The sequence below is a fragment of the Juglans microcarpa x Juglans regia genome, chromosome 6D, assembly GCF_004785595.1.
Source record: "Juglans microcarpa x Juglans regia isolate MS1-56 chromosome 6D, Jm3101_v1.0, whole genome shotgun sequence".
Classification (NCBI taxonomy): domain Eukaryota; kingdom Viridiplantae; phylum Streptophyta; class Magnoliopsida; order Fagales; family Juglandaceae; genus Juglans; species Juglans microcarpa x Juglans regia.
Genome location: NC_054604.1, coordinates 7,403,445 through 7,464,392, shown reverse-complemented (window position 1 = coordinate 7,464,392; position 60,948 = coordinate 7,403,445). Strand labels below are relative to the sequence as shown.

The 60,948-nt window shown below is 36.0% G+C and overlaps 6 protein-coding genes and 1 non-coding gene across 9 annotated transcripts in view; 3 read left to right on the top strand and 4 right to left on the bottom strand.

Annotated features, from left to right (window-relative positions):
• The first annotated feature begins 408 nt into the window (after window positions 1-408).
• On the top strand, window positions 409-495 carry LOC121236276. The gene has a single exon (XR_005934713.1). It is a non-coding gene; the product is annotated as a small nucleolar RNA R44/J54/Z268 family (small nucleolar RNA).
• Window positions 496-5,502: 5,007 nt separating this feature from the next.
• Window positions 5,503-8,572, top strand: LOC121234956 (pentatricopeptide repeat-containing protein At4g01570). 3 transcript variants are annotated; one of them, XR_005934478.1, is made up of 3 exons: window positions 5,503-8,057; window positions 8,324-8,404; window positions 8,480-8,572. XR_005934478.1 is itself a non-coding variant. In XM_041131113.1 (2 exons), the coding sequence occupies exon 1, from the start codon at window positions 5,646-5,648 to the stop codon at window positions 8,040-8,042; it is 2,397 nt and encodes a 798-aa protein (XP_040987047.1). In that variant the 5' UTR covers window positions 5,503-5,645; the 3' UTR covers window positions 8,043-8,057; window positions 8,324-8,572. The 3 variants fall into 3 exon arrangements, 1 of the variants encoding a protein (XP_040987047.1); XR_005934479.1 differs by having other exon boundaries at window positions 8,493-8,530; XM_041131113.1 differs by having other exon boundaries at window positions 8,324-8,572.
• A 4,299-nt stretch (window positions 8,573-12,871) lies between these two features.
• Window positions 12,872-14,600, bottom strand: LOC121235856 (thioredoxin-like 1-2, chloroplastic). Its single transcript, XM_041132282.1, has 4 exons — window positions 14,010-14,600; window positions 13,738-13,920; window positions 13,475-13,639; window positions 12,872-13,387 (listed from the first exon to the last, which is right to left on the bottom strand). Exons 1-4 carry the CDS (start codon window positions 14,256-14,258, stop codon window positions 13,139-13,141), a joined length of 846 nt encoding a protein of 281 aa, XP_040988216.1. The 5' UTR covers window positions 14,259-14,600; the 3' UTR covers window positions 12,872-13,138.
• An 8,508-nt stretch (window positions 14,601-23,108) lies between these two features.
• Window positions 23,109-33,649, bottom strand: LOC121234551. Its single transcript, XM_041130516.1, has 5 exons — window positions 33,064-33,649; window positions 32,781-32,978; window positions 31,819-32,057; window positions 29,386-29,534; window positions 23,109-23,577 (listed from the first exon to the last, which is right to left on the bottom strand). The coding sequence occupies exons 2-5, from the start codon at window positions 32,957-32,959 to the stop codon at window positions 23,332-23,334; spliced, it is 813 nt and encodes a 270-aa protein (XP_040986450.1). The 5' UTR covers window positions 32,960-32,978; window positions 33,064-33,649; the 3' UTR covers window positions 23,109-23,331.
• A 3,921-nt stretch (window positions 33,650-37,570) lies between these two features.
• LOC121234550 (probable calcium-binding protein CML47) lies at window positions 37,571-38,519 on the bottom strand. Its single transcript, XM_041130515.1, has one exon. It carries the CDS (start codon window positions 38,452-38,454, stop codon window positions 37,639-37,641), a length of 816 nt encoding a protein of 271 aa, XP_040986449.1. The 5' UTR covers window positions 38,455-38,519; the 3' UTR covers window positions 37,571-37,638.
• A 7,898-nt stretch (window positions 38,520-46,417) lies between these two features.
• LOC121235969 lies at window positions 46,418-49,261 on the top strand. The gene is made up of 4 exons (XM_041132433.1): window positions 46,418-46,913; window positions 47,889-47,927; window positions 48,774-48,858; window positions 48,954-49,261. The coding sequence occupies exons 1-4, from the start codon at window positions 46,506-46,508 to the stop codon at window positions 49,034-49,036; spliced, it is 615 nt and encodes a 204-aa protein (XP_040988367.1). The 5' UTR covers window positions 46,418-46,505; the 3' UTR covers window positions 49,037-49,261.
• A 10,964-nt stretch (window positions 49,262-60,225) lies between these two features.
• The window catches only part of LOC121235013 (cyclic dof factor 3-like), a 3,314-nt gene continuing 2,591 nt past the window's right edge, over window positions 60,226-60,948 (bottom strand). The window contains exon 2 of the mRNA XM_041131197.1: window positions 60,226-60,948. This exon is cut by the window's right edge and continues 966 nt beyond it. Within this exon, the coding sequence (XP_040987131.1) occupies window positions 60,643-60,948 (306 nt within the window). The 3' untranslated portion in view covers window positions 60,226-60,642.

Genomic DNA, 60,948 nt, shown 5'->3' with positions numbered 1-60,948 from the left:
AGGCAGAGGCTTCTATATTGTCATTGTTTTACACTTTCTTTGGTTGCCTAAAGGTTTGGTAAAGCAATCAGTGCTTGTTATTTTCCAACTTTTTCTCAGCAGCCAATCAGAGTTTGAAGTATAATTGATCGGCTTTGAGCTCAAATATTTATTTATGTTATATATATGTTCTTCCAAATTCTCTGTATGATCCGAGATTTGTTTTGTTTTTTATTCTGATTTTGTACTAATGGCTTGAAATTCTAGGCATCCAAGTAATTTGAATGTTTATAAACTTGGTTTTTTTCTTGAGTAGATGACGTTAAGCATACATGTTTGCTTGTTTGGAGCGCTTGTTTATGAACTGGATATTACACTTCATTGATGGCATATGTACCACGCTAGAAATTTGAAAATAGTACTTTTGACACTGCAAGTGATGATAAAATAGACAGGGACATCAGCACTACTTTGTAGAATGTTGACTTCGTCTTTTGGGAATCTCTCTGATGCAGTATACAAAGTCACTAATGTGTGTAAAACTTTGAATTCTATTAAGCAGAGTTTTTTGTCGTCAAATTCTGCATCAATTTTTACCTACGTATTATTGTCAGATTTTATTATTCTTCTCATTTGTAGAGTCCTTTTGCTTCTAATGTTTAGTTTTAAATTTAAAGATTTTTTGCGGTATTATATGATTTGCAAATGCAATTCGCAATCAGTCGTTATGTTGTGATTCTGTATTTTTCTTTTTATTTATATGTCAATCTTAGATGCACTAAAAGGGTTGGCAGACACTGTTTAAGGTGTCCTATTTTGTACAGAATGGGTGCTCTAGCATCAGCTTGAGAGATCGGCATTTCTTTTTGTAATTTGTTAGTAACCGAGTTTTATATTCATGACCTTAATTATTAGATAAATCTGCCAAGTAATATTTTGAACATTTGATGATGGTAGAGATAACGACATTGAAGTTAGAATGTGATGAGTTTTTATGTTTTGGAATCTCTTTGATGCCCAAAATCATAAGCTTTTGCCTGATCTTGTCTCAAGCATTATGCTACTGCCAATGATGCATTAAAATACATTTATCAGATACAATTATGATGATATCTGATTGTCACTACCTCTGAGGCAAAAAGTACACCAGGTTATGGATAACCGGTTAAATAACCGAATCTGTAATCGGATTTGGTTGGGTAGAATAATATTCTACCCGCCCGGGTTCAATCCGGATTGGACCAAAAAAAAATACTGTCTGGATGCACACCTGCACTCTGTCTGTCTCATTTTTAATTAATGCTTCTCTAATTTGAAAATGTCTCCTGGTTTTTTGTCCTTGATTATTGAGTGGTTAACTTGTCAGTGTCTCTCTTCTTCAATAAAATAAAGGCAACACAGTTTTCATTAAAGGTTGCTGTATAATTACCAATCACACAGTGATCATTCAAAATTTTTTGACATGAAACTGATAATTTTAGGCCAATGCAAACGTCATAGAATACTTATTGGGCTTGAATTGGTGCCTTGGTGGTTCTGTTTCAAGTTGGATTACCTTATATTAGCTTTTGTGATTTTTGCCTTTTTCTCCATGTAGTTTTTATATGTTGTTTAATTTTTCTCTTTGGAATCCACTTTAGATTATGTTGGATGCTTGACAAAGTGCTTTGTAGCCTTGTGATTGTTACATAAGAACGGAGATTTGAATGGAGCTTTTGTAGAAGCCTGAATGATGAATTGGGCTCCAGAAGCGCCTCATGTGATAAGTTCTACCAATATGTATATGAAGGCTTGAGAAAGCAACTCATTTCTTTGTTTTACTTGTATATCTGGCAATATTAACTCATTTTTAAATTGCTATGATCTATAATTTGGCACCTTCATTGTTGTTTTATAGGCGTTGAGCAGTTTTTAATAGAATTTGCTATTTGTATTGGGTTTTATCTCTGCCTTGCTTGCATGCGGGATACTTATGAAACTTCTAATTCTTTGTATGAATGTACATTAGCATGGTCCATTACAGTTGCTGACATTGTTACTTGTCTTGTAAACACACCATTTACCATTAGGTCGGGTTTTCATTTGTGTTTACTTCTTTCATAACTGTGACCAATGATGGGTGAAAAAAATGTGCTTTGAGATCTTTCAGAACTGTGACAAACAGTAGGTGGGTGGTATTGACTGTTGAGCATACCTGCTGCAAAATAACCAACACCATCATCGATTATTTAGTTTAGATGTAGTTTGGATGGTGAGTTGAGATAAGATAAAGTTGAATATAATGTTATTTGAGTTTTATTTTTATTTTGGAACTTGAAAAAGTTAAATTGTATTTTGTTTAGGAATTTAAAAAAATTATAATGATTAAATAAGATGAGATGATTTTTCTATTTAATCCAAGCTTTACAAGGTTGTATTTAGCTTGACGTACGATTTGTTATAAGCAGCGGTAGTTGCCTCCCCTGCCTGGGTCGGGCGAACGTTCCCTAGTCTTAGACCCACCTCATGTGCATTCGTACTTGTTGAACGGGCAAGTTGACTGTCCGGGACACCTCGTGGAAATCCCACATCTAGCAGAAATGATATAATATAAGTGAGTCCTAAATGTACAAGTTTTACCAAGCTCTTTATAAAAAAAGTGACATCCCTTAAAAAAGTGTGAAAAGCTCTGTATTTTTAGGGTCCATATTTTTATAAAAAACTTGTATATTTAAGATTTGTACTTAATATTGTTCGATTTAAATTTGAACATCAAAGCTAGATGCTCATATTAAATATGGAGCAATGTTAGGTATAGTTTTCATTATAATTATTTTTAAATTTTTACACAAAATATAATAAATAATTTAATTTTTTCAAATTCAAAATTTTTTTAAATCTTAAAATAAAAATAATATTTTAAAAATATATTTTAATAACATTTTATTTAACTTTTAATTTTAATTTAAAAAAACAAACGAGACTATTGAAGTTCCAATCGAATTAATCGTGCACAACATATTACAAAAATGTAGCCTTTGATAGTTCCCATCGAATTAATGTAGCCTTTGATAGTTCCAATCGAATTAATGTAGCCTTTGAAGTCCCGATCAAAAAACAAATGTAGCCTTTGAAGTTCCAATCGTGCACAACATATTACAAAAGAGTAACGATATACTCACAATATTTTGTATAACACATTATAATGTGTTAAATGAGAGGTATTTTTATAAAACATTAACATAATTTTACAAAAATACATTTCATTCAACACATTGTTGTGTTGTACAAAATGTTATGGGTAAATCATTTTTCTTACAAAAATGGTCATCTAACATTGTCGTGCTATAATCGATAGAATATCAAGTACTTGCATGTTTGGATATAGGAAATTGACAAATGTTTGAAAAAAATATGTTGAGATAAGTTTTTTTGGATTTTTAGTGAAATTTGTGATTCTTGCCTCATTTAGACCGATTCAAATTGAATAAGAAAGAAACATAATCAGTTTTAATGAATTTTTTGAATTGTTTACCGAATCGTTTTAATCGGTCTATTCAATTGATTCTAGCCGATTTCAAATTGACGGGAGTCAATCCCAACCAATTCAAAACTGTTCTTATTTTTTAAGTTGTATGATAACTAAGCATTTTTTTTTTTAATTTCATATTTAAAGATATGATAAAACCAAATATATATTAATTTTTTTTGTTATTGTATTCAATAAGCATGGCAGAAAAATTGAAAGATAAAGTAAGTAATTCTTTATTTTCTTTGGTTGAACAAAAAACTTGGGAGATAAATGAGTATTTTATATCAAATTTGTAATTGTGCATAAAATACTGCATTTGACATGTGTTTACAATTTAATAGACCCACATCTCCAAAATGGACATCATGGGTTCAACCATTCTCTCCCAATGTATATAAAATAAAATAAAAATAGTCTTTATCTTCTTTGTGAATCGTATATTTGGCAAAAAAAAAAATGTTAACAATTGAGGTTAAAATACATGAATTTCATATTTATTGAAATATTTATATTCGTATCATATTTTTATTAAAATTAGTCAATGAATTTATATTTTATACTCCTCTGTACATAAAATTAAATGCTTAAATTGTATTTTATATGTGTTTTTAATATTTTTTTATCAATATTAAAATTATCAATTTAAACTTATCATGAATACCGATTTCGATTCTCGTGACTTATCAAACATATGTTTGAATAGCTAAAAGTAGGTGAATGTTTTTTGAAAAACATCTTAATATTAAAAAAAAAAATGATGGTTGGGATCACCCTTAAGAGCAGGGCTGAGCACCGACAATGTCGGAATCGGAGTGCCCTACCTTTGACTCCGATTTTGTTGGAGATTGAATCCAACTTCAAACTCTAACTCTGATTCGCATAGCTTCCAATTCGACTCCGACTTATCAGAGCGGAGTCATATTTTGGTTTTTTTTTTAATCCATTTAAAATTTTAATTTGACAATCTTGGGCTCTCGCTAATCGGATTTGACCTTCCAGATTTCAATTTTTTTTTTAAAAATATTTTTTCAATTTCAATTTTATTAAAACATAACCAAAATTGAAAAAATAAATCATTGTACAAATTATTGTTATTATACATGTTATTATACGTTAATGTTTATACATTATTATTACATGTTATTATACATTGATTATTATACATTAATAGTACATGTTATTATACTTTAGTTATTATATATTAGTATTACATGTTATTATACATTAGTGTTACAAGGTAGTAATAGTTAATAGTATGGTGTTTACATATACTAAATTATTATTAGTAAATTTAATCTATTTATATTATAGTATAAACATATTATTTTATAATAATTTGTTCGTACTAGTATACTATTGAATTTAATTAACTATATTAGTTATAGGTATATAAAATATATACGATTAATATATAAAATATATATATATTTTTTTTTTGATAAAATATGTAAAATATTGGAGTTGGAGTCTGATAATCGGAGTCTGAGTGGAGTCGGTACATCAATACGTCTGACTCCGACTCTAACTATTTTGGTTAAAAAAATTCTGACTCTGATTTCGACTTATCGGAGTTGGAGCTAAGTCGGAGCGGAATTAGTGCGGAGTTGAAGATAGAGTTGAATTTTTAGATTTTTGCTTAGTCTTACTTAAGAGTGGCCGACGTATGGGCTGATTGATCATCGCAACCCAAGTGATAGTCCGCAATACCTTGATTTCTTACTAAAAGAATCAGCGATTGAATCTCTCTTCCTATGTAAAGAAAAAAAAAAGTGGTGGTTGGCAGTGGGTGGTTGTCAAATTATTTTTTTGAAATGTGAGATGAATAATAGTTGATGAATAACAAACGAGACGTGCTATGTAGCATTCACTGTAGTGGTGCACACAATGCACACACTACAATTTATTAATTTTTTCTCTCTAGATAAATGACTGGAATGATATTATGTAAGGTATGTAAAATGACTGCTCCCAAGAGTGACTTCTCCCATATTATTTCATAACAAATACTGATGTATTTTTTGGTTGAGATACCGAAACAGCAAAATGGCTCTTCTGCTACATCCTCGGCCTCTACATTCTTGTTTTTCTGCCTGAAGTCTATCTTAGAATCTCGTGTGCGAAACACAAAGGGGAATGCAAGCTGCGCATCTCAGCAATGTGGCATGAAAGATCTCTCCCATCAAAAACCAAAACCATAAGAACCAGCCTATCCAAACTAGGAGACCTACTAGCAGTCGCATCCCTCACCAAAACTTTGTCTGAGTCCGGCACTCGTAACCTCGACCCTAGTTCCATTCCCCTCTCGGAGCCTCTTATACTCCAGATCCTTCGCTCCAACTCCCTTCACCCCTCCAAGAAAATTGACTTCTTCAATTGGTGCAGGTTTTCACTCGGGCCCAATTACAAGTACTCCACGGCCGCCTACTCCCACATCCTCCGCACCGCATGCCGCACTAACCAGCTTCACGAGATTCCCCACCTATTACTTTCCATGAAGGAAGATGGTGTCATCGCAGATCCTGAGACTTTTAAGATCTTACTTGATGCATTTATTCGCTCCGGTAAGATTGACTCAGCACTCGAGATTTTGGATCATATGGAGGAGGTGCAGTTGGGGACGACTACGAGCTTGGATCCCAACATGTATAACTTGGTTCTTGTGGCTCTGGTTAAGAAAAGCCAGGTGGGTTTGGCCATGTCCATCTTCTTTAAGCTTCTGGAAGGTTCAGCTTTGATCCCCAGCTCTGTTGCCTGTAACGAACTGCTTGTTGCCCTAAGGAAAGCAAACATGAGGGTGGAATTCAAACGAGTCTTTCACAAACTTAGGGAAAAGAATGGGTTTGAGTTTGATACTTGGGGTTACAACATATGCATTCATGCATTTGGTTGTTGGGGTGATTTGGCTACCTCTTTAGAGCTATTTAGAGAAATGAAGGAAAAGAGTTTGTGTGGTTCTGGATCATTAGGTCCGGACTTGTGCACCTATAATAGCTTAATTCACGTTCTATGCTTAGTTGGGAAGGTGAAAGATGCACTAATTGTGTGGGAGGAGTTGAAAACATCTGGTCATGAGCTCGACAAGTTTACCTACCAAATAATTATTCAAGGGTGCTGTAAATCCTATCGGATGGAGGATGCAACCAACATTTTTAGTGAGATGCAGTATAATGGGTTTAGCCCAGATACTATTGTGTATAGTTCACTCCTAGATGGGATGTTCAAGGCGAGGAAGGTCACGGAAGCCTGTCAATTGTTTGAGAAAATGGTTCAAGATGGGGTACGGGCCTCGAGTTGCACATATAACATTGTGATTGATGGTTTGTTTAGGAATGGGAGGGCTGATGCTGGCTACTCTCTGTTTTGTGACTTGAAGAAGAAGGGTCAGTTTGTGGATGGTGTTACTTATAGCATTGTCGTGTTGCAACTTTGCAGGGAGGGTCTGCTTGAGGATGCACTAAGGTTGGTGGAAGAAATGGAAGACAGGGGCTTTGTTGTTGATTTAGTCACTGTGACGTCACTCTTGATTGGACTTCATAAGCATGGGCGGTGGGATTGGACAGAGAGGCTTATGAAGCACATTAGGGATGGCAATCTGGTTGCTAATGTTCTTAAATGGCAGGCCGATATGGAGGCTTCGATGAAAAATCCACAGAGAAGGAAGGACTATACACCAATGTTCCCTTCCAAAGGCGACTTAGGTGAGATTTTTAGCTTAATAGGTTCTGCAGACAATACAGTGGACAATGAGTTTGTTTCAGATGACTCTGGAATCAAAGATGAGAGGACTTCATACACTGACAGTGATCAGTGGTCGTCATCTCCATACATGGATCAATTGGCCAACCAAATGAAGTCCGCCGAGTATTTTTCTCTGCCTTTTTCATTATCTAGAGGGCAACGAGTTCAATCCAAAGGAACATCCTCGTTTGATATGGATATGGTCAATACTTTCTTGTCTATATTTCTTGCCAAGGGAAAGCTGAGCTTAGCATGCAAATTGTTTGAGATTTTTAGTGATATGGGTGTTGACCCTGTGAGTTACTCGTACAATTCTATTATGAGTTCATTTGTTAAGAAGGGTTATTTCAATGAGGCATGGGGTGTCCTTAGTGAAATGGGTGAGAATGTTTGCCCGGCAGACATAGCAACATACAATGTGATTATTCAAGGCTTAGGGAAGATGGGAAGAGCAGATCTAGCCAGTTCTGTCCTTGATAAGCTAATTAAGCAGGGAGGATATCTTGATGTGGTCATGTACAACACACTGATTAATGCCCTTGGGAAGGCTGGTCGGATAGAGGAAGTAAACAAGCTTTTTGAGCAGATGAGGACTAGTGGAGTCAATCCTGATGTTGTCACCTTTAATACTCTTATTGAAGTTCATAGCAAGGCAGGTCGACTGAATGATGCATATAAATTCTTAAAAATGATGCTGGATGCAGGATGCTTGCCTAACCATGTTACAGACACAACTTTAGATTTTCTGGGAAAGGAAATTGAGAAATTGAGGTACCAAAAGGCATCGATCATGGACAACAAGAGTGATCCTTGATGAAAAATTTTGCGGGTACGTTTGGTTGATGCAAGATCTGAAATGTTGCACCTTGCAAGCAAATAGTTCTCTGAGCATTTAACTTGAGTTCTTGTATGAATATTCAACCCACAATTTGTTGATTTGGGTGCCATTTTAGCCTACATTAGCATTTTCATGTACAATTAGGACGGGTATAAATTTTTTATAAGTCAATAAAAGATTATATGCAGTATAAGTGTAAATGGTGAAAATGTAGTACTTATCTTTCTTTTTCCCTGTGACATGCTCATGTTATGCAGAGTTTTGTTGGCCATGGGGATTCTATAAATGAAATCAGGACACAGCCACTGAAACCATCACTTGTGGTGTCTGCAAGCAAAGTATGCATCATAACACCTTTTTTTGTTTCTCTTACCCTTTGTGTTATAGCGTATCACTAATATTCAAGTGACCAGGATGAATCAGTTCGTCTATGGAATATTCATACTGGAATATGCATTTTGATGTTTGCTGGAGCTGTTGGTCATCGCAATGAAGTCTTGAGCGTAATAAGTGAAGAATAAAAAGAGTTATCCTCACATTCTCTTGATAAAGTGATGGGCACCAAGATAGATCTAGTCTTAAAAGAACCTTTGCAAGTTTCAAATGAGCCAATTACAAGGTCAAGAGCTAAGAAGATGAAGGAGGCAATGCAAGAATTGGTGCAATCCACTTGGGACGAGTCTAGCAAGAGCCGAATATTCAAGATGGGGTTGAGAGAAGGAGATTCTATTCCCACGGGATCATATCATAAAATCATAAGGGGGAAACACCATCTAGTTATTTATTGGTAATTTGATTTGTAGCCTGTGGTGCAAGATAAGGATTTTAAATGATTAGGCTGGCATTCTGTTGGTTATTGTAGGACTTCCATCCTTCGGACATATATTGTATTGCAAGCTGTGGAATGGACAACACGGTAAAGATCTGGTCAATGAAAGGTAGGACATTACTGTTGTTCTTCCTGTAAAAATTATTGTTAAAAAGAAAAAAAATAGAGAAACGATATCTGCAATCCTAGGGTGTGCAAGTATTATGCACTCCTTTTGAAAAAAGTGGATAAATGTGAGACCCACATGAAAAAAAAAATCATTTTTTCAGGGTGGGACCCCACTTTTTTTCAAATGAGTACGCGGAGCTTGCACACCCTATGATTGTATATAGCATTATTAAAAAAGAAAGATAATATAATAGTCATCTGAACAAAATTGGAACATTGGACTACTCAAATAGTGTTTTTCATTTTTGTGTAGCTTTATATATCAGTTTTAACACGGGAAAAAATAGAAAACGATATACATATCTCTGAATAATCTTAAGGGCCATTAAATTAAGTGTTAGAATTGATGATCAACTTGGTATTTATCTCTTTATACATTGTTCATGCTGCTTTGGGATGTAATGGGTGCAATAATTAGAGCCTTCTTGAAATTTCTAAAATGTCATTTTAATTGGATTAAAGTGCTAAACATCTTGGTTACTCTGGAAGTGTTGAATTCTAGGCAAATAATACAAAATTTTGGACAGAATTGGTTGATAATAGCCTCGGTATAGAACATTTCCTCATTTGGTTTACAGTGAGATCTTATTACAAGCTGTTGGCATCACATGGTAATGTTCCCTTCCCGTGGAAGAATATTTGGAGGTCTCATGTACCTTTCAAAGTAGCTTTCTTCGTATGAATTGCCTCTCTCAGGAATATTTTGACCATGGACAATTTGAGGAAGCGGGATCTCATTGTTATGGATTAGTGTTATTTGTGCAAGAAGAATGGGGAATGAGTGGATCATTTATTACTGCATTGTGAGGTGACAAGAGTTGGTGTGGCTTAAAGGCATAAGGGTGGTGGATTTAATAGCGTGTTGGAAGGATATTTAAGGCTGTCCCCAAGTGGTTGCAGTTTGGAGGATGATTCATTTATGCATTATGTGGTGTATTTGGATGGAAATGAATGATTGGTGCTTTGAAGATAGGGAGCGCACGATGGAGGAACTTCGGAACTTTTTTCTGCATGTCTTATTGCTCTGGTTTTCAGCTATTGTGCTTAATGGAACTAGTGTTCATGACTTTCTGTTTTTCATTTCTGGTTCCTAGAATGATTTAGGTGTTCTCTTTTGTATACTTCCTTTGTACTTGGGTTTTGCCTACTTCATTCGTATCAATAAAATTTTCATTTTACTTGTAAAAAAAAAAAAAAGGTTTTTCTTTGGCGAGTCTATTGATCCCATTTATTTATGAATTATTTGTTGTAACCCCAATTTGATTATGTTTCTTTCTTTACCTTAATCCATTTAAAGATTCATGTTCTGGCTGGTTGGCTTGTTGCATTTAATTTTTGCAAGTTAAGATTGTTAACTTTTAAAATATCCTGTCTTGTTATTAACCCTACTTCAGGGTTCTGGACACATGTAGAGAAATCATTGACATGGATAGATCTCCCTTCCAAGTTCCCCACAAAATATGTTCGGTTTCCTGTGAGTATCAGCTGTGTTTTGTGTTACAGATGAGTTTCTGTTCTTGTTGAATCTGAGTTCACCTCACACTTTTCAGGTGTTCACAGCTTCAGTTCATTGAAATTATGTTGATTGTAATAGGTGGCTTGGTGATTTTATCCTCTCAAAGGTTAAATTCTGTGATTGTTTCTGCTAATCTGTAATCAAAAGCTTTTTTTTTTCTTGTGTGTGTTAAGAGGGGGAAGACCATAGTATGTGTGTTTCAAATAATTTCCTGGAAAACCATTTGCTCAAGCTTTATGGGTTGTGTAACGTGTTTCGTTTGTTTTGGCATTGATATCTAGTATTTAAAAATTTGCTTGGAATGTCTTCAAGAAATATTTAGTATTGATGGCTATGAGAATGACTTAGAAAGGCATATGCGCATACTTAGGTGAAAAGATTACTATTGTCATATATTTTTGCTTGCTGTCAGCTGGCTTGAACTTGAAATTGCCTGGCAAGTGTAAGAAACTAATTGGAATTATCATAAAAGCATCTAACCTGATGTCTTCCACCGAACTATTAGCAATAAGGGTTTCTTTAGATAAGCTCCCTGCAGCCTTGTGTATTTGTTCCTGACTTTTCATAATTCTGCCACTACCCATCCCCTTCTTGCAGCCATTTTATTCTTGATTTTTGTTTAGCAATTTATTTCCTCATGTAGTAAACAAGTTTCAAGTTCTATCTTCTTTCTACTCAATTCATCTTCCATTTGACTAGATGGATTCTCACACAGCCCCACCTCGAACTCATAATTATTCTTGATAGTATTGACGTTACTAGCAACAATCCTGCTTTTATTCTATATTTGCATATTTCTCAGGTCTTGCCAAATAACCCTCCTCTCCTCTGTCTCGTTTGTTTTTACAGGTAGGATGATATGAGTTGAGATTAAAGTTAAAAAGTTGAATAAAATATTGTTAGAATATATTTTTCAATATTATTTTTGTTTTGAGATTTGAAAAAATTGAATTGTTTATTTTATTTTAAATAGAATTTTAAAAAAATTGTAATGATTAAATAAGATAAGATGAGTAAAGATGTTTTCCAAACAGAGAGTAATTGCATTTAGCATAAATTACAGTAAAGATAAACATTGTGATTTATGTGGATGAAGAGATGGTGATGGGTTCTAGGAAACACAATATGGTGAAGGGCCATCACGATTGTCGTGTATGCATTGAGCATCCCATGGGTTATCCTTCCTTTCAATGAATCATCCATTGTGATTTCTCGCATTGTTCTCGTCAAGATATCCAAAGTTGAGAGTCGACAAGGATGCTGTTGATGGTTGGACTTTCATGGTCAGTGGGAAAACATCGTATTTCATCCCTTGTTTAAAGGAGTAATTTTATATATAATTATAAATTATATAATTGTTGTGTAATTATTTTGAAAAAAAGTAAAATTTATTATTAAAAAATTAATTTTTTTACGCGACAGTTACATAATTTAAAATATATTTTCTCTATTTTAAGTGATTAACATAAAAAATTAGTCAAAGTTAAGATAACGTAAATCCAATATAATATATATATATATATATATATATATATTTATATGAGAGATGCACGTCCTATACCTAGGGATATTTTGCTTTTCTTGAAATATCTCAAATTTGTAGATATTTGTTTTGTTAGGAATGGCAAATACGTAATTCGCTTTTATGGATAGAAGATTGAATTATTGGGACACATGCCCACTTGCTTATCAACTTTATCGCATGATATAGTATTTTTGGTGGAGCCCAGCCCCAAAATGAATATGAGAAATCCACGTTGGTTCCACGGCATTTCACCAATTAAAACTAGCCCGATAGGGGTGCATTGGGGTCCCACATCTTTTTTTTTAGTGTGAAAACGTGTTCATCACATATTCAACTTGAGATGGCGTGGTGGGAAAGAAAATGTCAATATACCCCACTCTACATGATTTTTTCAGTTTGGATATACTCTACTATACATGACGATTGCCCAAAGAGATTTGAAAAATGAAAATCTGTTTGAAACTCTCTTTTTTCGATTCATAAAATTAAAAAAATTAAGCAAAATCTTTATAAACATCTCTTTTTTTTTTTTATTATTATTACAATTAATACATCACAATAATAAAAATGTAAAAACTTAAAAAAAAAAAAAAAAAAAAAAAAAAAAAAAGGATTCTGATATGAGGAAATTCATCACCACCCTACTCATCTCAGTTTGAGTGTAATGGTCTAAGAATCTTAAATACTTTGGGATACATTTGGTGCGTGTTTAGACTTAAGAGTACATAAATTACATGGAAGAGAGAAGAATTTGAGGATAAAGTGTAAAGAGGAGATAGACAATATCCAAACAAATCTTATTAGAAGTTGGGATCAGCATAAACTCTATAGCAGATCACAATAATATCCAAACAAATCACACTGGCAGGGCTCAACACAAAAAACCAGAAGCCCGCTTTGGAAAATTCAACAATCTATGTACATCTAAAGATCGATAAACAACCTGATAAAAAAAAAAAAAAAAAAAATCAAAAATTATGGTGCTGCTATACTCCATCCATCCACTAATTTCTAATAAGATTTGTGCTTGTATTTCAACACAGCATCTCTTTCCTGAGTTCCATCTTATTGCCTGCTTTCCTCAGAACACCAGACAAATCTATGCTTTCCATGACCAAGTCCTCCACACTTACTTCCTTGGTGGATGGGAATGGTGCTCGATATATTGAGACTTCACCAACTGATGCTAAATTCATTAGCTCAGCTTCATCCAGACCTTTCGCCGGGCCAAGACTACATCTTTCAGTCCCATGCTTTCCCAGTGCATCTTTGAATTTCTTGATCTGAAATACGAGGAATGAAAGTTCAAATTTCAAACAGCATGTTGAAAGTTATGAGAAGTCAAGGAAGATTTATGGTGAAAATCTTACAGTGGCATTGGTGCAGCTGAAGCTACATAGACGACCTTCTGCACCTCTATAGAACCTAAAGAATGGTAGGACATGAATGTGGAGACTGTGACACATGGTTTTGAGGTTCTCATAGTTAACTTTTAAAAAAATCACATTCGGATTCGATTCAGCTAGCTGACAGATCTGACAAGAATGCAATGTTCAATAATCAAATTAGATTTATATACAAAGGCATGTGGTAAATTTTCTTAACTAGAACACGTATCAAGAATCAAACATACCTTGGGATGTAGAGCTTTGCAGCCTCCGCAACCAGGTGAATAGAAGTCAGCTATGACCAACCTATCACCAGCATTAAGCAAAGAATCCACAAGTTCTTGAGCAGATTGAATCTCCACCATGTTGGGTTTAAGAGTCTTGTCCCACCATCTCATGGCTCGGCTTACACAGAATGATGTTTGTGCCTGAAATCAGAGCATCAGTTCCCAAATTCAATAAAGAACACACTTTCCTCAAAATATGTAAAGACAGAAAAAGCAAAGTATTCACATACATGAATGAAGAAATTGCCGGAGGATTTGGGACTCCAGTCTCTTTTGCCCTTTTGGTCCGAGATATGCAAGGGCTTTCCCATAAAATCAACACTCAAAACTGGAAAAGCTCTCGATTCTACGTCTTTAGATTGAGAAGAACCAAAGGAGGGGCAAAACCCACAAACCGCTCTGGGTTTTGAGCCACGAATAGTCTCATTCAAATTCGACCCATAAGAGTACAGACAACTCTTCATCGACCAAGCCATCATAAGAATATAAATCAGAGGCCTTTGGAGGTTTGTAGCACGAAACAACCAGAACCCAACTTAAAGCAACAATTTTTGGAATCAAAAGTAGCTGGGGCAAGGAAAGTTAAAAGAGCCAAAGGTTGAAAACTCTTGAGAAACAGAAAACCAAGACAGACCCTAATTTTCAGCAAAAAGCGCAAGAATTGAACAGAGAATCCGCTTTTTTTGACCTAAATCTGTAGTTTGAAGAGAGAATCTTGTTCGTTCCTTCAAAGCTTCCGAGGAGAAGGAAGTGGTGAGATTATAAAGAGGTAAAGGAGAGAGTGGGTGGGACAGAATCACTTTGTTTTGGATTTTACTTATGATGTAATATTACATTATAAAACAATAAAAGAATGATAAGAATTAAAATTTCATCTTTTGTAATTTAAATTTTTTTAAATCCTGTTATGGATAATTGACACCAAATTTGAGCAAGTCTAATGGGCAAGTTGACTGGTCTGTTTATTAGATTAGATTATTGAGTTGGCCACGTTTTGTATCGGATTTTTTGTAGATGTTTTGGCTGTTAGGCATGATGTCCCACGAAACCAGTCAAACCCTGAGCTGCCTGTGGTTTGCCTCTCCAGGATGCGGATAAGGTCCCACTTCAACGTTATTTTCTTTCCCACAAATGACGAAATTCTGCTTTCTATGTTTGGATAAATTATTGTGATGAACATTGGAGTTTGCTCTTTTAAATTTTGAATCCTTGATTAAAGAATTTCGCAATCATCCAATTTTGTATATTTCACATTTACTTATAAATATAATTTTTCAGTAAATGGTAATTTCTCAGCTTTTTTCAGGCTAAGGCCCCATTTAAATTCAGAAATAAATTGAGATGAGTCAAGATGGTTTTAGATGAGTTGAATAAAATATTGTTAAAATATTATTTTTAATAATATTATTATTATTTTGAGATTTTTTTTATAGCTAAATAGAAGTTTTATTGATCCACGTAAATAAACAAAACCCGAGTACACATGAAGTATATAAGAAAGAACCTAATTACAAACTACGTGCTACTGATAGTAGCGTGCAAAACATTAAGACTCACTCCATCCCATACAACAGAAGAGGCCCAGAGCAACAAAGTATGAAAGAAGAAGTCCCTAAAACTGTCCGGAGAGCGTTCCTTATCCTCAAAGCAACGGTCATTTCTTTCGTTCTATATGCACCGCATTAAACATAAAGGTAACATCTTCCATGCATTAGCAATTTGGCAATTGCCTCTGATCCATCGCCAACAAGACAATAGATCTATCACCCTCTTAGGCATGACCCATGCAATACAAAGCCTCAAGCAGATTGCATCCCACAATACCTTAACTACTTCACAATGAAGAAGAAGGTGATCTGCTGATTCGCCGCTACGTTTGCACATGTAGTACCAATCCATAATGTAAAGTCCTTGCCTTATTAACTTGTCAATTGTTAAGATTTTACAATGGGAGGCCAACCAACCAAAAAAAGCAACCTTGAGTGGAGCATTGCTTTTCCAAATGCTCTTCCACAGGAAAGCATTAGGGGAATGGTTCGCTAAGGCCCTGTAGTATGAACGAATTGAAAATTTCTTGTTCTCTGTGCACGCCCAGAGCAAGCTATCCTCCCCTCCTACCCTAGGCTTCAACGCATATAAGATTCTATAGAAATCAGTGATGGCTCCCACCTCCTAATCCTGGACAGCTCTGGTGAATCTCACAGACCAATGAATGGAATCAACGGTTCTGCACATATTATTAGCCACTGAGGAGCCTTGGTCAGATGCAATCCTATACAGAGAAGGGAAAGCGATTTTCAAAGCAACATCTCTGCACCATATATCATGCCAAAACCTGTAGTTACCGAGAAAATCATCCCAACTATTCCGAATCAGTTTCCAAACTCCCACTCCATAGGCCCCTCTAACTTCCTTAGAGCACCACCCTCCCCAGACGCTCCCATATTTAACATTTAAAATATTCCTCCAAAGAGCGTCCCCTTCAAGATGGTAACTCCATAGCCATTTCTCGAGAAGTGCCTTGTTAAAGGTTCTCAAATTTCTTAAACCCAGCCCACCGCAAGACAACGGGGAGCAAACTTTATCCCATTTGATCAGATGAAATTTCTTTGCATCCTCTAGCCCTCCCTATAAGAAATCACGTATAAAGTCTCTTCCATCCCGCCAACTTGCCTTCGATTTTCTCAATAATCCCTTCCCACATTACCTTAGATTTGTGAGGGGCCCCCAAGGGGAGTCCGAGGTACTTCATAAGTAAGGATGAGACTTTGCATCCCAATATGGCAGCTACCTCATTTAAGTTGTTGACCAAGCGAGTAGGAACTAATTCGGACTTAGATAAATTCACCTTAAGGCTAGATACAGCTTCAAAGCAAAGTAGAAGTGCCCTTAGAGAGTGAATTTGGTCCAGATACGGGTCACAAAAGATCAATGTATCATCGGCAAAAAGAAGATGGGAGACTGTCAATCTTCCATGCGTAGAACCACCCATTGAGAACCCCGAAGTGAAGCCCCCATCCATAGCCCCTTCCAACATTCTGCTCAACATATCCATAACTAGAATAAATAATAGTGGGGATAGTGGTTCCCCCTGTCGCAATCCCCGAGAGCTGTTGAAGAAGCCTTCAAGAGTGCCATTAACCAAGACAGAGAATTTGACAGTTGTAATACAATGCTTTATCCACTGACACCATCTTTCCCCGAAGTCGTACCTACCAAGGATATACAACAAGAAATCTCAGTTCACATGATCAAATGCATTTTCCATATCCAATTTACACAATATACCTGGAATGCCATTTCTAACTCTGCTCTCCAAGCATTCGTTGGCAATAAGGACGAAATCTAGTATTTGCCTTCCTTTCACGAAAGCATTTTGGGACTTCGAGATGATCTTCTCCATGAATTCATTCAGCCGCTTCGCTAAAACTTTAGAGATGATTTTATAAACCCCACTTATCAGGCTTATGGGACGAAAATCATTCACTTCCACAGACCTCGCCTTCTTGGGAATGAGGACGATGAAAGAGACATTAAGGCTCTTCTCGAATTTCATAAAAGAGTGAAATTCACTAAAAACCCTCATTAGATCCTCCTTAACAATGTCCCAACAGGCGTGGTAGAAATCCATTGGAAAGCCATCTGGTCCCAAGGCTTTATCTTTGTTCATACCTTTTAGTACACCAAGCACCTCATCTTCTTCGAAGGGCCTCTCCAACGAAGCCGCATTGTGTGATCAATGGAATAAAAAACAAGCACGTTTACCTTAGGCCTCCAAAAGTACTATTATGTCAGCAACTTATCATAGAAGTGGACAATATGATCCTTAATAGCGTCTCTACCCAATAAAACCCTGCCCTCCTAATAAAGAACCTTTATGGCGTTGTTCCTTCGATGAGAGTTTACAACTCTATGAAAAAACTTTGTACATCTATCCCCTTCCTTCAACCAAAGTGCCCGTGATTTTTGTCTCCACTAGATCTCCTCCATAAGGGTGATTTTTTCTAACTCAGCGACTACCGTCATTTTTCTTACCCTGTCCTAGGCCGATAGAGCCCTATCCACCTCTTTCTAATCCAATTGTTGTAGGTCCTTAAAAAATTTGTCTCTCTGGTCGTAGATGTTTCCAAAAACTTCCCAATTCCATATTCTTAGATCATTCTTTAATGCTTTAAGCTTCCCGGCTAAAACAAAGCTAGGAGTGCTCGTGAGCTGTTATGAGGTCCACTGCGAACTAATTTTTTCTACGAACCCATCCACCTTCAACCACATGTTCTCTAACTTGAAGTATCTTCGTCCCTCATGAATACCCCACTATTAAGAAGAATGGGGAAGTGATCCGAATACAGCCAAGGAAGCCGTTTTTGGCATAAAGCAGGAAAGTGGGCCTCCCATGACTGAGAAACAACGAATCTATCCAATCTCGACCAGGCCCTTCCATTTGACCAAGTGAAATCCCCCCTATTAGAAGAGCTAATTCAAAAATAAGAGCTAATAAATCAACCATAGTTGAACCCGTGCTAGAGTCCCCCGATCGCTCGCTCAGAAATCCAATGATGTTGAAATCACCCTCGATACACCACAGAAGATCCCACCAACTACAAAGGCCAGCTATCTCATCCTAGAGAAGTTTTATGCTACTGTCGTCATTCAACCCGTAAACACCTGCAAAACCCAATTAAAACCATCATCCACATTTGAGAAGGCACATGCTACCGAATAATCACCGATGCAATCCTCCACAATATTAACTACTCTCTTATCCCACAACACGAGGATACCCCCTGAAGCACCCTTAGAAGCGAGGGAGGTCCATCCTGCATAAGAGCAATTCCACAAACTTCTGATAATATGTCTATCAATAAACTTTAGTTTTGTCTCCTGCAAACAAATAACGTCTGTCTTCCAATCTCGTAATAAATTCTTCACTTTAAGGTGCTTGTTCGGGTCATTCAAGCCACGAACATTCTATGATAGAATCTTGGGCGTCATTGATCGCCAAGATTCACCCTATCCTTGTGACGCCCCTTGCTCGCACTACCCTCTCGTGTATCATAGTTTATGGAGCAGGCAAGTCTCTTAAGCTCCCTATCCTTTTTAATTGCGGATCTGGCTAGTAGAGGCTAGCTTGCCTTTATTGCAATGGAGAGAGTTTGCAACTGGTCCTCATAACCCTCACAGGTCATACCTAAGAAATGGTGCATATCATTAACCTTCTGAAGGAGCCAATCAATTTGCAAATCATCTGAAGGAGTTGCTAGTGGCAACAAACACAGAGGACGAGACACTTCCCCGAGTTCACATAGGTCAATTAGCTGCACATCAGCCCTTAGCTCCTTACACACTAGTTGAAATTCTGACCCATAGGAGGAACCTACGTCCGAGACCCTCCCATCAAGAGAAGAATCATCAGTGTCTTCCCTCTCCGTGCACAAGACCTTTGAAAGAGTCTTTGAGAGGCCTAGAAGGCACAAAGAAGCTTTTGAAGCCTCCCCTGAGGCTGGCCTAGATGAGACCAATAGTCCCATGTCACTAGCCTTGCCATTTGAGGACAGGGGTTGCTCGGAAATGGAAGCCGTGGGGTCGACGGTGACCATCGGCCCGCTCTGTGGCTGCGGTGAGGTGTCGTTAGCCTGGGAACAAGAGGCGACATCCAAAATGACTATCGCAGGAAGAGGCGAGGCGTTAGGGGCCTACTAGTGTTCCTTTCCCAAGCTAGAGAAGCCACCGACGACAGTCGGTGGGGTCAATGGCGACGATGGGTTGGCCAGAGAAGCCACCGGCGAGGAGAAGATTTGTAGGCCGCAAGGAGAAGGCTCGGGGACCCTTGCTTGCCATTCCACCTGAGAAGGCCTAACGAGTTTAGGGCTTAGGATTGGGCTTGAGGCCTGTGTCTGGGGGTACAAGGCCCATGTCTCGGGTTGAGGCCCAAGTTGAGACTCGTTGTCTCTCGGTGAGTTAAGGCTCAGAATGGGGCTATTAGGCCTCCTTGAGAGTGCGCCCAACCCATCCATACCAGAGGGCCCTTTAAACCCATATATCTCTGCCCTTTCATCCTTCCTTCTTTTAGTATCAACATGAGCATCAGCATGAACTGAAGGACCCGATGCCTCTCTGCCTAGTCCCATCACCATGCTCAATCCCAAGTCAATATTATTCATCAAATAGGAAACTTCCTCTTGTACTCCTGAAAGTCTAGTTCTGACAGCCCAAAGAATGCCCTCAACTTCACCCACCTTTTTACGTTCGTCAAAATGCCCTTCCAGGACCGCTGGGCAAGGACCATTCATCACACCTCCACTAGGTTTGTTTCCCTTCGGCGCCATGGAAGCAGCCAAGATAGAGGCGTAAGAGGTTGGGGACCTTGATTCTGAAACAAAGCCAGAACTCCCATCCCTACGCGTAGCCACCTTTCTGAGATGGTAAGCAAATCCCTCCTAGCCGCACCCCTTATCTCCTGCTGTTATTGGATTCCTCCAAAAGCATGTAACAACTTCTAGTACTTCTGTGATGCTGTAGAGTGAGTACCCCATTACCCACCCTCAGCTTTCTGAAAAATCCTTTGCACCGATGGGAGTTAATGGCTTCCACCACCATCCTAACTATCCATGAGGCAGCCCCCCCGTTAATGAGGAAAAACAGAGCCATGCGACGATTTCTCTCCATGATGCCAAAGTTATTTGCACCCGTCTTCGTGAAAATAAAGGTTTTCGATTCCACCGTGAAACGACAAACTTCTTCCATTAGAGTTTGCAAGAAAATAAAGATAATAACGGGATTAAAAGTAAAAATGAAGGGAAAGGGAATAAGAGGGTCAACTCCGGCGAAGGGAATGAAGAGGGTCAACTCCGGCAAGGAGCACCAAAAAGGAGGTTGTGTGCATGCATGCATGCAGGCACTGGGTTTTTGTACGGAGAGTTTTTTTTTTAAGTGGTATACTGTCACTAATGTATGTTTTAGGATTTGAAAAAGTTGAATTATTATATTATATTTTATGTGAGAATTTGATAAAGTTGTAATGATGAGATGAAATGAGTTTAGGTGAGTTCTGAATCCAAAGAAAGGCCTAAGTTTTTTGTTGACTATATGATTTTTGGATAAAGAGAAAATTCATTTGGAATTGAATTAGAATAAAGAATTAAGAATGAAATTTTAAGAAAAACACAAGAAATTTGGTTGAAGTCATATAAGGTGAAGATGTGTCCTCTTCAAATATAAAGACAAGTATGGTAAAGATAGTAGTCTTTTCAAAACAGTTGATTTTTTTTTTTTTTCACTAAGCTAAATAGATATAGTATTTTATTTTAAAAAAATTTTACTCATCATCTTTACACTATACACTACACATAATTTTTTATCTTTTTTTCTCTTAGCAAGAACATGGTGTATTGATAATAAATAGAATAACTCAATTAATTTAATAAGAATAAAACCAAGGCACGGGTAATTGCCAATAAATATTAAGAGAAATGATTTGTACAATCTCTAAGTAGACAAGACACGGATAATCCCTTTATAAAAATGTGAACTTCACCTTAAGAAAAAATGTAGAAAAACCTATTCTTTTTCAGTAGATCTACCTTATCTATTTAAAACTTATCCCTAACATTATTCAACAGCTAATGCCAAACTCTGCAGCCACTAGAGAAACAAAACCTACGTCCATTTTGGGTTCTGAAACTTTGAAGAGTATAAAGATATTTATGGGAGGCTGGTGCAAGGCAGTTAGTGCACCCGAGCTTCTAGATAATGGTATGAAGCTCTTTAACCTAGTTGCTTTAAACAGATGAAGTGTTGCACTTCAGAAGTTAAACCCACGGGTTTGGAGCTTTCTGCTGTGTCCTTTAGATGGATAGATGGAAAGATAAATGGCCCATTGGTTTCGATTTTTTATAGCCTGTTTTGCCAAAACCATGGGTTCACACAACACAAGGCATCTTCTGCAACAAGTCAACAGATTTTGGGATGTTGGATAAGAACCCACTTGCCATATCCTCAATAAAAAACCTCAAATGCTTTTTCAAAAAGAAAAAAAAAAATCTTAATTAATATAATATAAAAATTACTATAGACACAAAAAAATTATATAAAAATAAATCTACAAACTGACGTGACTTTACATAATCTATTAGATCTACTTTATAATAAAAATAATTTTATAATCTGACGTACTGTATTAAGCAACATCAGTTTGTGAATTTACTTTTTTATAATCTCTTTATAGTTAAAGTATTTCTCAGATAATATATATACACATGTATATCCAATTTGAGATGCCGAAGATACATGAAAGGCATCTAAGTAATTCAGCCTTCTTGCATTCGAAGAGAATTCTTCCTTTTTCCTAGAAAGTATTTACTTAGGAATTTTCAGTCCCACATCTATCATGTTTTGACCGAATTTTCAGTCCCACATCTATCATGTTTTGACCTACTTGAGATTCGGTCCAAAGTGTTTTTTTTTTTAACCCTAAGAATAACCCCATATGTGCTAAGACTGATAAACGGGTATCTCTATTACAAATTCCGTCCATCACTCTTTTTAGTAAAAGAAAAATCTATCAAAGGGCGAGAGTTCCAAGTAGGTCACAGCACATGCCACATAGAGTGGTAGGACTAAGATTTTCTTACATTAACTAATAAAACAAAGACACAAAGGAGGATTCGAATACGGTTCACCCTTGAGATACTGGATCAGTACCACTTCAAACTAGATAGATTCGTACGAGTATTTTCTGTGGAAAGTAATAGGTCTATTCACAAAAGTATTTTAAAATATAACATTTCGTATAAAGTCATGTTAATTTATAATTTTTTTTTCTTTTTAAATATCGGAGAACCTCTCCAAAGTAGGACCCTTTGAACCTACCCTTACAGAGTAAATTCCAGTCCCATGCACCGCACTCTCAGAAGTTTCTCTACACAAAACTAATTATAAATCGCTGACTTTTTATCAGGTAGTGTGGCTCCAAAAAATTGTTTACACCCATTAGGTATTGAACCTTGGACCTTAAAAGGAGTGATATCCCAAGACCAAAGCCTTCACCACTTGGGCCAACCCCTTGGGATTATGTCAGTTTATAAGTTTACTTTTGTAAGATCTTTATATAGACCAAACATTTCTCTTTTTCCATTTGAGTGGGGGTGGGGGTTCAACTTATTCAAGAAGAGAGAATTTTATATCAGAATTACCTTATAATGGGAAACAATGCTGTGCTTGACTGAAGCAAAGTGGGCGTTTTACCAAAAAACAAAACAAACAAACTTTTGAAGGGATTCTTGAAAGGGGAAAAAAAGAGATTATTATGGAATTCGGAGATTAGTTGGATCATTTCTAAATCACAATGTAATTTATTGAGAAAATATTTTCCATTAATGTTCCCAACATACCAGAAATAAGTCACCAAATAAAGCCAATAGCTTATTCTGGTAATAGAATCATTAGTGATATCAAACAATTAAAACTTGTATGAACCTTGAATTGAATAAAAAAGAAAAGAAAAGAAATTCAACAGCAACAAAAAAAACTCAGGTGACATTTTAGCATTTATTATCACAATGAAGAAGAATGACAGAATGCACCCTCAGATGGAGAAGCCAAAGCTGCTGCTTCCAATTCCCGCTTTGTCAATGGCCTGGTTATGGGAGAAAATTGTATATTTGGAAAAGTCTCAATGTCTTCTGACTCTCTTGATCTTATGGAAAAGTGGGTATTAGTTGCCTCTTCAGTTTTGTCAATGAATGTTGATCTTGGCATATAGTCCTTCATGCGGCATATAAATTCCAAATGGCTCCTTGCCTGAACAGAAAAAGAAAAGGAATAACACGTGATCACACGATCAGATAATATATACACAAGTGTATGGGGAATACACGAAGAAAAGTAAAGCTACATTAAAGATCTAACTAAGTTGACTCATTGGTCTTTATGTTGATGGTTATAGGCCTCTTGAATCTTCTATTTACCTTATCTTTTTTATTTTCTTTGATTTTTTTATTTTTATTTGTATAATGCAGATTTACTTCTGTTTTCTTTATTATTGATAGGAATTCTCTTGGTAAGACCCTATAAAATGGATTAAAACCTAATATTCATACTACAACCACAATGATTCATATAACCTTCAAAATAAGTCCAATTCAACCAGTTAACTGATCAGATTTCTCCCTAGAAGTGCTTTATGGAAAATTCTCAACTTTCTAACTCCCAAACCTCCGCAAGATAAAGAGGTGCAGATCTTATCCCACTTAATCAAATAGAATTTTTTCTCATCCTCTAAACCTCACAAGAAATCTCGAAAAATCTTTTTCATTCTATTGGCCACCCCTGCCGGCAAAGGAAATAAAGATAAAAAGTATGTTAAAGGTTAGATAAAGTGCTATTGATTAAGCAGATTCTACCACCTTTAGACAAATAAATCATTTTCCAGTTAGCCAATCTACAGTCGGGGATGCTTGGGAGATGATATGAGAAATCTGTGAATAATAGTGAAATAGTTTGAGTAATAATGTTTTATAGGATTTTGAAAAATAAAAAAGAAAAAATAAATAATATATCATAAAGATCAAATATTGTTAGAATTTAATTTTTTTTAATATTATTTTTCTTTTGAAATTTGAAAAAGTTGAATTATTTTTGTGTTTTGTTTGTAAGTTTGGGAAAGTTGTAATAATTAGATAATGATTAAATGAAAATTTGAAATTGAAAAATATTTGTGTTTCAATGACGTTTGGAAATGAAATGAGATGTATCCCATCTTCCAAACAACCCCTCAATCTTTTCAATAATCCCATCCCACATTGCCTTGGATTTATGAGAAGCCTCCAAGGGAAGACCAAGATATTCATAGGCAAGGATGACACCTTCAAACCCAAAATGGCATCCAATTCTCCTAAATTATTAACAAAGCCAACATGGACCATTTTAGATTTCGATAAATTCACCTTAAGGTCGGAGATAGCATCAAAACAAAGCAAAAGAGCCATCAAAGAATGAATCTAATCGGGATCCAGCTCACAAAGAATCAACGTATCATCAGCAAAGAGGAGATGAGAGACATTTATGCTACCATTTGATGAACCTCCCACCAAAAAACCTGGGATAAAGCCCCTATCCACTGCCGCCTTCAACATTCTAGCCAGCACATCCATTACTAAAACGAACAGGAAATGAGACAAAGGATCCCCTTGTCTCAAGCCCCGAGAACTATTAAAGAATCCTTCAGAAGTGCCATTGACTAGACCGAGAATCTGACAGTTATGCAATTTTTCATCCACTTACACCATCTCTCCCCAAAACCATATCTTTTTTTATATGTAAATTTACACCCATCTCCCTGGTCATACCCAAATAACTAAATTAATTAAGTGTGAACGATAAAATAAGAAAAAGAAAATATGGGTACCCTTTATTAACGGAAACAATGATTAAATTTCCCCAAAACCATACCTACCTAAAATATACACAAAAAATCACAATTAACATGATCAAAAGCATTCTCCATATCCAGTCTACAAAGAATACCTGGGGCATTGACTCTGAATCTACATTCCAAGCATTCATTAGCAATGAGGATTGAATAAAAAATTTGTCTTCTCTTAACAAAAGCATTTTGTGACTATCTTGACTTCAAGATAATCTTACCCATAACTTCACGCAACCGATTAGCTTCAACCTTTGAAATGATCTTGTATACCCCACTCACCAGACTGATAGTACATAAATCTTTAACCTCCACTGACCTTGCCCTTTTTGAAATAAGGGCAATGAATAGCGTCAAGACTTTTCTCAAATTTCGTTAACAAGTGAAATTCAAGAAAAACCTTCATGACGTCCTCCATGATAATATCCCAACAAGCCTAAGAGACAGCCATTGTGAAGCCATCTGGGTTAGGTGCTTTGTCTTTGTCCATCCCTCTTGACTGATCAAACGAATAAAAAACCAGCCTATCAACCTTAGGCCTCCAAAGGTATTGCTCCATGAGAAGCTTAACATAAAATGAACAACGTGATCCTTAAATTCAGCGCTGTGTAAAAGTACCCTACCTTCCGAATGAAGGACCTCAATGGCATTATTTCTTTGATGGGAATTAGCTACTCTATGGAAAAACTTTATACACTTGTCCCATTCCTTCAACCAAAGAGCCCGAGATTTTTGTCTCCATGAAATCTCCTCCATAAGGGTAATTTTTTCCAGCTCAGACTCAACAACAATTTTCCTTGCCTTGTCTTCAACCGAGAGGGCCCCATCAACCTCTTTTTCATCAAAACAATGCAGCTCCTCGAAAAGAATATTCCTCTAATCAATAATATTCCCAAAGACTTCCATATTCTATTTTTTCAAATCATTTTTCGGGGCTTTAAGTTTCCTAGCTAAAACGAAACTAGGAGTACCCAAAAACTAATATGAGGACCACCATGATCTAACCTTTTTCGTAAACCCATCTACTTTCAACCACATGTTCTCAAATTTAAAAAAGTATCTCCGCCCCTCATGAAGATCCCCCCACAATCCAATAAAATGGGAAAATCATTAAAGCATAGACTAGGAAGGCGTTTTTGGCATAGGTTAGGAAAATGAACCTCCGAAGGAGAGACAATAAATCTATCCAACCTAGACCAAGTCCTCCCATTTGACCAAGTGAAGTCTCCCTCTGCCGACGATAAATCAACCAAATCCAAATCAAAGATTAGGGCTGAGAAGTTAGCCATGGCTGAACCAATACTAGAGTCCCCTGACCTTTCACTCGGAAACCGAGTGACGTTGAAACAATGAAATCCCCTCCAATACACCATAGGCCATCCCACCAACTGCACAAACCAGCAATCTCATCCCACCAACTGCATATCATTGCTTCAAAATGATATGCACAAGTTAGATTATTTTTCACTTTGCTTGATTTTCTTCATTTTCCTTTTCGAACTTATAATTAAATACTTTATATCAAACAATCCTATCCAATTGAAGAGAGAAACCTATTTTTCTGAAATGTATATAACGCTAATGGGATGCCTAGTAATAAACCAAAATGCGAATCTCATGACCCGAGAATATTATCAGATTCCTAATCATTCCCAAATGTGGGTTTAGTCACTTTCCATAAAATCTAAGGCTTGTTTGGTTTCTTAAAAGTTTTCAAAAGTTTTTTAAAATCAAAATAAACATCTTTAAATCTCAAAAACATTTTCTATTTCAACTTTTCATTCAATCATTACCGAACACAACAATCAACACAACTTTTTTTTACAAGTAAACTAAACAAAAATAAACACCTAAACACGTACTAGAAACTGAAAATGACTACAGCAAATCAAGAAGATTATCTCCATTCAATACGAGAGCCTTTAGCCCAAAAACTCAAGGTACTAGAGAAAAATTTCCTAAGTTCTCCCATCGAGCGTTCTCTATCTTCAAAGCACAGCCCATTCCTCTCTAACCATAAGCACCACATCAAGCACAAAGGAATCATCTTCCATATGGCAGCAATACGTTGTCTCCCCTCAAAACGTTTCCAACATGCAAAAAGATCCACACTTGCTTAGGCATCACCCAAGCAATACCCGTCTTACCAAAAATCTCATTCCACAAAGTCTTAGCCACCTCACAATGAAGAAAAAGATTGTTTAACAGATTCACCATCTTTCTTGCACATGAAGCACCAATCTATGATACAAAGTCCACGCTTTCTTAAGTTATCTGTGGTCAAGATTTTTCCAAGAGACACCAACCAACAGAAAAATGCCACCTTACTAGGCACCTTAACTCTCCAAATGCATTTCCAGGAGTAATCATAGTCACAAAGGCAGGTTAGCGCCTTATAAAAGGAACTAACCGAAAATCTGGAATTTCCTGCGTGAACCCACAGCAGCCTATCCTCCATTCTCTGGACAATCTTCATATCATATAATCTTCCAAAAAAACAGAGACTACATTCACTTCCCAATCATGGACATCTCTAACAAAATCAACATTCCATTGAAGACTATTATTCAAAAAAGAAAAGGAATCAGCCACTGCAGCATCTTGATCCCTAGCAAACCTAAAAAGGGAAGGGTAAACATTCTTGAGAGCTGAATCCCCACGCTAAATATCATGCCAAAAATGAATTATTGTTCCATCCCCCACCTTGAATTTAAAATGATTGAAGAAATCCCCCCAACCCATCTGAATGGACTTCCGCAAACCCAACCCATACGCTCCTCTTACTTCATTGGAACACCAACTCCCCCACATCCTCCCATATTTAACATCAATAATATTTTTCCATAAAGCATCCCTCTAAATATGATATCTCGAAAGCCATTTCCCAATAATAGCTTTGTTGAAAAGCCTCATGTTTTGCATCCCCAAACCTCCACGAGAAACCGGTTGATAAGCCTTATTCCAACTAACCAAGTGAAACTTTCTTTCCTCCCCATTACCTCCCCAAAGAAATTCCGAAAAATCCTCTCAATTATATTTGCCACCCCTACTGGCAAAGGGAAAAGAGAATGGAAATATGTAGGAAGATTAGACAACGTACTCTTTATCAAAGTAATTCTTCCCCCTTTGGACAAATATAACTTTTTCCAACCAGCTAACCTCCTCTCCATCTTCTCAATCACCCCATCCAAAATCATAACAGATTTGTGAGGAGCACCCAAGGGAAGACCAAGATACCTCATTGGCAACAAATATACCTTACAACCCAAAATATTAGCCAAATCTGAAATATTCGAAACAAAGCCCATTGGAACAATTTCAGACTTAGATAAGTTGATTCTAAGACCCGAAACAGCTTCAAAACATAACAAAAGGGCTCTCAAAGCACGAAGATGTTCTTGATTTGTCTCACTAAAAATTTAAATTGTCATTGGCAAAAAGGAGGTGAGACTTTTAAGCTACTATGAGACTCATCTCCCACCACAAAACCCAACAAGAAACTCCCTTCCACCACCACTTCAATCATTCTACTCATAGCCTCCATAACTAGAAGAAAAAAGAACAGGAGAAAGAGGATCTCCTTGTCTTGAGCCACGAGAACTATGGAAGAAACTAACCGGGGTGCCATTCACCAAAATGGAGAATCTAGTCGTTGAAATACAATGCTTGATCCACAAACACCACTTCTCTCCAAAGCCATATCTCCCAAGTAAGTACAAGAGAAACTCCCAACAAATAAGACCATATGCCTTTTCCATATCCAATTTAACTAAAATACCATATTCACAAACAACTTTTCAACCTACCTATCCACCTTCACAAACTCCAATACAAAACTAATTTTAAAAAAATATTTCAAAATATTCTCCCCATTCCCAGAATCCAATAAACAATACATCTCAAAAAATTCTCAAAATTTTCATAACCAAACATTCCCTAAATTCTCAGGCATCACCTTCCTAGGAACGTGGATGAAGGAGGGGAATGTAGGATTCCCCAAACCAATCGCAACTTAGCTTAATTTCCCCATCACTGGCCACGTTTACTTGGATTTCTGTTTTTGACAATGAGTGCTACCATAGGTTATGTTTAGAGTCAGTATACATGGAAGATACTAACACAAGGATAAATGTATCAAAAGAATTTAGGACAAAATATATAATTGGGGAAGTCATTAGCATTACCAGTCGATATTCAGGAGCTCTGGCAGGAAGTTTCAAGTAAGCCATGGTCTTGACTTCATAGTCCCATAAAAAAGATGTGTGGTGGATCCATCGGGTTTTGGTAATTGATTGAGCATTTCCACCAAACTTGCGGTTACCAAATACATAATCTGAAACCAGATAAGATAAAGTTACAAATTTACAGCTTCCTTATTCCTCCATAAGGATTCCTTAAGTCATATATAAAACCTAAAGGAAGAATACGAGGTAAGTGTCATACAACAATTTCATCAACAATAACCATAAAGGAAAAATATACTCAAACTTCAATCAAAATATAAAAATTGTAAGCAGACAAAAATTCGGAAAAATATCAGGGATGCCACATAGTTATAAATTGGTATCCATACTGTAGCAACTGTAGTTGCTACATTCAAACGATAGTATTTTTAAAAATCAATCATATATGTGCATAGAAACTGCCTATTCTTTGATTTAAATTAAGCATAGAATTGTGAATGCTGGACTCCTGATACTTATCAACTGTGGCAATGCATCTAATCCTTAAATCTTTGGACCTTGGGAACCCGATGAATTGTCATACCTTCAGATATCCTACATTCTAGTGGGGAGAAAAGGTGGTGAATCTCAGTGACATATAAAGGTAGAATTAGCGCTGAAACCATGGCTTTTATAGAGTAAAACATTGCACACGAATTTATCCAATTGTTCATAATTCAAATCCACATAACCAGGTACCACACGGTGGGTTGGTAAATAAGCACTTTTTTCCCCGCTGCTCAAATTCTGAGATCCACTGTGTGGCAGTACCCAGTGCTTTGGTAAATATAGCACATTTCCACTAGCTACTGTAAATAGACATGAACCCAGGAATCCTGGCACTATTGGGTAGACATAAAGCCATAAATTAAGCCTGGAAATCTGGCACTATTATGTAAACATTTCTCTATATAATAAGATACAATCCCTATGGAAAGGGCATTTAGACCAATTTTGACATGGTATCAGAGCCCCTCTGATTTCAGTCACATTGGTCTTAATCACAGAGTGCGATTTTTCATCACTATTCTTAGGAGAATTATTTTTTGATTCAGCAAGTTCTTTCTTGCTCTTAGTGGGTTTCGGGGCTTTCTGTGGGGTCAAACTTTGTGGGTTTGAGTTTTCTGATGGGAATTGAACTCAGGGGCAGGGTGTGTTCATTTCTGGGCTGAGTGTTCTCTCGCACATCTGTGGGTTCCGAGTTGTGGGCTCATCATCGTGGTGGCTGTCGGCAGTTGCGAGTGGAGTTTCTGTGCCAGTTGGCACTTTCTGTGGTGATTGACAGTGTAGGTGAGTGAACTTGGTATTCCACAACTTACTCCTACTCCTCTACATGTGGATAACACCAGTGCTATTCAGATTGCTGACAATCCTGTGTTTTATGAGCGCACCAAACATATTGAAGTAGATTGTCATTCCATCCGTGAAGCACTTGATCAACATGTGATTACACTTCCTCACATTTCCACTGAACACCAAACTGCTGATGTCTTTACCAAGGCTATGTCTCGCCACCGTCATCAATTCATAATTGACAAACTGATGCTTCTTAATCGACCAACATCAATTTGAGGGGGGATGTCAACGATATTATCATGGCTCTGTAAATATAGCACATTTCCACTAGCTGTTGCAAATAGACATGAACCCATGAATAAATAGACATTAACCCAGGAATCCTAGCACTATCGAGTAGACATAAAGCCAAAAATTAAGCCTGGAAATCTGGCACTATTATGTAAACATTTCTCTATATAATAAGATACAATCCCTATGGAAAGGGCATTCAGACCAATTTTGACACCAACAGCCCCCTCAAACCACTTTCTCGCACCAGGGAAGAAATGGAAAAGAAAAGTAAACCACTCATATAACTTTGACAAGAGTCTCGTTCAAGGCAAGTCTGGGGTTTGTCTTAAAAGTTGAAATCTATCTCATAAAAGTTTGGCATCACAAGCATCCCACCCACATGCACCTTAAAACATAGATATAGTAGGTTATTCTTATTACTAGCCCCTTTCAGAATGGGATTGAGGTATTCATATATTCCTTATGGACTATTTAGGGAATACTCAATAACTAGGATAAAGTCTTATGTAATGTTTAACTTGAAAAGAGCACTACATTTGGCTACTACTGTATTTTGCCCGCAACAGGGATTTAAGCTAGACCCTCTATGAATAACCAGTAGTTTGTTAAAACAGCAGTAAAGAGCAAGTACACCCATATCGACAGAATGACGCATAAATCAAACTCATTTCAAGTAGCTTAACTCACTAAGATCGTCAAAACAAAAGAAGAATCAAATTGAAGATTGAGTTGCAATATAATATATCAAAATTTATCTACCCATGTCATAATAGGACTTTTAAGCGAAGGGCTCAATGCAGTTACCATTTTCACGAAGGTTGAAATCCCTAATTCCTTGGAAAACTTTGTTGTATAACTGCCCGCTCCAAGACATAATAGGTTGAGGATATGGTTGCAAGCCAGGAACAGCGTCTTTGTTGCATATGAAAGTAACAAATACCGTGCCAGGATCGACAAGGACGGTACCTCCCCCAGTAAACCTTCTTATGACTGGAATCTGATCACATAACACAGATTCAATTTCGAGAAGTTCTGCAGGCTTCCTAAGAAATATATTCATGGAATCCTTATGAGTTATTCATATCCGACAAATAAAAATATAGAACCACAAACCAAGAGAAAGAAAATGAAAGCAGAACCAATGACTACTAAAATCAATCAGATGCTTCAGACACTTCAAAGATTTCTGTGCACCCTGGTGAAGTAATTGCAATCATGTCTAAGCATCTGTGTCTCTTTCTGGTTAGCTGTTATAAAACTCAAATTACAGAAACTCACTAAGCCTTAATCCTGACTAAATCAGGGTCAGCTCAGCTCCATGAATTCTTTTTAACCAATCGGATATTCTGTCGCATCCAAGATCAGATATTCCATAACCTCCTCCTTCACCATACCCTTATTCAGTACTTGCACCCACATCATTGGAGTCAATAGGTCAACTTGCAAAAGTAGGATGTGAACCCAATTCCAGAACTCTCCTAGCACAATGAACAAAAACAGCTACCACAAGGGTTTGGGCATCCCGTTGAACTTCAACTAGTCCATTTGTGTTTCTTAATCAACTTCAGTCCACCAAATTTCTCAACCTTTTATTTCGATTAATGGCCTATTAGATATCATACGTTGTGAATTTCCGCCTTTAAGCTACCATCTTATTCAACTACTGAACTTTTTTTGACAAATTAATATGCAGAAATACGCATAGTAGCCAACAAAAAGAGAAGTGGGATCCAATTTTACACCAAGTAGGGAAGGTATTTTTTTACCCTGATATGCCCATGACAATAGTAGGTTGATTGGTTCCGTCATTAATAATGCACCAATTGTCTGAGGACGTTCGAAGCAGTCGCTCCTCCAAATGCAATTGCTTCAAAATAGGTAAACCTTTGAACCTGACAAGATTAATCAAAGGAAGTCCAAGTTTACCGGCTTGAGGCACAGCCATTGCAGAATCCAATCAGACCCTAAAAGTTATTGCAAAACAAAAAAATTCAACTCGAGTCCGTAAAATTAAAACCAATATGTAAGAATTCAAGTTGAGAACTTCACCTTTTGGAGCAAGTAAAAAAGTGGTTCAGGTATGGAAAGTCGAGACAAAAACGCCTTGGAGACTCTTGAAACCGAAACTCAAGTGTAACATACGGGTCCTAAGTTAGGGCTTATAATTATTATTTTTATTATTCTTCCACCCTCTTCAAGCCCATATACCTCTCAGTGTTCACTCTAGTTGGAATAGTTTCCTAATTTGTACCTAATTCACGCTCCAAAACCCTCCCATAAATCCTCTCTTTTTCCCTCATAATGTTCCCTTCATCAAACCAGCAGCACCCTTGCGGCCAAACCCATTCTCACAGCAAGCCCCCACGTTGAATACAAAGCCCCGTAGTCTTCCTCACAGCAAACCAACTCTCTCCTCGCCGGAAAACAGCACAGACAGCACCGACGAGGAAGTCGGAACACCACCCAGGCTGCACAGAACCCGAAGAACAGGCACTCCCTGTCACCCCGCGCTATTTCCGGTGAGCCCCTGTCAGAATCACCTCCTCTTCTTGTTGATTTCTCGGTTTAACAGTTCTCTCTCTCTAAACTCTCTCTCTCTCTCTCTCTCACTCTACGTCTCACCACCTGTTCAGAGAAGCCTTCAGTTGCGCCACCGTGACTCCCAGCCACCTAGAGCCGCCGTCTCATCTCCCTTCTCTCTCGGTGAGTTGAATCCCCTGTCACACAATGTTACTCTCCCGTAAGCCTATGTGCTTCTTTCTCTTTTAGTGCTGCAGAGAAACCTCTTTATATTAAGCACACCGCACGCCGGCTCAGGTGGACTAATTATATTAATAAAAAAAAAAAACTCGTAAATAAACTGCGTTCTTCTCTCTCAGAAAACAGATTCCTGAAACAGAAGTGTTCTTCCTTATAGTTCTTGTTCTTGGCTTATTGAGTTCGAAGTTCGAACCCTCTCTCCGATCTCTGTAATGCTGGATTTTTGCACTACCCCGACAGAGTTTTTTTGGCTGACAAATAATATTGAATATGGGCGTTAGAAACAGAGTTTTTTTTCGTGTGGGGAAGATACACAGATGAATGTGCAAAGATCGAATCTTCAAGCCTGATAGAACCAATTCCAAAGCTAAAAATTTGTCTGGCGTGGAAAGAAGCCACTGTCGTATAAGTAGTCTCTATCCCTCTTTCGATGAAAATTATAAAAGCCAGATTTTTAATTCCATGAATAGTCTAACTCTCTAAGAATCAACAAATCCAAAAAACCCAACTCGAAAAAACCAAGCAAAATCAATCAACCAGAATTCCTTCACTCCGAACACTCAAATTCTCGAAACACTGACTGGCTCAGAAAAAATCTGGTTCTCAAAGCAAAACCCGTTACTATAAAATAAAAATCCTTGTGCCAACATCACCCAGACCAGCAAACTAAAAACTTGATAAAGAAATCATTCTCATCTCGCTATTCTTCATCACGATCTCATCAATGGGCAAAAAAATTGCAGACAAAAGAAATACCCTAACTGTTCACAAATGTTAAAGGGAAAAGGAGAAAAGGGATGGGAGAACTGGGAAAAACAAGTGAACCTTAATGCCTGAGCTTTGTTGCGTGACCTGAGCAACGTAATTGTTTCGTTGTGGGTGAGCCTCTGGAGGAAGGAGATGGGAGACAGTGGATAGTTCTTCAGCCGTGGAAGAGCAGGCAAGTCAGAAAGGAAGTATTTAAATGAGGAAAAAATCTGATTGCAAGCAAGTGCACCAATTCGTGAATCAATATTGAAATATAATACATATATTTAACTAAACGATATGAATTAAAGTAAAAAATAATTTTTATGGTATAGAAAATTTTCTTTTTCTCTCAAAATTTTTTTTATTTTTTAAATTAAAAAAATTATCGATACGCGATATAGTGTACGAACTCGTTTGTATCTAATATAAAGTTTATAACAGCGCTTGTAGATTTTTTTTTCTTTTATTTATTTTGTTTTTAGCCTTTTCGAAAGAAAAATTTTAGACATAATTCTTATATTTTGTACTTCTATTTAAAAATATGTTATTTTATTTTTTTACTTATATAATAATAATGATTCCAAACATATTTATAAATAAAATAGAATAAAAAAATAAAATAACATATTTTTAAATAATTGTACAAAATATGAAACTTATGAGTAACATGTCTATTTTCGAAATGCATATACCCATTTATTTACGTTATTTTCGCCGAGATGTCCTTTTAATTAGGCTGAGGTATGGTTTAGATAGTGAGTTGATATAAAAGTTTAAAATTAAATAAATATTATTTTTTAATATTATTATTGTTTTGAAATTTGAAAAAGTCAAATTGTTTATTATATTTTGTGTAGAAATTTAAAAAAATTATAATGATAAGATGGGATGAGTCGAAATCGTTTCTCAATCCAACAGGGTCTGGTTGCACTGGGCTAATAATATTCTATCATATTATGGTAGACCATCATTAGATCTGTGGCTTGCACGTCTACCTATAAATTCACATTAGTACCATGTAACTGAATTGTCATCTGATTAATTGTTATGAGCTTATCTCATACTTGATCTTATAAAATATTACGTGTCTTATGCAACGTAAAATGCATAATACATACATATCTATAAGATGCGGAATGAAACATGATAAATGACGTGCTTGCAAATATCATGACATGCGTGATACGTAAACACCGGCTTCCAAATAACTGGCTTCAATAATAATATATATAACTAGGAAATGTATGTTAATCCTAATTTATAATCAAGTTACTTACCTTGTAATTTTGTTTCCTAAAATTTCTAACACAAAATCGATCATGATGTTGAACTAAGAGGTTTATGGTTTTTTCCAAATAACATACAGAATAGAGATATTTATAGAGAGATTTGGAAAATGATGACGACCAGTTTGAGTTGGACTCAGTTAATACATGTAGTGAAACGAATTTGTTTAACACTCAATCGTAATCATCTAAGAAAAGAGTTTGAATTAAAAAAAATATGATCTAGTAGTTCATTCAATGTAGGATTGACAATGACTAAAACTATATAGGAAACTTCAATCAGTGATTTTAAATTCAAATAAACTTTTAATGGCTTATATTTAAATTCTAAAATGAGTCTAACTCATTCAATAAATAATAAATGAGATTTAACTTAATTATTAAGCCTAATTAAAACTTTTAATCAACGTCAATAATTTATCACTCATAGACTTTATTCAATATGGCCCATTAATTATAATTTAGGCCTAATAAGAAATTTCAATATTCTAATCTTAAAATTATTAGGCTGGATTGTTACAATAATATTCGATGTTTTCGAACATAAAATTAAAGAGAATTGAAATTGAGTCGAAAGCTATGAGAGTTATAACATTATTTTCACCTTAAGAATTGCAGACTAGTGGTGTTTGTTGATTCCTCTATGAATTGCTTCATTAGATACAGAATTCAGTATTTTCCACTTTTAAGTTATGAACCCAGAACTATCCATTTTTGTGGAACTATTGAACTGAAGACTGGCCTGAGTCTTTGAAGAGTAATTGTGTAGAGACTTCCTCATATCAGTTGGAAAGCTATCTTTAGTAGATTAATGCCTGCCCTTTTAGCAATGTTATGTTACTGAATTTTCTATTGTTTTTTGTTGTTGTTCTCATGACAGGGAAAAGAACATATATATATATATATATATATATATATATATATATATATATAAAATGTTCCCCATTTGAACCACTTGGCAGGAAAGTTGAATGGAAGTAATCCAAGCCATGGAAAGTTGAAGGCAACGACATAAAATGAATCAGGTGACGGTCATCCTTCCACCATGTCCATATATTTTATCCCTATATAAGAAAGCAAGTGTAGGCAACATTTGGAAGATGTGTGCTGCAAATCTGGCATATTATTCAGACTTTAAATTGAGTAATCACAAACTTGTAGTAATGATACATAAATCTAAAGCTCAAAAAACTTGATTATTGAGAAGATACACAAGATATGTACTAAGAAACAGTTCTGTTTTGAGAATGGTTTTCCCTTACTGACCTGCCAAAATAATTTTTCAAACCAAATTCTCAAACACAGTTTTTATTCAAGATGTAGCAAATAGAGTGTGTGTGAGAGCTGTGAAGGGGAAACACCTCTCTGCCAGCGGTGGGCTGTGAGATAGGGTAGATATGTTGTTCCACCACTACCCCGCCATGTGATCTGTGAGGGAGGAGTATCTCTCCTTACATTGAGCCCGCCGCATGGAGGGAGAGATATTCGTCGAGGGGGTCTGCGGAGGTCTCTCCAACCACAACCGCCGCATGTTGTGGTTGGAGATCCCTTCACCATTTGTTTTCACAAAAAACATTTCACAAACTCTGGAGGGAAACATTGCACAAAAGACCTTTTTTTTTCCTCAAAACACTCCTCCACTATGCAATACCCCAAAATGCCTTAAAAAAACCATTTTGAAAACACTCCTGTAAATGAAAACACTCCAAAGCACTCTTTTTTTTTTTTTTTTTTTTTTGGTGTGTGCTTGCACTTACCAAAGGATGCATATGCAGGGTTCTACTCGCTCTTCTATTTTATTTTATTTTTATTGGTGACTGCTTGGATGTCAGCAGAAGCTGTACTCCAGCAGCTTAACAAATTCATTGAAATCGATCCGTCCATCTGCATTTTCATCAAACACACTGATCATCCTTTGGCATTGATCTGCTTCCAAATGGTCCAAGATTCCCAGAGTGGAGAGGACTTTTTCCAGCTCCCCTGCATCAATGAACCCATCATTGTTTTCATCGAACATATCAAAAGCTTCTTTCACTTCCTCTGGGCTTGGCTCCTCCTCAAACAGTGCTGCATAATTCTCATGATCCTCTACGTCACATGAGGTTCCCAGTTTCTCCATCATCATTTTCACTTCTCCAATGGACAATTTATTATCATCATCAACATTTTCCCAAGACAATAGTTTTGGGGTCGATGATTCTTTATCATTTCCATTGCTGGAAAGTTTCTGAGTTGGAGCTTCTGCACATGTTGTTGTACATTCAACACAAACTTTCCATACACGATGAAGAAAGTATGTGAAGAATTGGATTATACCCAGAAAACTTGAGTAAAAGTCTTCAAATATTAGGATCCAATCCAGTAGTACTCTCCGACATAAAAGAATGGCAACAAGCGAAATGGGGCTGGCTGCTTTATCTTCCACAGTATTCCCCATGTTAAGTGGACAAGCAAGTGCAGAAGGTGGCTTAAAATGAGGAACGCTATGCATACATATAAATATATATATTGAGGCTTCCAAGTCCTTTCGGAAAAGGTACGGAAACTTACTGCCTCGAGTTTCCACACTGTGGTGTGGAAATTTAGCTGCTCCTCGAGTTTTCTTTAATATTTTTTTAATGTTTCTTGTGGCGTCACGATTCATGAGTGGAGATGGCAACTTCCAAGTAATTTGTTTTCCTGGAAAATGATGTTCACATTCCAGCAAGACTTGGAAAGTCGTCGGGCGTTTCCGTGACGACAGAAAACGTAAACTGTAGAGAAATTTCAGTGTGGAACCAAGGGTTTAGGTGCCGAATGCGTGTGTGCTGTACCTGCCATTTGACGTGACACATTTTGTGTAACAATAATGCTAGAACTCCCGCTGGGAGCTTCTGCTTGGCTATATCATGTGTTTTATTACGTGTTTTTTTATATAATTTTTTTAATAATTTTAAATATTTGAAAAAAATAAAAAATAAAAATAATATTATTAAAAAATAATTTTTTAATCACGAAGTAAAATAAAAAATCATAAAAAATATTTTTTATTTTACTTCGTGATAATAAATCATAAAAAAATATTTTTTATTTTATTTCGTGATTAAGGAAGTATTTTTTAATGATTTTTTTACTTTTTAATTAAAGAAGTGTTTTTAATGATGTTCTAAATTTATTTTATTTTTTAAAAATATTTAAAAAGTTAAAAAAACTTATATAAAAAATAACTTAAAAAAAATACATAAAAACACATACTAGAACTTAGCAGAAACGTCCAACGGGAGTCTCCAACGGGAGCTCTAACATTGTTCTTTATGTAATAAAGGGATGAAATAGTTCTTTCTGATTTATAAAGATTCTCATTTTGAAGAATAGATTCAACAAATTGTTGTAATACCATAATAAATCATGGAAATCAATTTGAAATATTTTTTAGCTGACATCAATTTTCATAAAATAAAACTTGAACTTTTCATCATCTAATAGCTTTCTATTTGCAGACATTTTCAAACGCACTTTTAAATACTGTACAGTTATGTAGGTGCTATACGTCACGATTGTAGAAAAACTTATGGAAAAAACTGCTTTACTCACCAAATCTTACCACGTTATTTGACCAAAAAAATAATAATAATTTATTTATTTATTATTTAATGATTAAGAAAGTAATTTTAAATATATTGATATATATATTTTTATTTTAAAAAATATTTAAATATATTAAAAAAATATGAATAGAAAAATAAAATAAAAAGTTGTAAAACAACCTGCAATCAAACCAAGCGGATTACTCTGGGCGGCAGAGTAGGCCGACTCATTCTCATATATTTCTTTAAAAAAATCACTTAAATGCAAAATAATTTTCAATTTTAAATTTTTAACTTTTCCATCTAATCATCCCTAATCATTACCACTTTACCAAACAAAATATAAAAAATAATACAATTTTTTTAAATTTTAAAACAAAAATAATATTTAAACAATTTTTTAACTTTATAATATTTTTATTGAATTTTTTTTCTCTTATTTCCAAAAATCTAATAAAATATCTTAAATCAAACTATTTCACTACTATTCATATATATGCTAAGATATTCTAAGTATCCAAACATGGTCTAATGTTTTTGTGGAAACAAGAATTATATTCTCAAATTGATGTGCATAACACATCTAATAAAATGTTTATATGACATGACTTGACTTAGAAAAGAAATTTTAAAATTTGAATCTCACAAATCAAATCTTACAATTTAAATAATATAGATGGTGTGTTTTATACAATATGGATTGTGTGATTTAATGCCAATTTGATAATAAAATAACTCTTATGGAATGAAAAATCTATTTATCGTCATCTTTTCAATAGTCTTTGATGTAATATTAAATGATAAATAATCTTTAATTATTTAATACCACATATGTAAGAATAATGATAAAATGGATCATACTCTTATGGAAATATCTTGAAGTGTTGAACTGGTCCTTTTTTTTGACCGACATATCTTTCTCCGAAGCCGGAGGAAAGTGTAGGTCTTTTTAACAAACAAAAGAGGGACTGCAACTCAATTAAGCTGTAACAACATCCCTAGCTGCTTCTGCTGCCTTTGTCAAAATCAAATTGCTTGAGCTGTATCCAGAACGTCCATGTATGATGTAAACTTTACTCCTACGCCCATTCACATGTCACATTTTCTGAACACATTAAAAAAGCTAACATCTTGGCATATTCTAAAATATACTTGAAAGTAGGGTTGAGAATGGACTGAGTCGGAGTCGGTATCTGAGAAATCTAACTTTGACTTCGATTTCGACTTAATTAGAGTTCTAAGAGTTCGAATACAAACTACGACTTCGACTTTAACTTACCTAGAATCCGATCTGTCTCCGTTAAAAAAAATAGAGTCGGATTTGAGATTTTTTTAGCACGGGATTTTAGCCTACATTTTTAAACATATGCTAGGCTCCATATTTAAGCCATTTTTAAATAAGACTTTATATTGTAATAGATAGTTTTGGGGCTTTTAAGTTTCAAGGTTATTAAAAATATTACAAAAAAAAAAAGATTTTAGATATGAAAAAATAAAAAAGTATAACTAAAAATATTTCATATGGTATGAAAATATGGAAAATTAAAAAAAAAAAACACTAAAAGACTTAAATATACAGTAAATCCTGTAAGCTATTCTTGATATACTATCGTTCAAATTAGAGTCTCAGACTCCCAAATCAACTGAAAAAACAAAAAGATTGTTCAGCCATCTAGCTAAAGCCCAAGCTGACTCCTAAGACCCCAAATTTAAACCCTAAATTTAATTTTTGTTTAAACCTTATTTTTTTTTATTTAAGAAAACACATTTTTGTAGTTCTTTTGAATACTAAATTTAATTGTTAGTATTGAATCATCGACAATTAACAATTACTAATTTACTAGTTTTGAGTTATGTATAGTTTATAACAATTAACAATTGTTCTATATATACAACTACACACCATCATTTTTCTAGTTATGTACTATTGTATTAGAATCTAGATAATATATTGATAGTCTTACAATATATACATTACACATGATATATGATTTACTATTAACTAGTCAAGTTTCATCTACTCTATATATAATATGTATGATAGAGATACTATAATGTGTAGTGTATACATATAATTGATTATCAGTCTATTAATATTATTCTCTAATAATGATCACATACTAATATAGTATTGAATTTAACTACATAAGTTCTAGACTTTTATATGAGTATATATGATCAATATATAAATAATACATATTTTTATAACCTATGTATACTAATATCAGAGTTGGATTTGGAGGTCAAAATTGGAGTTAGAGTTGGAGTGGAGTCGGTCAGACATTAAATCCGACTCCTACCCTGACTCTAACTTAAAAAAAAAAAAAAAAATCCAACTCCGATTTTGTTTTGTCAGAACTCTGACTTTGATATGGGAATCAGATTTTCAAAATTTTGCAAAGTTCTACTGAAAAGTGAAAAAGATGGAAAAGTATTCAGTAAAACATTTGATAAAATGGGGTTGAGTAGCATGATCCTAAAAACAAAGATTGAATAATAAATAACTCAATTTTTTCTAATCTTAAAATAAAAATAATATTTTAACAATATTATATTTATCTTTCGAATCTCCTCTCATCTTATCTCAACTTAACTTGTAACGATCCGTGCCAATAATTCTATATTTTTTGTTAGGCCTAAATTATTATTTTTTATTTGTTTTATTAGGTCAAAAAGCCCAAACTGTGAGATCTTGTATCAAACTCCACGTTCCACACGATACACTTCCGTTCCCACTGCATGCACGCATCTTTCTCTTTTTCCCTAGGGTTTTTCCCATCACTTATTTATACATGTATAATGCACGTAGAAATTATCTCCTATATTTCTCTCACACACAAACATTCTGACGCCTTCATGATTCGGAACTACCGTGCACCAAGCAAGCTACGTAGCAAGGATCACGACAAGTCCACCATAGCACCAGAGCAGCTCCTCCCCTTGCAGCAACTCCACGCTGATACCACCACCACTTTCAGATCACGCCGGTGCCAGCTCATGGACCGCCATTGCCCGAGAAACTAGCTCAACCACGGTGCGGCCTCTTGCACCTGTAGACGAGCACCTCGACGAGGCTAGTCCAAGTGGTTTCGCCAGCCACCTTAAGGACGTCGGAGCACCTTTCGGACATAATAGAAACCGCCAATGAAGACTTTCCGTCACCCCAGGTTAGTCGCATGCCACCTCAGCCTCAACTGCCTCACGGTGATCTCCTCTCTCTCTGTTATTCTCGACTAGACAGTCCTCTCTCTCTCTCACGGCATCGCACCACCCTATCCAAAGACCCAATTGCGTCGCCGACCACTTCCAGTCGCCCAGAACTGCTGAACCGTGCCGCTGCCCCTCTATTAGTGAGTCCCCTGCCTCGCATGCCTCTCTCTTGCCCTCTGTTTCTCTTCACAATATTAGTTGCTTTAGGTTTTGTTTTTAGTTTGCTTTATAAAAATGTTTTGAGTTTTACACAAATACCCTTTAGGCTTTAACACCTTGCCTTGTAGCTTTCCTATACATTTCACTGAAGATTATTTTTAGTGATGTTACGTTACTGCCCTTCAAGTGTAAGCTATGGCAAAATACTTGGACTTATGCTGGACTTGATTTTATCGTACTTATGTTTTGAGTTAAGTTACTCGTTATTGACTTGTAATATTGGGCTTAATATTTTAAAGTTGAGTTAATTTTATTAAATAAATATATTAGTCATAGGCTCATTTTTATAAGAAAATGTTTAAGAAATTAGAAATGTACTTTAAAGTATACGTTTGAACCTATTATTTTAGTTAATAATCTCATTTGTCTATTTAGTCAGATTTTAAGAAATTTATTAAGTTATATTTTAAATAGAAATTAAGGAATATTTTATGAGTTTGGAATAATTATGTTAAGAAAGGAAACATATTTTAGGAATTGGGGTTTTATGAGTTATTTAAAATAGCACAAGTATTCTACTAAATTATAATATGTTATTGGTATTTAAGTAATTTAAAATATCAAGATGTATTGATTATGGTATTAAACAGAATATTTATTCATTATATTCTATAGTATGAATTTAAATTAAGTGGGATATTAGGACATATTTTTCTAAACAGATTTAGTGACGTTTAATACTTCATATAGGTGACGGCTACAGAGTGAGATTCAGGAAATAGCACTACGAGGTAAGTAATTTTGATCACAAATTAGGATCATCTCAGTTCAGCTTATATATAAATATTATTCAAGCCAGTTCATTGACAACCATTATTTTATGCACCATTCATGTCATATGCAAACATGTCATCCGGCATAGCATACGATCATAACATTCCGCATCATGTTCAAATTTATAAATTATAATTATGTATGTATTATGTCATGCATCTCATGTGTATAAGACACGTAAGTTATCTTAAATTCAAGTGCAAGATAAGATCATATCAGTTAATCAGATGACCATTCAGATGCATGATACCAATACAGTTCAGTTTTAGGGTGGATGTGCAAGCTACTGACTCAAGCGTGGTTCACTATAGTATGCCAGAATACTATCAGCGGTTCCCCTTGCTGCAGCGGGACGTGGGGCTGGTGCACAACCTCGCACACATGGTTATGTGTGTTGGCCAGTCAGTTAAGTCAGATAAGTCAGATCTGTCAGTTAAGTCAGATCAATCAGTTAATTCAGATAAATCAGTCATGCATAGCATATGCATCAGTATGAACAATTATAAATTTTAAGCTCTCAGCATGAAAATTTTTATGAAAACTTTATATTTATTATGTTTACATTGTGATGAATTTCTTATTGAGTCTTTGACTCATTTTAATTTGTTTTCATGTTTTTAACTACTCAGGTGAGGATTATGAATACGAGTAGGTAGGCCAGGATTAGAAAGAACAATTGATTTAGTTTCAGACCTTCTAGAATAAAATTGTTTTTATGTCATAAATTTTATTCAGTTTATTCATTTAATACTTTTGGAAGACTTTTTATTCAACATTTTTTTTTCTACAAAATAAATCATAATTTCATTTATGAAATATGATATCTTCTGCCATGTTTATTTTATGAAAATATGTGACACTCCTAGCCTACGGGAAGGGAGGGTTATATAACTCAACTCAACTCACTATCTAAACCTCTTCTAATTTTTTTTCTTGATTTGATCTATTATTCATTCAAGATTTATTTTAGTTGAGTGAATATCCGGTTTACAATTACAAAATGAAGGACTTCTATTTAAATCCACATTCTTTTTAATTTTAAAAAATTAAAAATTTCAAAGAACAAAATTAATTAAGCTGACTTGGCTATAGGATGAACTATGTTGGGGATAATTACATTTTCAGGCTTATCCAATTCAAAACACGACCATCTTTCCCATAAGAGAATACCTGGGGAGTGGTTCGGCTGTTCCCCCTCATTAAACAAACCTCCAATAGCCCTGCGCCACATAAACTGTTTATTGTGTTTATTTTGCATTTGCATACTCCCAATCAAAGACTCCGTACACCCCTCCCGTGCCTCCGTCACTCCTTCATTTTTCATGTCTCCCTCACTTCTTCCACTTCATCCCAACCCAACGCAGATCTCGATCCCACACTCATCCCTGACGACACTTGACTCAGATGGTGATGGAGCTCGACCTAAAAGATTTGTTCATCCTTACAAAACCACCACATTATAAATTCAGTAGTTATTCAAAACAACCACATTAATTATATTGAAATTCTAAATCAAATAATTTAGTCGGCATGGTATGAGTCTTTGAAGAGAGCTTGCAAAATGCAACTAGTCATCCACATTCTTTTGACTCCATACCAAATACTTATAACTAGACAACCAATCTTAAGAACTCGAAAAGTAAATCCCTAACTACCCATCGAAATATAAGGTCTTTACTCCCCATCAAACCTTCGGACTAGATGTTCACATTACAGATTGGCAGGCCTGAACTTCCCCCTTAAGTTGACTTTTCATCATTGATCATACGCAGGAACACATTAAGATTTGATGAACTCTAGTGAATAGAACAAAATAAATGAACTCTCAGCACTGAATGTACACCTTTCCCAGCAACCTTCAAATGCAACGAGAAAACAGAACAGAAGGCCGAAACAATGGAAGCAATTGAACCTACAGCAGCTACAGAGGCAAAAAACGATGATGCATTTGAAGAAAAGAAAACAAGAGAGAAGGGAGGTGTTGAAGAAAAAACCAATGTGTGATGGAAAAGGTCCTCTTTGCACGATAATAGGCCAAAAGTGACGATGCGTTTGCCTCTTTATTTCCGAATTTCATCTTCTCATCGATATTTAATCAAACATATATAGACTAATATATTAGAATGCCGATTATGTATTGGGAATGGTGAAAATTACTTGAGCAACACCAAGGTCACATTTCTCAACCATGAAAAATCGTTAGTTGTCAACTAGGATGGTGCGAAATTTGTGTGGCCAACGGTGGTGCGAAATACATGTAGGTGAGATGGTGTTCAATCCATGTGGGTCAGATGGTCTGAAAAATCAAGCTAGACAACGGATGGTCGGCGTCGGACTGAGATGATGGCAGTGGAACTGAGCTTGGTCTTGGGCAACGTGCTTGGTAGAGGTGCAAAGAGACGAACTTGAGAGCTTGGAGACGAAGATGAAAAGAAGAAGAGAGTTTGGAGAACAACGATTTCTGTCTCTTGCGTGTGATGATTCCATGTGGTGAGATTTAGCTAATTTAAGACTTGTTTATTTTCATAATTTCTCTCAATTCATCTCATCTCATCATATTTATTCATTATAACTTTATTAAATTTTCATAAAAATAAAATAAACAATTCAATTTTTTCTAATTTTAAAACAAAAATATTATTAAAAAAATATAATATAACAATATCTTATTTAACTTTTAATTTTAATCTCAATTAATCTAATAATATTTCATATCTTCTATAAAATCAAACGAGACTATTATGTTTTTTTTTATGTATCGATGTCTAAATGGAAGCCTACCCTTCGACCGTTTTCCTTCAAAAATAAAAATAAAAATAATAATAGCCCCGCCGTCCCGCAGCGGCTTGGTTAATGGTTCCCCCGTAAAACGACACTCTTTCGTGAGAGAGACCCTGCGGCCTGTGACCCCATTTCTCAAGTGAAAATGAGGACAGCCAAAGAAGGTAAGAGAAGCCGGAACCGGAGTTCCCCATCGTCGCCCTTCAGGGACAGGACACCAACCACCCTTCCCTCCCCGGGGCTCGATCCAATCTCAACAGGGTCTAGTCCAAATAAATCCAGACTCACTCCTTCCACCTCTCTCCTAGACCGTGAACTCGTCACCGAAGACACCACCACTCTGTTCGAAGACCTCCAAATCTCCCCGGAATCCAACCCTCGGAGCTTCCCCTATAGTGTGAAGCAGCAGTGCTGGGACAAGTCCGAGAAGGTTCGAGGCCGAGACCCGGATCGTTGGCGCCGAGACGCCATCGGCAACATTGTCTTTCGGAAGCTCGTGGGTTGCCCGGGATGTCTCTGTCATGATTATGACCACATTTTGCCTTACTCTAAGGTACACGAATTCCAAACTTCATAGTGGGTGTTTTTTATTTATTTATTTATTTTGGTGCGCGGATGAAATTTTGTGAATTGGGTTTCCTTTGGTTATGGCAACTGAGGGTCTGCTTAGGGTGCATTTGTTTATGATGCGTATTGGTCAATTGGTTTGTGTGTGAGATGTTTTTCCGTACTTTTTTTCCATGGGTTTCCTTCTTCTATCTTTTTCATTTTCCTTCCCTGGATTCGTTATCTGCGCCTCTAAAGGAATCTTGAATGGCCCTTCAAAGTTCAAGGATGAATTTTCCAACTCAATAGTTCTGACATTAGGAATTTGCCAACACCATAATTTTACATTGACATTTTTGAAGGGAAGTATTGTTCGAGGGCCTTGAAGGATGAAGTGCTGTAACTAAGCAGTTAGTGAGTTCTTAAAGCTTTAGTAAAGTTTTTAGACTATAGTTCTTATAAAAAAAAGTGTTTAGACTATAGTTGATTTGCTGTTATGATTTCCATTTTTTTCTCCTTATTTATGGCTAAGATATATGCAAACTTATCAATTCTATATACTTGGTAGTTCATAAGTTTTAAGTTTAGATGATAGATCAGAAACAATGTAATTATTGACTATATTTTGTACTAGATTAGCGTGTTGGTTTTCATAGTTAGGTTATGCCTAGATGGATTTTCTCTCCTTTTCATCTACTTTTGAGATGGCAATTATGACCAAGAATTCAGCCATCAATTTGTAATCCTTGAGTGCAAGATATTCCTAGTTAGTATCAATGAAGTGAGAATTTTTGTTAAATGAGGTTTATCTCTGTCTACATTGTGTACCAAAAGTTGCTGTAAGTGTGAACCACATCTTTCTGTTCATGATTCCAGTTTTCAGTTTGTTCTATTTTGTTACTTGGGGTATTTAAAAGTGTTGTTTATCTCTGTTCTTTTTAACTGCTGCCCGATGTTTGGTTTGACTACTTTCAAATTCCAGGGAGGACAAAGCACACTTGAAAATTGTCAGGTTTTGCAGGTATATTGCCTGTCTCCTTCATGACTATTAAATTTTCATTGTTGGGTACTTTTGTCTCAAATCCAGCAATTTTGGGCATATTGTTTACACATGTTGTGCAGCAGAATGTTACGGTAAAAGATTATTCAGGTACTTCATCAAACTGATGGAGCATGCTAGATACTACGTGTTCATGTTTTACGAAGTTGGAGTTGAGTATACACATTTTTATGCAAATCTAATTATTCAAGTTAACATTAAAAAAATTAGTTAGAAGCCCAGAGTCAGCTTTTATGCAGAATACATAAACATCATAGGTCAAGCCTTACTCCAGCCATTGTACTGCTGAATTTGGTAAATTTCTGCTTATCATGTTGTCATTTAGCCAAGTATTTTGTTAATGAGAAAAGAGAAATATTTTCCTTGAAACAGAAGGCAAAACAGGAGAAGGAGGGGGGGGGGGGGGGGGGGGAGAGCCAGTTTAAGTTTTTGACCTTTAAATTAGTTTTGAAGGTTTATCTGGGGAAAAAAATTCTATTGAGTAGTTATAATATTTACTTAGGCGATAGATGTTAAAAGGGCAGTTCTTTTAATTAAGAAGCTTAAAAAGGTTGAAAACACCTGCCTACTGACCAAAAAAATTAGGAAATCCACCATCTGACACAAGCTCTCTCTCTCTCTCTCTCTCTGGATCATTACTTTGTGATGGCTTGCTCTCTGATAGTTGTTGCGTGAAAAGTGTATCCCTTTGATTTAGTTTTGAGCTGACATGCATATATGTTTATGATGCCACTTACTAGCCCAAAGAATGGTTTCTTATTTGCTTTACTTACTCAAGTTAGCCAACGTTTATCTCTTAATTTGCAGGCAACTGTTAATCGATCAAAGGGAAATAGGACTAGGATGTCAAGAGCTGATCTCATTCAAAAAAGTTCTTATTGCCGAGTTTCAGGTACCCCTAAGCCCTGTAAAACCCACCGAAGTCCTCAATGGATCTACGTGATTCACTAATTGAAAATCCTCAATGCGTTATCAATTGAATTGCAGGTCGTGACATGGATCTTCTTGAACTTTCTGCCTATGGCAATGTCCGCCGCGGACAAGACTCTGGGGGATGTAGAATTCAATAGAAATGCTAGCGTTTTTGTGGAGTTAATTCCTACATGGAGTAGGATATGAGTACGTGTGCTAACTATTAATTCAACTGGAGCTTTAAGCTCATGGCGTAAAAAAAGAATGATTTTGTTCGGTTAGGTGTCTTATATAAATGTACTCAAGCTATTCTAGCACACTGAACAGCGTCCTTGTTCACACTAATATCCTGTATTTTGAGTGCTAGATTTTTGTCCCGTGCCTATTGTCTCTGTACATCTCCATAGCAACACGACTTGAGCAAAACGCAGTCACATTAAAATCATCGGAAAAACAACACCTAGGCGGCATGACTCTCTCTCTCTCTCTCTTCATTTTCCCTAGTTTTTCTTCCTTTTGTTTTCTTGGAGGCTACCAAAATACCACACATAACATACCATTAGACCTTAGAATTATCATCCCTCCCTCTAAGGCTCTACCTCGCTATCTACAGCCAAAAAACACTGGAATGTGGTCTCTGTCACCGGGGCCGCACCCAAACCATGCGATTTAGCCTTCTTTTGACCAAGTTTTTTGTACTTAGGGTAGCAGCCTCTGGCTGTTTTGCCGGCCGTTTAGTTATCTATTCTCTTATTTTTCTCTCTTTTGCCGGAAGATAAATTTTTTTGGATTTTCCATTCTTCGCTAACTTTCATGCACGTGTGGAACACACGCCTCTCCATCCAATAATAGGCAACTTGGCATGGATGAAAGAGTTTTGTTACTTACAAGTCGTTCTGCAAATAGATCTATTCCTAGTGAAACTATGCCTTTTACTTCCATGTGGGTTTTTTTTTTTTTTTTCATTTTCCTCTCAACCAAACAAAATCTCCAATTATCAGTCTTTACTTAGTTTAAGACTGAACTGTTCGAAGATTACTTTAAAAAGTCTTGTAGACCGTGTGAGTGACTAAAAAAGTCTTTTAGATCCTCAGGTTGATATTGTTTCTTCTTCTCTAATCCCTTTCATTTATCTATATAAGATATGGCTACTGCCCTCGAGGTATTTTAACTCCTCGCTTATACTCTTATAATCATCTCTTTTAAAGACAATTATTATCCCCCTCTCCCCCAAATTATCAACAACTTGATTTTTATTGATCATAAGGATAGGCAAAAGCTTGGTACATGGGTCATATACAAGAGCAACGTCTAGAAGTGGTGTTCTAGTGATATAAGAAATTCATGAATGTTCATTTATTAAAATTAATTACAATCAACCAATGGAACAAAGTATTAAAAAAGAAAGTTTTAACTTCATTCATTGATTGCTCACGAGAGAAGTTTCTCTCCCTCCAAAGATACAACCATAAGTAGATTGAAACCATCTTTCAAATTGTGGCAATTTGAGAAGTGCCTTGGAGGTCTCTCTAGAAAATTACTTATTGGCATCACCCAAGCTACATCCACCCTAGCAAAAAAATTCAGTCTACAAAATCGTAACAATCTCACTATGTATTAGTAGATGATCAACATATTCTCTACTCTTTTTGCACAAACAACACAAATCCAAGACTATGATTCGGCCTTTTTTTAGGTTGTAGATAGCGAGGATCTTCTCCAAGGAAGTTGCCCATACATAAAAGGCTGTCTTTAAGGGGGTTTTTTGTCTCCCAAATACTATTCCATGGAAATAAATTTGAGTTTGCATATAGATGAATTGGTAGAAGGACCGGAACATGAACTTTCCTTTCGTTGAGGGTTGCAAAAAATGCTTGTCTTTACCTCCATCTCTCATAGGAACAAAGTAGACTAGATTATAAAATTCAGAGAATCCTTTGACTTCCCAATCTTGGGCAACTCTTAAAAAAAATGTGACATTCCATTGCAAAGTACTACTAGATTGGTCTAGGAGGTCCGTAATCGAGGCTTCCTTGATTCTCGCTATACTATAGAAGTATGGATAAGCTTCCTTGAGTGCCCTTTCACCATACCATGTGCCATGCTAGAATTTGACTTGAGACTTATCACCCGCCTCAAAACGAGTATAATTGTAGAATTTAGACCATCATCTTTTGATGTGCTTCTAGAGCTCCACCCATATGGTCCACTCACCTCGTTTGAGAACTAATTTATAACTTCTCTACAATACTGAGTCTAAAACGGTTCTCCACAAGGCTCCTCGTTCTATAGGACATCTCCAAAGTCATTTTCCCAATAAAGCCTTATTAAAAAGCTATAACTTTCAATCATACTGTGGCCCATTTTACTAGATGAAATTTGAACACAATATTCATCCCCCTAATAGGAAATCCCATTGAAGTTTCTCCATATGGTAAGGCACTTTGGATGGAAAAGGAAATAATGAGAGGAAATAGGTTGGTAAGTTGGAGAAGGTACTTTTAAGTACTTCCGCTTCCAACTAGCAAGTTTTTGTTCCATTTTTTCTAGGGCATCATCTCAAATAGATATCAATTTATATTGTGCACGCAACGGGAGTCCAAGTTTTTTCATTGGTAAATGAGATATCCTACATCTCAGGATAAAAGACTTACTATCCACATTATGCACTTACCCCACCGAAACTATGTCTGATTTTTCCAAGTTCACATTTAGTCCAAAAACGACTTCAAAGCATAGAAGAAGAGCCCTTAATGTACAAATATGTTCATGGCAGGCCTCACAAAATAAAAGGGAATCATCGAGGAATAAGAGATTAGATATATTGAGAAAGCCAATATTAGCCTTCCCCACTGATAAGCCAGATAGAAAACGATCATCCACACCACCCGAAATCATTTTGCTAAATACATACATTATAAAAATAATAGTAATGGAGATAGATGAGTACCTTGTCACAATCCCCGTGAGCTTTGAAGGAAACCTCTTGGTGTGTCGTTAATCAAGATAGAAACATGTGCAGCAAAGATGCAATGTTTGATCCATGGGCCCCATTTCACACCAACGCCGCATCTCTCGAACAAATAGAGTAAGAAGCTCCAATTGACTCAATCATAGGCCTTTTCCATATTTAGATTGCAAAGAAGCCTTGGCTCTCCCGACGTGAGTCCATTATCCAAGCACTCATTGGAAATAAGCACCACATCAAATATTTGCCTCCCCTTTACAAAGGTATATTGGGGCTTTGATATTACCTTCTCCACCACCATGCTTAACCTATTTGCCAAGATTTTTGAGATGATATAGTGCCCACTCACCAAACTAATGGGACGCTAATCTGTAACCTCAACCACACCTGGTTCTTTTAGAATGAGAGCAATGTAGGTTTCATTGAGACTTTTTTTGAATCTTCAATTTTCATGGAACTCTTGGAAAACCCTCATGATATCACCCTTGATCACTTCCTAACAAGTCTGAAAGAATGCCATAGTGAAGCCATCCAGACCTGGAGCTTTATCACCCAACAACTATGCTTTTTAACACTTTTCAGGCCCCATAGTCTCAAAATGCCTTTCAAGCCATCCTTCTTCTTCTGAATCGATAATATCAAAAGTAAGTCCATCTAAGCTCGGTCGTCAAAAAATTGTTTTGAAAAAAATTCTAATAGTAGTTGACAATGTGATCATGGCCTTGGGTTGCTTAGAGATAGTCACCCCATCTGCCAGTAATGTCTCTATGGTATTGTTCTTCTATGCTAGTTAGCCATTGAAAGAAATTGGTACATTTACCCCCTACCTCCTTCAACTATAGGGCTCTCGACTTTTGCCTCTAAGATATTACTTAGATTTGTTTGGAATTGATAGGAAGCCCACCACTGTTTGACTTAGTCAATGAAGCCCTCAGTTTCAGCCACTTGTTTTCGAGTTTGAAGTATCTTGGACCTCCATGTATTCCTCCATAGTAAAAAAGGATCATAAATTGGTTTGAACATAGTCGGGAAAATTGCTTTGGAATAAGATTCGGATAATGTGTTTCATAAACAGAGGAGACCAAGAATCTAATGATCCTCGGCCAAGAAGGATGTTCACAGTTGCTCGACCAACTGTAGGAGCCACATGCAATAGGAGTATCTAATAGATCTTGATCTAAAATGGAGTTAGAAAAGTCTACTATTGCAAAATTGTAGTTGGAACCATCCAATTTTTCAATCAGGAAATGAGTGACATTGAAATCGCCACCAATACTCCAAGGCATTTCCTAGATGCTACATAGCCCGACCAATTCATCCCATAATAGTCTTCTTGTTTGATTTACTTTAGGACCATAAACAGCTATGAAGGCCCATTGGAAACCATACTCAACATTCTTATACAAGCAAGCCACCGCGAAATCCCCCATGCCATCATCCACTTTTTCCACCACCCTTTTGTCCCACATCACTAGAATGCCTTCTTGAGGCTCCATTGGAGGGTAGATAGTGCCAACCCACTTGATTACATACCCATAAACTCCTAATGATGCTTAAAGGGATAAACTTCAATTTCATTTCTTATAAACATACAATATTGCGTCACCATTTGCGGAGTTGATTTTTTATTGTGAGGCACTTGTCCTTCTCATTTAACCCCCTTACATTCTATGAAATGATTTTTGGCTTCATGATACAATCTCCATTGCTCTTCCTTCCGCTATCTCATATTTCAAACTCATTTCTTTGTCCCCATCATTACTGCAAATAAAGCAATAAATTGGTCTTCGAAACTATTACATACAAGTCAAGCATAAGGTTGAATCTCCTTATTTTTTGTGGAGGACTCATTTCGAAGCCTGAGTATCATTAAAGTGTAAAGAGTTCAAAGGGGTAGGTGCCTCCCAGGATTTTCTGATGCCGCCCATGGGACTCAACTAAAGTAATAATGGACCATCATCCTTCACCAATTCAAAACTTGACGTTTGCCAGTGCTCCCTCTCAACTCCATCAAAATCATACAAAACCATTGTACCCATGGAAGTTTCAACCCCTATTGTGACTATTTTCTAGTCTCTGACTTTGTTAGAAGCCTTGCCAGAGCTCAAGTCCACTTCTAATGGAAGTTTCAACTCGCTCTTGAGGATTCACAAGTGAGTTCTCATCATCATTTGCCTCAATAGACATGTACAACTTCCTTGTTTATCGCTGGCACGGTCGCCACCACAACGTCGGCCGGGATGTCATCCACCGAATTGCCCTCCTCCGTTGAACCGTTCTATGTTGTCCTCGTCCAACAGTTCATCTACTCCGACGGTGATTTTGCGATTCTGGAGGAAGACTTGACTTCGAAGGGTGAATCGAGTATTTTTGAACAACCAAAGTTGGGTTACGGGTCCTGAAACTATATGGGTTGGCATCTTGCCTTTTACCACCCACAAGATTCGAGGCCCACAACTCATTCTAACTCTCGATCACAACCCACAATCTACCAGCCTATGATGTTCAAATTCTAAGCCTAGCCCATACCCCAATTTTGTCTCTAAATCAAACTGTTGACCATCTCCCTTAACTCTAACATCTCTTTTATGAGGCTATCTAAGGTCATTTGCTTTGCATTGTGGCCATTGAGTAAAGCCCCCCCCCCCCCCCCCCTTCTCATTTGTTGAGTAAATTTTGTAGGTTGGTGGTGTATCAAACCATCGTGTCTTCAATTGTAACACCATGTTGTTTTGTAATGTCTAGATTGCCCTTCGAGCCCTAGACAACTACCCATCTCTTCTCCTTCCTTTGTCCGACTTGCAATGGACTCTTCTAGTGGCAGAACTAGCACGTGGAGTTAGGACAGCCTCCGTGTACATCTTGACTAAGCCTTTGCCAAGTCTTTTTGCTTGATAGTTCTAGTCCCTTCTGATCTCTTCTTCCCAGGTTTTCTCATGCTGTCATGTACCTCATGGAGCTCCATGGCAATAAATTATTTAATACAAAATTATTGATTAAATATTGAAGAGTATACATATTTAAACTGGTGTGTTTTATATATCGGCTTGAGAATAAAATTTCTCTTTGAACTTTTATCTTGAATAAGGAGTCTAACCAATGTTTGGAAACGCCTCTCAATAGTGAGAGGCATAATTGGTCAAAGTTGTGTGGCCTTGAAACCAATTTCAAATCACAACCTAATCCAATAGTAAAACGAAAAAAAGGCAAGTAGGATGCATGGCGGGGAGTGGCTGAAGCCCTCGCACCACCTGTGTTGGAGGGGTGGAAGGGGTTTTTCCATCCCTCTGCCATTTTATCACTTATACTTTCTTTTTCTGATTCTTTTAATTGTTATAGGTAGATGTAGTGGAATGACATATAACAAGATTTTATTGTGCATCTTCATGTTTTGGAGGCCATTGATTGCTTTAAGAAACCATTTATTAATAAAAAAAAAACGAAAGACATTTTAAGAATAAAAAATGAAATCAGTCTCGAATCCCAATCAAACTAAAAATGCACAACGAAACCAAATTACAAAGTAGAAGATTTAGGTGTCGTTTTGACAGTGAATTGAGATGAGATGAAAATTGAATAAAATATTATTAGAATATTAATTTTTAATATTATTATTGTTTTAAGATTTGAAAAAGTTGAATTATTTATTATATTTTATGTGATAATTTGAAAAAATTGTAATAATTAGATGATATGAGTTGAGATCACTCTTGTGTCCAAACCAGACCATGTTTCCAAATAATTATAAGTAACAGTTTTGATAGGTTAGAGGTAATATTGCAAAAAGAATGATATATTAGAAGGCAAAATATAGTTTGTCTTCAGAGTTTTTAGTCTCCATTAATGAGAGGGAAAGAGGAAAAAACAAAAACAAAATAGGAAAGGAAAGCTTGAAGCTGGGTTCTTCTCTATTTCTTACTTTTCACATGGGAATGGTTTCTTACGTTTCTGTCTATGGGAAAGTAGTAAAGCTTAAGGTCTACATCTTCCTTTTTAAGATGCCTTTTATATGGAAGTATATTTCTTCTTTTCTTTCCTTTTGAGGCACTAAAATACATACCATTTTTATAATTCATAACTTTCATTTGAGATCTTTTCATATTTGCACAATTTTATCTGCAAAATTATTATTAGACCATTGCAAGGGAAAGGTTTTTCAATCCTTCCAACAAAAACCACAATCATATACATAAAATGTTGTTAAATTACTAATTATTGCAAAAAGTTAAATTAATAGAAAAATGGCGAGCTTGATCATTTAAATTATATATTTTTTTAAGTGTAAGCGTGGGCTCATTTATTAGAAAATAAATTTGACATTTCAATTAAATAGTATAATAAGTAACCAATAGTACAAACTTAAATCAATAGAAAATGGTGAATTTAAACATTTAAACTCCATTGTCTTACAAAGATATTAGAAATGAAATGCTAAGTTTTCATTTGTTGATGGTTGAGAGATCAGTGTTTGACAAGTAATGGAAACTACCTACAACATGAAACAGCTTATTTTAGAAAACAATGTGCTCATAACCCACCATTTTCTGCCATTTTTTTGTTCATGATGTACCACGGCTTCATTTGTTTTCACAGATGAGATGTGATGAATTGAGATTAAAGTTAAGAGCTAAATAAAATATTGTTAGAATATTTTTTTTTAGATTTAAAAAAATTAAGTTGTTTATTTTATTTTGTGTGAAAAAATTAGAAAACTTGTAATGAATAATGATTATGTTATGGACGTGTCTCACCGCCACCACCTCATGACCACCTGCAACCAAAGAGTAAGACGGCTTGAGAGTTTGAGGGAACGTCTTCGATGTCTAAGTCAGTGATTGAGAAGTAACTCTTTAATACCAAAGAATTAGATGGGCCTTATGTACCTGGGTTCTCTCCTCTTATATAGAGCTTTTGAACAGTTCTCGTTCTTTGGGCGATAATGATTATTCATTATTCAAATTTAAATTTGGATATGAAGGTTCATCCTTTAGTAAATTCAAATGATAATCGTTCTTATCTTCCACCGCTACTAGGTGGTTATCCAGTCAGTATTGGTAGTGGGCCAGACCCTCTTGGTATTAATTGGGCTTTTTGGTAATGGGGCAAGCTTTAGGCTTTAAGCAAAGGCCCAGGCCCATGTGGGGCTAATTGATCAAGATGTCATCTCTAAATTAGATAAGATAAGATGAATTGAGATAAATTGTGAAAATAAACGAAGCTTTGTCCGCAATTTGAAAAACATAAAAAGCACTAGGCCAAGGGATAAGTTATAGTGGGAGGTTGACTGTGTACCAATGATTCAAGTTCCTTTTCTTAACAAAGTCAAATTGATCAACAAGTGGCCATGCATATTAATTTCTTGCAACCGCACTTTACCCAAATGATATTTAATTGATAATGGAGGTAATGGAAAACGAAGTCAAAAGACAAAGAAAAGGGGAAAAAAAATAAAAAGAAGGCTGCCCATGTTCGTAAACCTTATCAACTCAAAAAGATAATGTCACATATTAATTTTAATATATGCACTAAGATTGTGGATTATAGTAAGAATTATTCAGGAAAGTATCTTCAAATTTGGAGAGATCCCACTTGGTTAGAAATTAATGGTCATATTTTAATATTTTACTTTAGCTCTAAGGCTTCTACCAAACTGGTACGGTTTGAAATAATATGCCGTTTTGAAACCAATTAGGAATAATGAATCTTGTTTAAGTCCTCGTGAATCTCGAGATCAATTCGGCTATATTTAGATGTTGAGATGATCTTAAATGATCTAAGTTAATCTGTAAATAGTAATATTTTGTGTGTCCTATTAAGGGCTGCATCTTGCGTGGATACATTTATCTCCCATGCTCTTAAGATTTCACTTTCATCAATTCCCTCATCCATTTGATAAACTAGATTACACATTTTACCTAAAGTAATAATAGATTCACTCTGCAAACTTTAATCAAATTTGACTGTTAAGATTATACCGCGTTGCCTTTTTTTATGCAAATTTGAAAAGTATAGGTAGTTTACGATGCAAAATGACAAAGAGTTGTGGGTGAAAAGTATAATTATAATTGTTAAAGATAAGACGAAAACCATTGTACCACTTGAAAATCGGATATCAACGAATGATGCATATTGTGATCTTTTATTGCTTAAGATTGTAATGTGTTGAAAACTAGTAGTTTGAGTGATTGCGCATATTTGTTCATGTGGATATCGTATTTATTTATTTTTTTTTAAAATGATTGCGTGACGCTTGCATACTCACGACTGCAACTATAATTCATTTCTCTTGTATAAAAGGTAAGGAATTTGCTATATATTAACCACTATTTATCCCTACACCCCACACCCCATACCTGACATCTGTTTCTTTCTTTTTTCATAAGGTGTGGGGTGTAAGGGTAAATAGTGATTGATGTATATCCAACTCCTTACCTTTTATACAAGAGAAATGAATGATAGTTGCAGTTGTGAGTATGCAAGCGTCACGCAATCATTTTTTTTCATAGGATATAAGGTGTGGGGTAGTGAATAGTGACTGATGGGAAGATTAATTTAAAAGGTAAATATCTATTGTCTTCTACAATTTTAGGGGTGGTTTGTATTCGGAAGTTATTTCAAGTCATCTCAACTCATTTCACTATTATTTACTACTATTCATCAACTTTAATTCACAAATTTCACTACTATTCACAACCCATCCCACTACTATTCACAACCCATCTCAACTCATCTCAACTCATCTTCGAATCCAAACGACCTCTAAGTTTTTTGTTGACTTTAGGGTGCATGGTGTACGACATTTAAGAAAGTTTAATTTTTTAAGTTGAACCAAGGGGATATTACATTGTAATCATAAAAATAAAGGAGAATGACATTGTTTACTAGTTGAAGTTTGAATATGAAAATTTCATTTCAACATTTACTTGTCCAAGAAGTCAAATTAATAGTGGTTGAGAAGAGAGACTGGGGATATTTTAGCTGAGAATAAGAGCAATTAGCATATGCATCCCAAAAGTGGTGCTGATTCTGCTGAACATCAAGCTTGTGATCGACTTTCTGTTCAAGTTGATATAATGAGGGCAGAAATCATTAAATTCATTCACGAGCACAGATTATTCAACCAAATGGCTTGAAATTGATGATGATAAATGCACACTTGAGTCTTGACTCGGTCCTTCACCAATACTTTATCAACCCCATAGAGTTGAATCTATGCATATGGATGAAAAGTGATGGAAGATTGCTTTCCCACGAAAAAGAAAAGAGCATAAAGAGAGGAAAGCAAAAGCAAGAGAGAATGCCAAAAGTATTTGTGGCATTATGTGCATTTGGGTCCCATAGCAGCTCATTTTATGCAAAAAATGTGGCCTGTATTCACTTGCTGCTGCAAAAATATCTGTTTTGTTTTTGTCCTTGCTTATTATTTAGGGACAAACACCACTTTTTTTCTCATGTATCCACCAAGTGTTACAAAGACACTTGAATACATCTAGAGAGTAATCCAAATATCCATAAATGGTCGGTCTTGTCAATACAGATAAACCATTCCGCGTTTTTGTCATTACCAAGAGGAGCATATCTCTCTTGCCAACACCACCATCTGATCTTTCATTAATCTATTTGCTGCAGATATTACACCAGTTACTGTTTAGTCTTTGAGCCAAGGGTCAAATATCTTCTCTGTTTCTCTTCCCTTGAACCAAATGGACATGATTTATCGTTTGCATAAGCTCAAAGAGTTTAAAATATGCAATTATGTTGGCCCTTTTTTGTAGAGGGAACAGCATTATAATAATTTCAGTGAGGAGAAAAAAACAGGGGAAGAAAGGAGAGCAAGGAAAATATGGAACTTTGTTCCTACATTCAACCTTTTCTGTGCTAATTGCTTCTACTCTTTGAGCTTGAAAAAGATTGAAACTTTGGCCACTTTTTGAATTTGATTCAAGTTTATCCTCACAAGGAAGGGCCTAAAAAGAATTCAATTTTGCTGTTTCTGTCACCATCTATACTTTAGCCCCACGAGGAACCCCAACCTATTGCTGTCTTGAATAGTGGCACAGCTGTAAGGAATAACTACAACTGTTTTGGTATCATCCAAGCATTTATAATTGCATTTAGTCCTTTCAACTTCTGTTGTTAGTGATTCAATCTTGAATCCTACTAGATTTACTTTTTCTTCTATCTCATCGACAGCAAATTCTCCTTTTTACAATCTAGTTACTCCTATAATACAAGAAGACCAATAACCTTTTCTTTTCTTTTCCTTTCCTTTTTGATTGAATTCCACAAATAGTCTTGGTGACAAAAACATTGATTATTGCAGAAAGAAGCAGAGCAAATGGAATTTCAACCAAAAAATAAAAATATAAAAGAGGGAAATGGAGTGAAGGGATCCATTTTCCAGCATTATGAAAATTTTGAGTCCAGTACATCTTGGATTTTATAAATCTAAAGACCTTTCTCAAACTCTGTACCATTATCTCACATACATATAAATATGCACATGACCACTAACTCGGCAAACTAAATACATCAAAGGACATCTGTTCATACCGTTACAAGAAAGCAAATTAGTTCCCAGTTCCACTGGAAGTTCTAGATTAATTGGCTACCATTGAGAGTAAACCCTCTCTCCAGTTCTTGGTCCCAAATTAGCTTGCCAATTGGTTGCCAAGAGGCTGGCGAACCAAATTGACCTATGCTGGGTGACTGTTAGCACTTCAAACTCGGTCGAAACTGAGTTGAATCCAACATCATACTTTCAACCTAAATGACAATATGTCATATATTACCACTTTATGAGATCTCATGAAAGTTGAGGGATCTAGACAAGGCTGCGGGGTTTGCCCGCAACGCTGGAGACAGTTCAGCTACGTGGTTCTTCTCATCACTCTTTGATTTAAAGGCCTTGAACATTCCTCCCCCAATGTTAGATTCATTCTTGATTCCAAGCGTTGCCCATATAGAACTCTTTGCAGCTTCACTTGGGTCATCAATCCTCAAAATTTTAGGAACCAAAACAGATCCGGTTTTCTGTTTTGATGGCTCTTTCTCTGAATTGTCTGATTTAAGCATGTCACTATCTCTTGAGTGCTTCCCCAA

What these genes read in the sequence shown, in the direction of transcription:
- LOC121235969 (XM_041132433.1), top strand. Translation starts at nt 46,506, where the DNA reads ATGAGGACAGCCAAAGAAGGTAAGAGAAGCCGGAACCGGAGTTCCCCA. An exon ending in ACATTTTGCCTTACTCTAAG is followed by an intron (nt 46,914 to 47,888) that starts GTACACGAATTC and finishes TTCAAATTCCAG; the next exon opens with GGAGGACAAAGCACACTTGA. An exon ending in AAAATTGTCAGGTTTTGCAG is followed by an intron (nt 47,928 to 48,773) that starts GTATATTGCCTG and finishes CTTAATTTGCAG; the next exon opens with GCAACTGTTAATCGATCAAA.
- LOC121234551 (XM_041130516.1), bottom strand. Translation starts at nt 32,959, where the DNA reads ATGGCTGTGCCTCAAGCCGGTAAACTTGGACTTCCTTTGATTAATCTT. An exon ending in TTTCAACCTTCGTGAAAATG is followed by an intron (nt 29,535 to 31,818) that starts GTAACTGCATTG and finishes ATCTGGTTTCAG; the next exon opens with ATTATGTATTTGGTAACCGC. An exon ending in GAGCTCCTGAATATCGACTG is followed by an intron (nt 23,578 to 29,385) that starts GTAATGCTAATG and finishes TTTTCTGTTCAG; the next exon opens with GCAAGGAGCCATTTGGAATT.
- LOC121234550 (XM_041130515.1), bottom strand. Translation starts at nt 38,454, where the DNA reads ATGAATCGTGACGCCACAAGAAACATTAAAAAAATATTAAAGAAAACT.
- LOC121234956 (XM_041131113.1), top strand. Translation starts at nt 5,646, where the DNA reads ATGTGGCATGAAAGATCTCTCCCATCAAAAACCAAAACCATAAGAACC.
- LOC121235856 (XM_041132282.1), bottom strand. Translation starts at nt 14,258, where the DNA reads ATGATGGCTTGGTCGATGAAGAGTTGTCTGTACTCTTATGGGTCGAAT. An exon ending in GCAAAGCTCTACATCCCAAG is followed by an intron (nt 13,640 to 13,737) that starts GTATGTTTGATT and finishes CATTCTTGTCAG; the next exon opens with ATCTGTCAGCTAGCTGAATC. An exon ending in TCAGCTGCACCAATGCCACT is followed by an intron (nt 13,388 to 13,474) that starts GTAAGATTTTCA and finishes CTCGTATTTCAG; the next exon opens with ATCAAGAAATTCAAAGATGC.